The following is a 70315-nucleotide window of genomic DNA, read 5'->3' on the forward strand; positions in this document are numbered from 1 at the left end:
CCCGCCCCCCCCAAACACATGGATCCATTTGCGCCCAGCAAATTTATGTGCCTAAGTTGTGATGTTGTTATCACAATACGAGTGACTATTCAGAAGAGGCTGGAATTAAGAACTATTAATTACTGTAACTCCTTTCCCACTTTGATGCTTTCAATATCTATAAGGCAAATATCTACAAGCATATCACACACACACACACACACACACACACACACACACACACACACAGAGAGAGAGAGAGAGAGAGAGAGAGAGAGAGAGAGAGAGAGAGAGAGAGAGAGAGAGAGAGAGAGAAACATTGATATCCTCTGTGGATTAGGACAGAATGATACCAACACCACTTTCTTGTTTTAAAAAGAGAGGGAGAAAAAAAACAGACAGAGACAAAGAAAAAGAGAGAGCAGCAGAGAGCACAGAGGTCAGAGAAGGATGGACAAGGGCTGGAAACATACAAGTTTTCTCAGAGAATTGACACTGGCAATGTTCCCCATGGCATGTGCATTTATCCTGCATGGTCACTCTTCACCCATTTGAGATAGGTGTGAGATGAAGGGATCAGTATGTGGAGCAACTCCCTTTTAAAGCTATTGTATTTCTCCAGTCATTACAGCGAGTGGAGGATTAAAACCGGTGTTTCTGCTGGGCATTAGAAACGAGACCCGATCTGGGAAAGCCTGGCTTTATATCATGGTGACTGGACACTTACCTGATGAGAGCAGTAAAGCGACAAGGAGATGGAAGCTCATTGGTGGCAAGGAGTGTCTCTGCAGACTGAGCCAACTGGAGACACAGCAACATCTTTGGCACCCATCAGCGACCGAATGCAGCAAAACACAGGTGGGAGAACAGGAAGTCATGTGGCAAAGGAAGAGGAAACCACTTGATGACTGTGAATGCCTGAATGCCTGAACCAGCAGAGTATCATAGTAACTTTTTGAACATATCATGTTGTTGTTGTTTAGTCGTTTAGTCGTGTCCGACTCTTCGTGACCCCATGGACCATAGCATGCCAGGCACTCCTGTCTTGCACTGCCTCCCGCAGTTTGGTCAAACTCATGTTCGTAGCTTCGAGAACACTGTCCAACCATCTCGTCCTCTGTCATCCCCTTCTCCTAGTGCCCTCAATTTTTCCCAACGTCAGGGTCTTTTCCAAGGATTCTTCTCTTCTCATGAGGTGGCCAAAGTATTGGAGCCTCAGCTTCACAATCTGTCCTTCCAGTGAGCACTCAAGGCTGATTTCCTTCAGAATGGATAGGTTTGATCTTCTTGCAGTCCATGGGACTCTCAAGAGTCTCCTCCAGCACCATAATTCAAAAGCATCAATTCTTCGGCGATCAGCCTTCTTTATGGTCCAGCTCTCACTTCCATACATCACTACTGGGAAAACCATAGCTTTAACTATACGGACCTTTGTAGGCAAGGTGATGTCTCTGCTTTTTAAGATGCTGTCTAGGTTTGTCATTGCTTTTCTCCCAAGAAGCAGGCGTCTTTTAATTTCATGACTGCTGTGAACAGATTTAATTTCATGAACAGATCATAGGGTTTGAAAAGCTCATTTCCCCCCAGTGCTCTCCAACCTCCATACCTTTTCCTCTGAGCGACAGGAGCTCACGGTTGGCAGGACAGCTTTTATTTTACCGATACCATAATGTCTCTGTTCAAATGTAGGTGCAGCCACACTTTGAATACTGTACTGTGAAATGTTCTGGTTGGCACACCTCAACAAGGCAGATGGTTGCACAGCTGGAAAAGGCTCAGATAAATGCCCAACAAAATGATGGATGGGCTGGAGCAACTCCCCGTGGAGGAAAGGTTACATTGGGGGCAGTTTAGTTTAGACCTGTGGTTCCCAGCCTTTTTGATATGCCAACCCACCAGTTCAAATTTACGTGTTATGGTGACCCATTGTTTTATTGTCACGTGAATTTTGGATGTTTTGCTCTTCAGCCATCAATTATGTGCATTTCAGCTGCAAGTTTGCCTATTTTACAACTGTAGCGTGAGACATCCAAGGAAAAGTAATAAGTTGCCGCAAGGTGCTCATATAGGGAATAGTTTTGAGTGACTATTGTAATTTCCCTCTGGTGTGCACTTGACACGCATCAGAGGAGAGCTGTCATAGCCTCCCTGCATGAGCACCTTGTGGCTGATCCCAGGTGTATAGCTCAGTCGGTTAGAGCGTGGTGCTGATCATGCCAAGGTTGCAGGTTCAATCCCCGTATGGGGTAGCTGCATAGTCCTGCATTGCAGGGGGTGGACTAGATGATCCTCAGGGTTCCTTCCAACTCTACAATTCTTATGATCATTGGTGGATCTTTAACAAGAGAGCAGTTTCCAAGTGTTAAAAAGTAGGACTCGAGCCTTTCTTGTGTTCTGTTGCAAATGTCAACGCAGCATTATTATCATATGCCAACAAATAGTCGTAAGAGGTAGTCATCGTATCAGTGAAATATTAAAAGCAATAATAGTTTTGGGTTTGTTCATGAAGCCCTGTGAAGAACCAAAGGTGAACTGTCCCGGAAGCTCTGCAAACATCATCTTGGTCGTCAATTAATTGGCAGATGTAGCAATGAGCTCATATATTCACTTGCTTTCATAGAGGCTAATGGGCTTGCTCTGATGCTAACCTTATCTGTGGGTTTGAGGGGCTGGGCTCTGAGCCCAGAAAGAGGAATCTTATCTGCAAGATTAGGGTATTTGCCACCCATGCTCTCATTTGGTCAGGTGGAGAGATGGGAAGTTCTGGCCACAGTGCCAAATGCTGTTTTTTTATATAAAGAATGTATGAATGTTTGCATGAGCGAGGACAAGCCATATACTTGCCGCAATGTCTGTCCCATGTCTGTAAAGGCTGGGAGACCTGGCAGACTGATCTGCTGTAAGTCTCTACACCTTTCTTTTAATAAAGCACCAGAATTGATCACTGTGGTTTTTTTACATCCTTCTTTGGTATCCCTGCACCCAACCACTCCCACGAGCCCTTCTTGGGGCCTGCAGTCCAGAACAAGCCCACAACCCATTCACACAGGCTTTGCAACACACAGGTTGGGAAAAGCTAGTTTTAGACCCACCATCTGAGCAGCTCATTCATACTGAAGAGTGCAGCACCTTCTAGTGGACACACACACCTACAACCACCAACTGGCACCTTTCCTGGAGCAAAAGTTTATCAAGTCTGCAAAATGCCTCCTTATTTTAATTGCAGGTTAAAAGGGGTGGGGGCCTGAAAAGCAGCTTTAGTTATCGGAATTTGCACTTACCTGAATTTTACAATGCCACTCCCCAACTAAATATTTGCAAAAATGCATATCATAGGGGAGAGTGTGCATAAAAATGCATATATTAGGAGAAATAACTAACAAAAATGCATTGTATTAGGGAAAGTTGCTTGCAAAAATGCAGACACTCATCAAAACTTCATGTAAGAATGTATTTATTTGAAGACATTTGTGCTAAAATGCTGATGAATAAGGCTGGAAAAAAGAAAAACTGAGAGAACTGAAAGGAGCAGACCCTTCCATCCCTACTAGCAACAATGTTTTCTCTCTACCCCCCACCCCTCATTTATTTGCTTGCTCACTGCCTTATGTAAACTGCTTGAGTTTCTGTGTATTAAGCAGCGTATACTGTACATAGTATTAATGAATAACTGCTACCTTGAGACTTTTCATTTATTCTTCATAATGGTCTTATGTTACTTATATCCCACTTTTCCTTCGAGTTGCTCAGGGTGGTCGACAAGATCGATTCCCCCCCCCCCCCTGACAATTAATGTGATCTAAATTAATGTGATCCGAAAGTACTTAATGCTGGCAGGATCATGCCTTTGGGTTGTTAAAGTTATGTAAATGCCTGTACAGGACATCTGGATGAAATAGCCAATTCATTTTAGTGTCTGTTCTTTGAGATCCACCAGGGCAACAGGTATTTCAGGAATGCCCAGGTTGTCTGACACCCCGCCCTCTGGGTTCTGTTCCATCCTTTCCTCTGCCTGCCCACCTCCCTCACTATCAGTTCCTGTCACTTTATTCCCTTACACAATGAACTGACTAAAGCAGCTGTCACTCACAACCACTGGCTCCTCCCCATCTGCGTCAGGGCACGTGTCGCTCTCCCCTTAACGACACGGATTCTCAATGCATCCATTGTCACGCAAGCAGACTTATATTTCGTTGTTTTTCTTCACTCTCTGTTCTGTGCCAGGTCTTAAGTCTTCTACAAGTGCCCTTTTTATTATTTATCTCCTTTAATACATCTTAATCTCTCCCTGTTGCCACATAGACATCTTCCTCTTCCTGAAGGCATCTCAAATGCCATTAAAACACCAGAATGGAGACAATGAGCCTTGCTCAAGGTTTCCCTTTCCAAGAACCATGTTATCCTTATCTCTTGGTTAATCCATTACTGCCTGTTATTCTTCAATATTCTCCCTTTCCAACATACGAGAAGCAGCCCGCAAATCAAATACAGTATATTCCTGTGTATAAGACTACTTTTTAACCCAGGAAAATCTTCTCAAAAGTCAGGGGCCGTCTTATACGCCGGGTCATATTTCTTATACGGCGAGTATATCCCAAATTCTATATTTTAACTGGAAAAGTTGGGAGTCGTCTTATATGCCCAGTCGTCTTATACGCCGGAATATACGGTACATGCTTTCCTCTGCAGAATAGCTTTTCTGCACCTGAATTGAGACAAAAGAATAATATGACCAAGAAGGAGAGAATTTGCTTAAGGTTCATGTGTGATCAAGGAGTATTCCACCTGGTTGCTCAGTACATAGCATAACACCGGTCCTGAGAGATCCAAACTGGCTCCCAGTACGTTTCCGAGCACAATTCAAAGTGTTGGTGTTGACCTTTAAAGCCCTAAACGGCCTCGGTCCGGTATACCTGAAGGAGCGTCTCTACCCCCACTGTTCAGCCCGGACACTGAGATCCAGCGCCGAGGACCTTCTGGCGGTTCCCTCGCTACGAGAAGCCAAGTTACAGGGAACCAGGCAGAGGGCCTTCTCGGTAGTGGCACCCACCCTGTGGAATGCCCTCCCACCAGAGGTCAAAGAGAACAACAATTACCAGACCTTTAGAAGGCATCTCAAGGCAGCCCTGTTTAGGGAAGCTTTTAATGTTTGATGGATTTCTGTATTTTAGTATTTTGTTGGAAGCCGCCCAGAGTGGCTGGGGGAACCCGGCCAGATGGGCGGGGTATAAATAATAAATTATTATTATTATTATTATTATTATTATTATTATTATTATTATTATTCTGCCTTCCATTCTTCTGGCCAATGCATACAAAGGAACTGGGATGAATTGACACCCATTTTTTCAAATCGAGGTAAGCTTGTATCAATATTGTATCACTATTACTTAATGAATTTCATATCTTCAAACATATTAGACTACCTTGTATTTAGGAGTTTGTTTTTGGCTCTTTCTCATTGATTTATATTGGCTCCGCCACACTCATGCACACGCAACACACAGGTACACAGTGTGTACCCTTAAGTCCGAACATGTCCACACGCCATAATATCCTTTGGCTTTCCTTAGCCCCTCTGAAATTATGAGCAAAGGAAGCTAACACCAAATGTGTTGGCGAAACTTTCAACTTCACAAAAACAGGACCGAATGCCAAATCCATGGACTAGCGAAGTCCTTGCGGGTCTCTCATCTAAGTAAATAAAATCCGAGATGAATGATGTGAGCCAGTTGAAATCCTTTCCTAAGACACAGATTAAGTGTCCTCTTCTCAGTTTTCTCCTTTTCCAGCAGATTAGTATGATCAGCCTGTGGTGGCTCAGTTAAGAATTAGGCAGCGAACAAGCACACATTCTGCATGCTAGAGATTGGTGGGCAGGGCTAAGGAGGGAGCTTTGATTGAATTATGTAATGAAATCCAAGGAACAAAGAGTAGTACAGGCCATTCACTGCACCAAAGCAATTGGTTATCAAGGGCCAATTTTCCTATCAACTAGTATTCAAACCCTGGAAGCTTTGCATCCTTTGGCCCTTCCTGCCCTGCTCCCTTCAGCCAAAGGCAAGAGAACTTTTCTCTAATTTATATTATAATTAACATGCATAATATTAATTCAAAATGTTCAAAATATTAGTTCAAAATTAAGCAGGGCAAAGGCTAATAGAGTTCTGTCAAGAGAACAAGCTGGTCATCACAAACACTCTCTTCCAACAACACAAGAGACGACTCTACACGTGGATATCACCAAATGGGCAGCATCGAAATCAGATTGATTATATTCTCTGCAGCCAAAGATGGAGAAGCTCATGATACAGTCAGCAAAAACAAGACCTGGAGCTGACTGTAACTCAGATCATCAGCTTATTATAGCAAAATTCCAGCTTAAACTGAAGAAAGTAGGAAAAACCACTGGGCCAGTAAGATACAATCTAAATCAAATCCCTTATGAATACACAGTGGAAGTGAGGAACAGGTTTAAGGATTTAGATTTGGTGGACAGAGTGCCTGAAGAACTATGGATGGAGGCTCGTAACATTATACAGGAGGCAGCAACGGAAACCATCCCAAGGAAAAGGAAATGCAAGAAAGCAAAATGTCTGTCCAACGAGGCCTTACAAATAGCGGAGGAGAGGAGGCAAGCAAAATGTAAGGGAGATAGGGAAAGATACAGGAAACTGAATGCAGATTTCCAAAAAAATAGCAAGGAGAGACAAGAGGGCCTTCTTAAATGAGCAATGCAAAGAAATAGAGGAAAACAATAGAATGGGGAAAACCAGAGATCTGTTCAAGAAAATTGGAGATATGAAAGGAACATTTCGTACAAAGATTACCATAATCAAGGACAAAAGTGATAAGGACCTAACAGAAGCAGAAGAAATCAAGAAGAGGTGGCAGGAATACACAGAGGAATTATACCAGAAAGATATGGAGGTCTCGTACACCCCAGGTAGTGTGGTTGCTGACCTTGAACCAGACATCTTGGAGAGTGAAGTCAAATGGGCCTTAGAAAGCACTGCTAATAACAAGGCCAGTGGAAGTGATGATATTCCAGCCGAACTATTTAAAATTTTAAAAGATGATGCTGTTAAGGTGCTACACCCAATATGCCAGCAAGTTTGGAAAACTCAGCAATGGCCAGAGGATTGGAGAAGATCAGTCTACATCCCAATTCCAAAGAAGGGCAGTGTCAAAGAATGCTCCAACTACCGCACAATTGCGCTCATTTCACACGCTAGCAAGGTTATGCTTAAAATTCTACAAGGCAGGCTTAGGCAGTATGCGGACCGAGAACTCCCAGAAGTGCAAGCTGGATTTCGAAAGGGCAGAGGAACCAGAGACCAAATAGCAAACATGCGCTGGATTATGGAGAAAGCTAGAGAGTTCCAAAAAAACGTCTACTTCTGCTTCATTGACTATGCAAAAGCCTTTGACTGTGTCGATCACAGCAAACTATGGCAAGTTCTTAAAGAAATGGGAGTGCCTGATCACCTCATCTGTCTCCTGAGAAATCTCTATGTGGGACAAGAAGCTACAGTTAGAACTGGATATGGAACAACTGATTGGTTCAAAATTGGGAAAGGAGTACGACAAGGTTGTATATTGTCTCCCTGCTTATTTAACTTATATGCAGAATTCATCATGCGAAAGGCTGGACTAGATGAATCCCAAGCCGGAATTAAGATTGCTGGAAGAAATATCAACAACCTCAGATATGCAGATGACACAACCTTAATGGCAGAAAGTGAGGAGGAATTAAAGAACCTTTTAATGAGGGTGAAAGAGGAGAGTGCAAAATATGGTCTGAAGCTCAACATCAAAAAAACCAAGATCATGGCCACTGGTCCCATCACCTCCTGGCAAATAGAAGGGGAAGAAATGGAGGCAGTGAGAGATTTTACTTTCTTGGGCTCCTTGATCACTGCAGATGGTGACAGCAGTCACGAAATTAAAAGACGCCTGCTTCTTGGGAGAAAAGCAATGACAAACCTAGACAGCATCTTAAAAAGCAGAGACATCACCTTGCCTACAAAGGTACGTATAGTTAAAGCTATGGTTTTCCCAGTAGTGATGTATGGAAGTGAGAGCTGGACCATAAAGAAGGCTGACCGCCGAAGAATTGATGCTTTTGAATTATGGTGCTGGAGGAGACTCTTGAGAGTCCCGTGGACTGCAAGAAGATCAAACCTATCCATTCTGAAGGAAATCAGCCCTGAGTGCTCCCTGGAAGGACAGATCCTGAAGCTGAGGCTCCAATATTTTGGCCACCTCATGAGAAGAGAAGAATCCTTGGAAAAGACACTGATGTTGGGAAAGATTGAGGGCACTAGGAGAAGGGGACGACAGAGGACAAGATGGTTGGACAGTGTTCTCGAAGCTACGAACATGAGTTTGACCAAACTGCGGGAGGCAGTGCAAGACAGGAGTGCCTGGCGTGCTATGGTCCATGGGGTCACGAAGAGTCAGACACGACTAAACGACTAAACAACAAATGCATAATACACATATTAATATGTTATTGTCTTGAATAACTGTACTGACATATACTTCACAGAGTGAAGGTATGGCCATGAATAGAACAGTTTCTAGCTTTCCAATAGAAAACCTACAAAACAAAGAACACAGGTATATGGTCATGATCCAGGGATTGCTCAGTTACCTTTGCAGTCGCTAGAGCTTTACACAATCCAATACTTTCAGAAGGTGTTTTATAGGTTTTGCACAATGCCTGTGCAAGGAGAAACACGCCGCCGCCCCCTTGCAAAAAGTGGAAAGCAACAAATATCCATTGGGAAGGGTGCCACTTCATTATGTAAAATGATGCACTTATCCTACCTTCTGAATCTGATACGGAGAATAAAAATCACTGCCCCTCCTCTCTGGCACTGGTCCCAGCAAGTCCCAGCTTTTCATATAAACCGGGTCTCCACAGTGTAAGGTGCTAGCTAGCTTGAGGGAGATCTCAGAAAGAGAGAGAGAGAGAGAGAGAGAGAGAGAGAGAGAGAGAGAGAGAGAGAGAGAGAGAGAGAGCAAAGAAAGGGTGCCCTCTGCTCCCGAGAGGATGAGCCACCCATGTATGAAAAGTCTGCTGTTCCTTTTGTCCACCTTGTGCCTCTGCTCCAGCCATTCCCCAGTTCCTCCGCTGCGTTTCTCGACGTTCCTCGACCCCACACACCAGATCTACCTGCGGTGGGACCATGAAGACAATAACAGCTTGATTACTTTTGAGGTGGAAGCCAAGACAACGGGATGGGTGGCTTTTGGCTTCACTGATCACGGAGAGATGACCGGGGCAGACTTTGTGATTGGCGGAGTCCTTCCCGACGGCAGCGTCTATTTCTCAGTAAGATGAAAATGATATGAGCTGTCGCTTCCTCTTCGCGAGGAGCTTGTATCTGCAAATAACGGGGGCAGGGAGAGGGAGGCTGCTTTCATTGTGACACAGAAGTTACAAATGGATCTAGAGGTGATGATTTCATGGGACCAAGAGAACCTGGGCTTCCAGAGGTATTGTAGTCTCCGTTGGGTAGGCTTCCTAACATAACAGACCCATTGAACATCAGTTCAGCTTGCAGATGGGGCCACGCTTTGCTGCCCCGCTGAAGGTAAAGGGATGGTGTGGCACTAGAAAATGGAGTGTGCAAACTGTGCCGTCTGAGCATGCTATGATGAGGATGGGGGTGGGAATAATTAAGCCCTGCCCATCTGACTGGGTTGCCCCAGCCACTCTGGGCAGCTTCCAACAAAAATACAGGGGGGAAAACAGCAGCAGCAGCAACAGGAACAACAAACTTTATAAGCTTCCAAAACCAGGGCTGCCTTCAGATGTCTACGAAAAATCATATAGGTGTTTTAACTCTTTGACATCAACTGAAAGGACATTCCACAGGGTGGGTATGACTGCTGAGAAGGCCCCCTGCCTCATCCCCCGTAGTTTCACTTCTTGCAGTGAGGGAACTCCTAGAAGCCCCTCAGAGCTGGCCCTCAGTGTCTGAGCTGAACGATTGGGGTGGAGACGCTCCTTCAGGTACCGTATACAGGGCTGAGGCCGTTTAGGGCTTTAAAGGTTAGCACATGCGCTTGAAAACTAGCACTGAATGTCTGAGCTACCTCCATTCAACAGCCTTGTGTTTGGGTAATACATATGTCCTATCTGTAGTGGCTTGCTAGTATTGCAGTAAAATGGTATGCATACATAGATGTTCCAGAGCATTCCACTATGCAATGTCATCGAGCGTTGATCTCAAAATGGCTATTTTTTCACTATTGCTCCTGCCCTTTAGCATGCCCCTTACTCTGCCATACATGAAGCATCGTTAATTGCACAAAGCATCACTAATTACTGGCTTCAGACAGACTTCCCTGGATTCCTGTTTTTAGCTCTGTTTTTATTACTGCATCTTTTGTACACTGCTCAGAATATCTTAACACATTCCGTAGTTTAAAAATACTTTTAAAGAAGATACAGTATGCCTCTCATCTAGGGATGACAATAAATTGTGCCCCAGAAGAAAAATTGAGATGGATTTGGAATTAGCATGGACATGCAAGTTAGTGGTCAAAGGCTACCCCCCGAAAAATGTGTTGCTGATGAGGAATTTGAGTCCAGGTGTCCCCAATTGAAATCCACCAGACCACACTGGCTCTTTTGACTTCCTATGTTTCCAAAAGTTTGTACTCCCTGTTTCACTCAGGACTGGCATGGTGTAGATGAAGAAACTATCTTGGAGGATGAAAGCCAAGACTACGAGCTGCTGTCCTTGACCCAGGATGAGACAACCACCACCATGGCATTCAGGCGATATTTTCGTACCTGCGATGAGCATGACCTGGACATCACGGTAACCAAAGCAGCAACTACAGTTCACATCGAAGCCCAGTGGGCTTTAGAGCAGACCGTGTCCTAGCACTTTTAAAAGTCTCGTTTGCTAAAATGCAAGAGGCTGAAGTGTGTGCTTTGCTCTCCCAATAAAACCAGTGGCACTTAAAAAAAAACCCACACAACTAAAATATTCATGCAATGGTACTTAGAAGGATAAGTTTGTAACATGAGGTTCCTAGGTTGGGTGGGTCTCTGGAAAAAAATATGGAATGACCCCACATCTTTTTGCAGAGCTTCCACTGGTGGTGCTGCTTAGGCAAATCCCGCCAAAAATATAGCAAATGAGAGGATTTTACCTTCTTTCTCTTCTTCTTTTAACATCTTTATTGAATATTCAAAAAAGTACATGATTATATGTGCACTAAACATGGTGAGACGTAAATAAAAGAGTGAAAAAGAGAAACAGAACTCGTGTAGAAGGGAAACTAAAGAGGGGGGGAACCCCAAAGTGTATATTTTACAAATTTGCTATTGTACTTCACCGGATCTTAACCTATTACAGTATTTGTAAGAATGGATTCCAAATGCCATTGAATGGCAAGACTGCGTTTATATGCAAGTTGTTCATATGTTGCGAGTTTGTCTAAGTCTTCAATCCAATCGTGGAAGGGAGCCGCATTTTTATTTTTTCCAATTCACCAGGACAGTATCAGTCTTTTTGCCGTGGTCAGGGAGAGGAGAGTCGTATTGTCCTTTTGTAAGGTTCCACCTCTATTCTTTTAGTTGCCAGCTTACCTGCACCAAGGTGATAATGGAGGGAAGATTTTTCTTTTTAACTTTTCCCTGCCACAGGGTGACACACTACGACTGATTACTGGCTATGGTACGGATGACACAATTGACTTCTTCAAAGGGAGAATAGTCCACAAATCTCTCTTCTTGATGCTGCTGTCAACTGAAGATGAATTGCACTCACCCAGCGTCTACAAGGTGTATGACCTGAAGCTCAACGATGTGAGTAGTACCTTCCTAGCTGCCTTACAGCAAAGTGGGTGGATCTTGTTGGATGTTTCCATTCAGCATCAAAAAGTCTCAGTCTTTCCCATTAAGGCAGATTTCATTCATTTATTCAAACTAGTGACCGTGTTATTGGCACAGGCGTATATTTTTCACTGTTTGCTTTTCAGCGTACGTATTATTGCAGCTTGAAGTAAAAATACAAATTTGCAAATCACTTAAACAAATAATAACATTGTATTGCAAATAAATGTATTGGCATTGGTTTCTTCCACGCTATTAAACTCATTTTAACCGTTTCAGAAGAGTGGCTGATTGTACCCAACAAAGCTCCTTCGTTCGCTGTTCAAATCGCCCCCTGCAACATTTTTTTCTTTCTCGCGCTGTTCCATTTTGCTTAAATCAAGGGAAATTCAGCTGCTCAACTTTAAGAGAGTTAGGCACTCATCTCCCCCTAGAGACTTCTTAGCACTAAATGTCGTCCAACACCATTAAACATCTTTGCAAAACTTTTTTTAAAAAATCAAACTGATGAGTAAGTTTTTCCTGTAGCAGCAATTTCCCCAAAGCATTTCTGGCAAGGTAACAATGTGTGAGTTAGAAAACCTCCTGATTTTATAGTGGAACAGTTTCTGAGGATGTGCTGCTAAACCTTAACACTAAGCATACAGAAAACAGAACACCAGAACAAACAGATAGAGATAGAGATAGAGATAGAGATAGAGATAGAGATAGAGATAGAGATAGAGATAGAGATAGAGATAGAGATAGAGATAGAGATAGAGATAGAGATAGAGATAGAGATAGAGATAGAGATAGAGGGAGAGAGAGAGAGAGAGAGAGAGAGAGAGAGAGAGAGAGAGAGAGAGAGAGAGAGAGAGAGAGAGAGAGAGAGAACAATATTCATCCAGCAGATTTTCCTGGACATTTCCCAGACGTATGGCAGCCCTATCTCATCTGAATATTACAACCATTGAATACAACCCAATGTATTCAACCATTCTGGTGGATGGGGAGACTCACTGATCCAGAAGATGAGCATTGTTGCATCTTGCTAGTGCAATGGATTCAAGTATAGTCATTTGCTCAAAGGAAACCAAGTATTCCTATGATCAAACTCTTAATAGCAGGATACCATAGTAGGATGTCAGCAACATACAAGCACTCTTCAAACTTGACCTTCCTTTTTAATTTAAAAACTGGTGTACTTGTGGATATGTAAGAACTTGTCTCTCTGTGTTGGACAATATTGCTACCCTCCTGTTCAGTATGGTGGTCCTCGCTTTTCTCTAAAAAGCATGACACCAAGCTGTCCACAGCCTGCCATCCCTTCAGTCGCAACCTCCAATCTGCTGCCCAAGGCAAATTGAGTTATCTTACCTCATGTTGGGATGCGGGTGGCGCTGTGGGTTAAACCACAGAGCCTAGGGCTTGCCGATCAGAAGGTCAGTGGTTCGAATCCCCGTGATGGGGTGAGCTCCCGTTGCTCGGTCCCAGCTCCTGCCAACCTAGCAGTTTGAAAGCACATCAAAGTGCAAGTAGATAAATAGGTACCGCTACAGCGAGAAGGTAAACAGCGTTTCCATGCGCTGCTCTAGTTCGCCAGAAGCAGCTTAGTCATGCTGGCCACATGACCTGGAAGCTGTACGCTGGCTCCCTCAGCCAATAACGCCAGATGAGCGCCGCAACCCCAGAATCGGTCACGACTGGCCCTAATGGTCAGGGGTCCCTTTACCTTTACCTCATGTTAGGGCCAGCCTCTGCTTTTTTATTATCATAGAAAATTCCAGGAGCCGGCAACCCTACAGTGCTCAACGTTGCTTTGACTTTGTTTTGCAGTTCCCTATCCCAGAGGATGACACCACCTATGCCTGCACTTTCATACCGTTGCCAATAGTCAAGGAAAAGCATCACATCTACAAGGTAACTGTGGAAAGGAAGCATAGAAAGGGTTCAGCCAAAGACCTCACTGTAAGCCGTTTTATAGGAGGAGAAAATGATGGTCTTGGGTGATGGCAAACAATGTACTCCATCCAATGGAGGGGATGGCATTAAGCCAGAGTGCAGTGAGAAAGAGTGGAGGCCTCAAACAAACACTCCATCCAATAAAGGGGGAAGAATTTAAATTCGCTTGAAAATTCCCCCAGGGACCACTTAATAAACTTCTGCTGTTGTTTGATAACTCCAATGCACATACGTAATTAATATTTTATTAACATCTCTTCTTCTTCAGCACTGGCATCACAGACCCCCCACCCCCTGCCCACAAGTGCCCCTGTTTCCCAGGGACAGTCCTGGATTAAAAAGGTAAAAGGTGGCACTGTGGTCTAAACCACTGAGCCTCTTGCCGATCAGAAGGTCGGCGGTTCGAACCCCCGCAACGGAGTGAGCTCCTGTTGCTCTGCTCCCACCCCAGCAGTTTGAAAGCACACCAGTGCAAGTAGATAAACAGGTACCGCTACGGCAGGAAGGTAAACGGCGTTTCTGTGAGCTCTGATTTCTGTCATGGTGTTCTGTTGTGCCAGAAGCAGTTTAGTCCTGCTGGCCACATGACCCGGAAAAGCTGTCTGAGGACAAACGCCGGCTCCTTCGGCCTGAAAGCAAGATGAGCGCCGCAACCCCACAGTCACCTTTACCTTTACCTTATACCCTGCATTTACAGAAGCCACCCTGGTTAATGAATTAGTCACTGTTTTTCCTTCTTTCTTTCCTCTGTCTACAGTTTGAGGCCATGATCACGCCTCGGAACGAAACCATGGTGCACCACATCCTTGTTTATGCATGTGGCAATGCCAGCGTGCTGCCGACCGGGGTCAGCGACTGCTACGGAGCTGATCCTGATTTTGCCCTGTGCTCCCAGATAGTCGTGGGCTGGGCTGTAGGAGGAGGGGTGAGTATGTGGGAACTTCCCAGGCCAGGAGAACTGCTTTTTCACCTGTGGTCAAACTAGTGCAGTGAAGTTCAAAACTGATCTCTGAGAGAGTTTTAGTGCTGTGGTTTTTTAAATAGGGTTCCAAGGTTTCATTGTTTCTGGGTTCAATTCCCCGGGGCTAAATTCTCCTGAGCATGTGCCACTGAAGTGAAGGGAAAGCTCAGCAAAGGTGTCTGGCCCCAATCTAGATACTGGGCTGGGGTTTGTAGCTTTCTGAATAAAGGGCCTTCCTAAAAACTTTCAGCTCCCTTAACAAGCTACCATTCACTGGTGCCATATGAGTGTTTAAAATACTTGGTATAGATTAGAAGATGTGATCGCTATTGATCCCTGCCAGAGGTTTTACGGCCTTATGTGTCTACCCAACAGTAAGTCCCATTGAATTAAATGAGACTTACAGACCCTCCAAGTGTATCTATTTTCCAGGGACCGTCCTGGATTTATAGAAGCCTTCCCGGTTTCTGATTTGAGTCCAGAATGTCCAACTTTTCCTTAGGGACCTATCTTCATCAGAGAAATGTTGGAAGGTATGGAGTTATGTGACCCCAAGCCAAGGAGATAAGCAACCTTTAGAAGACATACGAAGACATTTCTGTATAGGGAAGGTTTTCCCCCCTAAGGTTTAATTGATGTTTAATGTTTTATTATGTATTTATATATATTGGAAGTCATCCAGAGTGGCTGGGGCAACCCAGTCAGATGGATGAGGTATTATTATTATTATTATTAGTAGTAGTAGTAGCAGCAGCAGTAGTAAATATGATGCCCCTATTTTCTTTGGAGAAATGTTGAAGGGTATGGACTTACTCACCGGTAAATGGGTTTAGGACTGCTGCCTCACTGAATTTGTAATATTACTGACTTCTGTGCAACATCCAGCTCAGAAGCCAAGAGAACAGGGGACGCAACAGTCAACTGATCATTTTTAATAGCTGTCTTTCTTCTCTCCCACCACCCAACTAGAGCTACATGTTCCCAGATGCAACTGGAATCTCCATAGGTACGCCAATGGATCCCCAGTGGATCCGGTTAGAAGTCCACTACAGCAATTTTAATGCAATTCCAGGTGAGTAAAACACACCTTGATTGGGTAAGAGAAGGTGATGCGTTAATGAGGGGCAGGGAACAGGGCCAGAGCATGGGGAAATAAATCCGGTATGCTTTACGGGGGGGGGGGGGGGGATAAGGGACTACAGCATAGGCTTCTGGCCTATTTCCAGGAGGGGGGGGGGAATTGAGGCTAAATTGTAGGTGATGCTTGAGGATGGATCATGTTTATGAAACTTATCTGAGGATCTCAGGGGTGGGAGAATGTGTACCGAAAGCTCCAGAAGTTGTAGTTTGACAGCTATGTGCCTCTCTCAAGAAATGCATGTCTCAGGGTTCCTTAATTCCTGCTGGTGTTTCCTTTGCAGAGGGAAAGAACAGCCAGTGGGAGGAGTACGGCAGTCCTAGACATATAGTGATGGACACAAGAGGGCCAGCTTCTGCATTTGGAGGCCTTTTTTTCTTTTTTTGGTCTCACTGGATTAGAAGTGTTTGTGGAGAAGCTGTTATTGAGCACCAGGAGACCCAGACAACGGGAGATGTTGGTGTTGGGGACTGTGGCCTGCGGAAGCACTGATACAGTCGTACCTTGGATCCCAAACGCCCTGGAACTCGGACGTTTTGGCTCCCGAATGCCTCAAACCCGGAAGTGATTGTTCCGGTTTGAGAACATTCTACGGGAACCTGAACGTCTGACAGGGCTTCCGTGGCTTCTGATTGGCTGTAGGAGCTTCCTGCAGCCAATCAGAAGCTGCAATTTGGTTTTTGAACGTTTTGGAAGTCGAATGGATTCCGTTCGACTTCCAAGATACGACTGTACTTAGAAAATGCTTCTGGAGTTATCCGAATGGCGCTTCTATAAATATTCATATTTCTTCACGTCCATTAGTAAATATTCATCACTATGAGGAACTTAGCAGGATAGTGGTGAGGTAGGACCCATGTGTAACATTGGTAAGAACTGAGGGTCCATTTATGCCAGCAATGTTTACCAGCCAGATGCCTCTGGAAGTTTGCAAGGAGGACATTAAGTTGACGTCCTGTTTGTCTGTTTGTTGTCCTTGTTGAATGTACAAGTAGATGTATATTATCCTGATTATTGGAAGTCCCCAAAAATTTCACTCATGTGGTAAAGTGGCCTCTCGCCATGGGCTTATCCGCTCTTCTGTTTGCCCCACCGCTTTCCCCTGGGAAAACCAGTGATTTAGCGCTAAATCAGAGCAAACAGCAATTGAGTTCTCCACAGAGCAGGATTTCTGGGGGAAAGCAGCAGGGCAAAGGCAAAACCGCTCAGACCCCATGCCTAGAAAGCAGAAAACAGTTTGGACTCATGCTTTCCTAGGCATGGAACAAGGTGAAGTGTTAACAAACCCTATTTTCAGTTGCACGGAAATTTGTACAGAACCAGTTGCTTAGCTGAGGGTTTTCTTTCCTAAGGCTTGATTGACAACTCGGGGATACGACTCTATTATACTACGGAGCTGCGTCCTTATGACATGGGGGTTTTACAGACAGGATTCTTCACATTTCCAATCCATTTCCTCCCCCCTGGAGCCGAGTCCTTCATGTCCTACGGTGTCTGCAATACCAGCCAGTTTGATGACGTAAGTTCCGGAGTATTCCACAGCCCTTCCCCCGCCCCACTTCAGTAAGGAATGCTAGCACTGAGTGTTGATACTTCATATTCAGGCTACTGTTTCAAAGACATGCTCTTATTGCATTCTATATAAAAGCTCTACAAAGAGCAGACTACTGACCTAGCGGTAGGAATGGAGGCTCAGCCTCCAGCTGTAAAAATGTCTTGCACTGGCAACTGCAGGCAAGAAGTGCTTGTTCCTCACTGTGGAGAGAAATTGAAGCTAGGCCAAATTATTGAGCTTTTCGTGTGGGGCTGCCAATGTTGTTCTCCAGGCCTTGCTCCTGCATCTTTTACACAGCCTACCTAACTTATGAGAATTAAAGGGTGGCACTTTCCTTGGAACGGAGATAAATGGAAATTTTATCTGCTAAATTCCTGCATGGCTGACTGTTAAAAGCAGGGCCTGCTTTTATTTTGAGAGAGAGAGAGAAAAAGAGAGAGAGAGAGAGAGAGAGAGATGAAATATCAATGTTTATGTGGCAAGGTGAAACCTTGGTGGCCTCTTGTATCCCCTGACAAACTCTTGAGTCAGTTTGGACGTGGCAAATAGCAGGCCGTGCTATTCCTTTTAGTTGTTGGCCCAAGAGCAGCTGATCACAGCTGGCTTCCATTAGGCACAGCGAAGTGACCACCTCAGAGTGGGGGTGTTGAGGGTGGGGGACAGTGGCAACCATGCAGCTCTTCCCCCTGAACCCCCTGGCTGTACCCATGAGTTTCTTGGCATGTGTCACATGGCCTGACCTCCATTCATAGCTGCCAAGTACCCTGTTTTTCCCAGGAAACCTCCGTATTTTCTTACCGTTTCCTGCAGGTGTCCCGAATGGCAAAATACCTCATATTCCCCCGGATTACGGAGCTCCTGCCGGCCATGTTCTTCTGGTGCCATGCCAGCACCAGACGACGCTTCTACGCACTTCCAGACATGCGTAGAAGCGACTTCTGGCACCGCTCTGCCCATTTCCAAAATGTCCACAGCGCCAGAAGTCGCTTCTACACACTTCCGGACATGCGTAGAAGCGACATCTGGCGCTGCAGACATTTTGGAAATGGGCAGAGCGGTGCCAGAAGTCGCTTCTACACACTTCCGGACATGCGTAGAAGCGACTTCCAATGCCGCTGTGCCCATTTCCAAAATGTCCGCAGCGCCAGAAGTCACTTCTACGCATGTCCGGAAGTGCGTAGAAGTGACTTCCGGTGCCGCGGTGCTGCTGATCCCAGATTTTTCAATCCAGAACTTGGCACCTATGCCTCCACTCCCTTAGCTACCCTTCGGTTCTCTGGTGCAGTACAGAACCTTATCCATTGTCAGTATTGAAATACGATTCAACTGCCAGTCCAGTCAGTATCTGGCAGGGTGACGGGGATGGATGCCATTTTGTTCTTCACCTCAGGCAACCAGATGTCTTGGGTTGACCCTGTAGCTCAGAGGTTTTCAACCTTTTTGAGTCCACGGCTCCCTTAACCAACCAGTTTCTTTCTGCAGCACCCCTGTGGGGCTCAGGAGCCCAGTTATGCCACCCCTTGCCTGCAGAGCTGGCAGCCTCTCACTCTCTCCCTTGTGGCGTGTTCCCTCAGCCTCCTCTCCCCTCTCCTCCCCTCTCCTTGGGTTTCCTCCAGGAAACCGCTGCTGCCGCCCCTCATCTGTGAACTGCCCCACCTCAAAGAGAGATGCCTCCCAGAGGCACCATTCGCCTGCGGAGCTTATAGTCAAGTCAACAAACAGCTGTGCAAGCTTTTGGGAGGCAGAGACAGCAGAGGGCATCAGAGGAGGGAGGGAAGGGAAGTAGGCATTCATGGCATCCCATGGTGCCACGGCACACTGGTTGAAAACCACTGCTGTAGCTAATAAGCAGCAAATTGCCACCGTGGCTGTTCTGGTGCTGAAATTGGGCTGCCAGAACATTCCATAGATGCCTGATGATTTCCTGAGATGTTTGCCAGGGCAGGTGTTCAAAGCATAGTGGCCAGATCAGCGGTGGAGGAAGCCATTCCGGTGGCTGGGGCGGCACACATTGCAGGGCCTCCAGAGTCTGCCTGCCTCCTCCCACTCAGCCGCCCTACAGCTGGGGGGGAGGCAGCGGGGGGACCGTTCGTTTGAGCAGCAGGGAGCCTGTGCACACCCAAGCCACCCCGTCTCCCCAGGAGAGATGCGCGGCTCGGGTGTGCTGCAGGCCCTGCGGTGTGTGCCGCCCGGCATTTTGTCACCCTTCTCAGTGGTGATACCCGGGGTGACCTACACACACCGCACCCCTCTTCTTCCACCCCTGGGCCAGATGCCATTCATGCCTTTTCCTCCCATTTTTGGATTGTAGATGAATGGAGTTCCAGTGCCTGATATGCATGTCTTTGGTTACTTGCTGCATACCCACTTGGCTGGGTTGGGAGTGAGAGGAGTCCAGTACCGGTAAGAAAAGCCAGTGACTAAGGGGGCCACACTAGTTTTTTGGTTTTACTTTTATTAATTAGTTTTTATTTAAAACATTTCTTTGTGATACTGTTATGTACTGAGCTGAATCCTAGAACAATAGGATTCAGAATCAGTAGTCTGATTGATCCGCAGGAGCTACCCAATCCAACTCCAGGTGGAAGTGAATCCGCAACCTGATTGGCCTGCAGGAGCAGCCAATCAGGCGGCTGGCAGAAGTGAATCTGCAACCTGATTGGCCTGTAGGAGCAGCCAATCAGGCTGCAGGCAGAAGTCAATCCACAACCTGATTGGCCCACAAGTGTAGCCCTGAAGTAGCCAATCACGCAAGGCCCATTGTGTAAATAATGTATATAAGCAGATGGGTTTGGGAAAAGAGCCATTTCTTCTCCTCTTCTCCTTGATGACTATGAGCTGAATAAAGAGCATGAAATTCACTCTCAACTCTGAGTATATTTCAGATACAAAACAAACAAATAAGCAAGGAAAGGCACATATAGCGTCTCCACTTCCCGTTCATAATATAATAATAATATAATAATAATTAATTATTTGTACCCCGCCCATCCGGGTGGGTTTCCCCAGCCACTTTGGGTGGCTTCCAACAAAGATTAAAATACATTAAAATGTCACACATTAAAAACTTCCTTAAACAGTGCTGCCTTCAGATGTTTTCTAAATGTCAGGTAGTTGTTTATCTCTTTGACATCTGATGGGAGGGCATTGCCCAGGGTGGGCACCACTACCGAGAAGGCCCTCTGCCTGGTTCCCTGTAGCTTTGCTTCTCGCAGAAGGCCCTTGGCGCTGGACCTCAGTGTCATAGCCTTTTTCACAGTTCGTTTACATTCGGTGTGAGACACTATTGCCCTAGACATTGCAGGGGAAAGAGAGGGGGAATAGAGAGGGAAGGGGAGAATTTGGGAGATAACAATATTTTTTTTAAAAAAAATTCTATTATTTATTTGATTTTTCTACTTTAAATTTTACAGAGATATAGCAATCATAAATCATAAAAATGTGATTCCAAGGAATCTCCTGGACTGCCATCCTCCCCTATGTGGGTCCTATTATTAATCAGTCCCTCCTACATCTTTTATGATAATCCAAACCCTTTACTTCTTCCATTATCTCCAGAATCAATCTTAAACTACAAGTGCTATTCCAATCCTACTAACGATTTTAACTGTTTACAGTGGTCTTTAAAATAAGTTAACCCTAACCCACTCCTTATTAAAGTTTTGGTCTTCCTAATTTCTGACAATTCTTGTCATTTTAGCCATTACAGCATAGTCCATTAACTTCATCTTTCATTCTTCTCTGGTCGGGACTTTATTTTCTTTCCATCTCTGGGTCAATAACATCTGTGCAGCCGAGGTCGCATACATAAATACTGTATATTCCTGCGTATAAGACTACTTTTTAACCCAGGAAAATCTTCTCAAAAGTCGGGGGTCGTCTTATACGCCGGGTCGTATTTCTTATATGGCGAGTATATCCCAAACTCTATATTTTAACTGGAAAAGTTGGGGGTCGTCTTATACACCCAGTCGTCTTATACACCGGAATATACGGGTAGTCCTTTCTGCTCTTTGGAGATTTCGGCCCCTAGAATTCCTAAAAGGAAGGCTTCAGGCTTTTAACAAAGGTGATTTAAAACATTTTTTCAACCCATTATATATCATTTCCCAAAATCCTTTTACCACCTTACAATCCCACCACATATGATAAAAGGTGCCTTCTTTTTCCTTACATTTCCAGCATTCATTTGAGCATCTTTTATACATTTTTGCTAATTTGCTAGGAGCTAAATACCATCAGTACATCATTTTCATATAATTTTCTTTCACCATATAGTGATCTTCTCATTCTGTTGCATAGTGGTGGATGGTTTTTGTGTCAGCGTCCCACGGGTAGCTCCTTTATTTATATAGTTATTTGTTTTTGTTAGCATTGTGTGAGATTGGAGGGTCCGGTGCTTATTGACAAGCTGTGAAGCTGCCCCAAGGACAGAGAGGTTACCTGGTTTTAAAAGCTCCACTGCAACTATTTGGTCTGCTTAGGTCAGTTGCAGTACTGGAGCTTAGCTGAGGGGAAAAGCGTCTGAGGTGATTAGCTGGGGAGAGATCAGAACAGTTCAGCACCCTGACTGAGGTGTAACATGGACCACTCCCAGTTTTCAAAAGAAAACATCCCCATTATTCTGCAACAAGTGAAGGCCTGTGTACTCATGGTGTGTGTAGGTAAAGGTAAAAGACCCCTGGACAGTTAAGTCCAGTCAAAGGCGACTATGGGGTGCGGCACTCATCTCGCTTTCAGGCCGAGGGAGCCGGCGTTTGTCCACATACAGCTTTCTGGGTCATGTGGCCAGCATGACTAAACCGCTTCTGACACAACGGAACACTGTGACGGAAGCCAGGGTGCACGGAAACGCCATTTACCTTCCCGCCACAGTGGTACCTATCTATCTTCTTGCACTGGCATGCTTTCAAACTGCTAGGTTGGCAGGAGCTGGGACAGAGCAACGGGAGCTCACCCCATTGTGGGGATTCGAACCGCTGACCTTCTGATTGGCAAGCCCAAGAGGTTCAGTGTGTAACAAGTGGGGGACAGGAACACAGCCAGAAAACTCAATTCACTGTTCATACTGAAGACTGAAACGCAACCAACAGATGTCATTTCACTTAGTAATATTAGGTCTTAGAAAATGTTTGTCAGGAAGGCATTAGATCAGATCCTGGTTGCATCCCAGTTACAGTTTTCTCTCAGCGGCATCTCAAGTTCGTCTGTCTCTCCTGTTTCTTTGCCTCCACACCCCCCCCCCCCACTCCCAGGAATGGAGAGCAGCTGACAGTCATTTGTGAAGACAATAAGTACGATTTCAATCTCCAGGAGACCAGAGGCTTGAAGAAGGAGGTCATTTTCAAATCAGTACGTCATCCCAGTTTTTCCCTTTGGACCACGGTTTGGTGATAAGAAGCCATTTTCGGCAGCGACCCTCTGCTGCTATAGGTTTGACCTCGCGTCCTCTTGTGTTTTACAGGGGGATGAGTTCCTGGTGGAATGTCACTATCAAACCAAAGACCGGACAGGGCTGACCTTCGTAAGTCCTTGACTGAAAACAACCTAAGCATTAGGGGAAGGTAGTTTCAGGAGAGGGCAGCTTTTGCTAAAGCCAATCTTGCTGTCCCCAGAATATCCAAATATTTTAGTAACAGCTTGCAGGGCCACCAAAGTTTTTCGGGTGCGGTGGAAGGAGGGGAAAGCACAGGTCAGGATCAGTGGGAGTTGGGGGGTGAGATATGGGGCAGAGTGCACAGAACAAGGGGTGAGATGTGGATTTGTGAACATGATATGGGGGGTGGGGAGTCCCACAAGTCTCTTACTGATTCCCACCTGCCAGGGAGTTGACCCAGAGCTCCCTGCCATGCAGGAGCCTCTGACGTTTTGTTCCTACTCTGCAAAGGGACAGGACTGCTACTCTGACCCAACTCTGGATGTGCTAATACCTGGAGCCAGCGAGAGCTGCTGTTGTGCTGCTGCCAAAAAAAAAAACCCTCTCTCTTTACAATTTTTTAATTGGTTTTTGCAGTTTACATTTGCATTCAAATCATAATCATATACATAAAGAATTCCCTGAATCCCTCTGCCCCTCCACGGGTTCCACTGACATTCCTTTTTCAACTGCATCTTATAAGATTCTCCCTTTTCTTAAAATTCCCTGTTTTCCCATAGTTCTTGTTACATTACAAGTGTTGTTACAGTCCTGCCAGAGTTTTTAGTTGTTTACAATGTTCTCCAAGTTAACTTATAAATTTCCCCCATTCCTTAGTAAAATTTCCATCTTCTTGGTTTTTGATCTTCCTGGTCATTTTTGCCATTTCGGCATAAATCCATCATCTTTATCAGCCATTCTTCTCTGGCCGGGACTTTTCTTCTTTCTATCTCTGGGCCAAAAGTATCCACGGTGCTGTTGTCACATGCGTAAATAGTCTTTTCTGCTCCTTTGTTATACCTGCACCTAAAATTCTGGTTTGTTTTTTTCAAAACTCTTGCATCTTAAATGAATTTCGCCTTTGTTTTCCCTCAGGGCGGACCAAGTACTCTGAACGAAATGTGCCTGGCTTTCCTCTTTTACTATCCTCGAAACAACATCTCCAGCTGCATGGGGTACCCAAACATTCAACAGGTGGCCCAGGAGCTGGGCCAAGAGGCAGCAGAGTGAGTGTTTCTGACACTAGCTGGCCCGGCCACGTGTTGCTGTGGCTTATCCCTGTGATTCCCCCCCACCCTGTGCCGATCCATGACATTTCCCGCCCCTCCTCCCCCCAAGGCGCCTGAATGCCATCATGTCGTAGGATGGAGGCAGGCAGACCGTTCTAAGGCAGCGGTTGCCAATCCAGTTTTTTGTGGGGGCTAAACAGGCCTCCTTAAGTGGATTTTTATGCCCCCCCCCAAATCCAATCCAATCCAATTTGGCAGCAGTGTCCAAAAAGGTTTTTTTTAAAAAATAGGGCACAGCCCTCACCACCCTGATGGGGATTTTTATTTGTTTTATTTATTGAATTTATATACCGCCCTATATCCGGAGGTTCTCAGGGCGGTTCACAGAAAAGATCACGGTATATAAAATAAAAATAAGAACAATAACCCAATAACACCCCCCACCAAAAAAGAGCCACGTTTTGAAAGCGTATAGGATGTAAATCAGGTCAATCAAAGGCCTGGTTAAAAAGGAACATTTTTGCCTGGTGCCTAACGGTGTATAATGAAGGTGCCAGGCGAACTTCCCTGGGGAGAGCATTCCACAGGTGGGGAGCCACCGCAGAGAAGGCCTGTTCTTGTGTTGCCACCCTCCGGACCTCTCAAGGAGGGGCACATGGAGGAGAGCCTCAGAAGATCTCAGGGTTTGGGTAGGTTCATACGGAAAGAGGCGGTCCGTGAGGTATTGTGGTCCTCAGCCGTTTAAGGCTTTATAGGTCAAAACCAGCACTTTGAATTGGGCCCGCTCTCATTCATCAGATCTGTCATGTGATGGTGTGGGGTACGGGTGGTAATCTTCCTAATCAGCTGATCCACAGAGATCAGGGTGGCTGTGTGACCCTGGGTGTGACTGCCTTGGTAGGCAGCTGCGTAGATTATTCACACTCAATACAAGCATGCGTCCCCGGAGGGTTGCCTGGGGTAATTTGGGTCATTGTCAGGCCAATAAAAAGGTTAGTCACTCAACCCTGTTCTGAAGTGTGATGGAAGAAGTTTGAGCCACACATTGGTTGCCTTCCCAGGTAGAGAATGTGTGTTTAAAGCTCAAACCACATTCATCCTCCTTTGGAAGACCCATACGTCTTCATCTTTCCATGGTCAGCCTCTCTTTCCATGCTGCCAACTTCCTATGGCACAGCCCCTGTGAAGCATTAATCTTCTTTTCCTGTGTTCCTCCTCAATTTCTCCCCTCCAGTGCAATGGAAGGAATGATGGCTATAAACATGGTGGAATGGGACCAAGAGACCATCAAGAAAGCAGAGAAGATTTGCAAGGAAGTCGATCAGATTGTGGTCCTCAAAACAATTGATGTAAGCAAAGTTTTGGGGGGCATTTTTTGTATTTGGTGTTAACATCAGCTGGAAAAAATCAGAAAGGGGACCCAAAGTCTCTCTGGTTTCCTTGCAGTTCCCTCCTTTGGCCAGGGCTTGATGGTGGCAGCATAGGCTGACTCCCTGTCTTACACCCTTCTGCTCCTAGGATCAGGTCCTGCTATTGGTTCATTCAAGTCCTAAGTCTGACACCGACCCATAAGGAACAAATGACACATTGTGTTGGTGAAGGAGCTGTGTCTTTAAGTGTGGGGTGAGGTGGGATTAAACGAATGGCTAATGCAAGAGGGCTTGATCCAGATCAGGACCCTACACTGGGGGAAATAGAGGTGATTTAACCAGTGGTCCCCTCACAACTGCAATTTCCACAGGGGGGGAAGCTCCTGTTGAAGCAAATGGGAAGTTTTTCCAAGGCAAACTCCAGGCACAGGCCCCGTGTAATATTTGGACCACAGTAAAGGCTTAAAGCTCCCGTACCCTCACACAAGAGTGCAAATCAAAATCTTTGGGGGGGGGATCCAAGAACCTCAGTGTTGTTCAGTTGTTGCTACAACTGCACAACCTTGCCTGAAAGTACAGTCATACCTCAGTTTAAGTACTCTTTGGTTTGAGTACTTTCAGTTTAAGTACTCCGCAGACCCATTTGGAACAGATTAATCCACTTTCCATCACTTTCAATGGGAAAGTTTGCTTCAGGTTAAGTACGCTTCAGATTAAGTACTCCGCGGACCATCTGGAACGGATTAATCCACTTTCCATTACTTTCAATGGGAAAGTTCACTTCAGGTTAAGTACAGACTTCCGGAACCAATTGTGTACTTAAACCGAGGTACCACTGTAGATTTGTGGTGGGTGGAAGAACAGAACTGTGAAATGGTCCCTGGAGCTTGTTCCTTTAGCAGCTTGTTCTTCAACCTACCATAGAATCATAGAATTACAGAGCTGGAAGGGACCCCAAGGGTCCTCTAGTCCAATCCCCTGCAATGCAGGAAATTCAGCTAAAGCATCCATGTCCAACCTCTGCTTAAAAACCTCCAAGCAAGGAGAGTCCACCACCTCCCAAGGGAGACCGTTCCTCATAACTTTCCATTTCAAACTATGTCTTATCTCTACAAGGGAGAAGTAGTACCAACCTCACAAGTACACCAAAAAAATAGCTGTAGATCCTTAAAGTTTTTTCTTTCTTGACCTCCAGGAGGTGGTGAGAAATGAGACTGGCTTTGTCCGAGATATTGTCGAGCTGGAACCAGAGCCCTGCAAGGACATTTCCAGATCCCCGCCTGGGCCTCCATTAGAAAGGAAAGCCAGATCGCCCACTGTGGCCTCCAAGGCTCTCAGCCCAACGAGCAACTTTCCTTTTGCTGGCCTGCTCTTCATACCTCTGGCTTTCACTTGGCTTCTTGCCCCTTCTCAGAGCAGACTCTGAATGTCAGTTGCCAATGAGTAGTTACAGCATAGCTGCCAAGTCTCCCGTTTTTCACGGGAAACCCCCGTATTTTAAACCGTTTCCCGCTGGCAGCACGGATTGGAAAAAATCCCGTAAATCCCCTGGATTTCTTACCTGCCAGGGAGGCTTCATTTTGGGTGCTGGCGCCACCCGATTTCCAGTGCCCGGTGCCGCACTACCCATGTCTGGGCACCAGAAATCGAGCGGCGCCGGCACCGGATGTTGCTTCTACGCATGTCCAGACATGTGTAGAAGCAACTTCCGGTGCCGCGTCGCTACTGATCCTGCATTTTTCAGTGGGAGACTTGGCAGCTATGAGTTACAGGCCGTCGTTCACGTGCTAAAGCTTCTCGGGCTGCTCTTACTCTATTTCTTTTCTTAAATCTCAGTGGCGTGCTGCACGGGCACCTATCCCCGGACAAACCTTTGGTACTGTGTGAATGAAGTGCAAAGCTGGAACAAGTCCAGGGCTGGAGAGAAATCCAAACAGGTCGCCTTGAATTTCAAGATGACCAATTGGGGGTGCCGGTGGTGGTTGTTTTTAAATCACTTTGAATGCACACTACCCTGCTAACAGGAACATTGCATGCTTCCCCCTCTGTAGAGAAAGACCCTCCATGTGTCCCTATTTTCCCGGGACAGTCCCGGATTTACAGAAGCCGTCCCATTTCTGATTTGATCCGCTTTTCCTTAGGATGTCCTTATTTGCATTGGAGAAACGTTGAAGGGTATGTTGAGATACAGCAGCTCCAATTCCCCAGAGAAATCATGGGGCAAGGAAGGGAGAAGGAGGGTCCTGAATTTCCTGTAAACCCCCCCCCCCCGAATTTTAGAGCATCTCCTCCCCCTGTGCTCAGGCAAAGGAGAACACACCAATGGTATGGCTGGAGAGGTTTGCCTCTGTATTCCCATAGCCTTTGCCAAAAAAGGGACTTCTTTTTAATAAACCTTCATCATCATCATCATCATCATCATGGGTTATTCCAACCCTCAGCAAAGCAAAAAACAAAACCCTTACCTTTGAGAAGGGAATGATGGTACAGTAACTACCAGGGCTTTTTTCCAGCCAGAGCTCACCAGATTTTTGGCACCTCTCAGATGGGCGCCATTGCCATTCTAAGAGAACAAGGGAGGTGTTCATGGTGAGTTCCGGCACCTTCTTTTCTAAAAAAATAGCTCTGGTAGATATAAGAGAGGCTTTCCTGGCTTCTCAGTCACTGGAAATGATTATCATTGGCTGCAAGGAAGCATGGGATTTGAAGATTTCTCTACCTGTTGAATTGGGTCAGAAGGAGGCAAGGGAAAAAACCCTAAATATCTCATGCTGGCAGGCAGGGAATGATAGGTGCAGCACTGGAATTTCTTTCTTCTGGATCAGATCAGGAAACAAAATATCTCACGCTCCATATCTCACACTCCCTGGTGGCAGACCCCCAATTATAGAGCCACTGCAGATGCAACAGACCCAAAGCTTGAGCACCTTCAGAAACACTGTAGGCAGTCCAGGCTGGTCCTTGGGATCTAGCAGTAATTTACGAGAGGCTGAAGAAGCGTCATTGAGACAGGGGCAAACGAAGGTGTTGTGACACCCGAGTCGGGGCATTGCTACGTAGGGCGCATGTGCGGCGTTGCTACGTCCAATGCATGCACCGTACGCAGCGACGTCCCACATGTGCTGTACATAGCGGTTTGCTGCTGGCACTGGGATCATCTGCTTGTGGCTGCAGCCGCAAACGGAGGATCCTCCACATGCAGCTGCGGTGGCGCGAAGGCTGCTCGTGCCGCCCTGAGCCCCCGCGGGGTGCCTTCTTGTCACCCCCGCAGACATGGCACCTGGGGCACACCCCGTTGCGACGCCACTGCATTGAGATATGTACATGAAATCCTGATTTGTGCAAGTTATGCATCTAAATCAGGGTTTCCCACACTTTGAGTCTCCAGCTGTTTTGGACTACAATTCCCATCATCCCTAGCTAGCGGGACCAGTGATCAGGGATGATGGGGATTGTAGTCCAAAAAGACAGCTGGAGACCCAAGTGTGGGAAACCCAGATCTAAATACACACCTTCGATTCTCGTTGAAATGAAAGTTATTTGAAAACTGAACACAGAATGTTTGGATGATTTGGAATAGAAAGCATATGGGTTGTTGATTTTAAAAATTATAATTATTATTTTGCAGTTTGATTGGAAGTAATCTATTTATTTTTAAACTGCCATTGGAATCATTTTCATTTCTGATTTATTTGCTTAATTTTTAAAAAAACCAATCACATTCTAAGGTTAAATGAGACAATACTTGCTAAAATACCTGACTGAAAGCATTTGCCCTGATATTTTGTGTTTGAAAAAAAATTGTTCCTCACTCCATGGACTTACATCTTCCTAGTAAGAGTGAAGTTCACCAATATCACCTTTGCTACTTAAGCATTTCTTAAAATTTATGTCAGTTACTATTCTCACCAGTGCTTACATATACAATCAATATGTTTTAATCACTGTCTACTTTGTAGAGATTCCTAGTTATCCAACAAACAAAAACTGACTTTTGTATTCTACCAAGTAAACAATTTATGATTAATAAACTCTCATTGGTTATTTTTAAATGGTAGAGGAAATGCAATTATGGCATAGTATCAAACATTAGTCCGATTAAATCTCTTTTGTAATGATGGAAATGATGCAAATAAACAAATTTTTCATCTTGACATTTCTATCACGCCAATATTTCTATCTCCTTTAAACTGTTTTCAACTGTTAGTTTCATCATCATCATCATCACTTTTAATTTGTATACCGCCTTTCTATCATACAATACTCAAAGCGGTTTACAAGCTGAAGAAACAGAATCTAATGAAATACAAAACAACCTTATAACAATCATACAAAAATATGATAATAAAACATAGCTTTAAAATAAGCAATCAAATAATGTAACGTTCAGCAATCATTACAATAGTATAGAATAATATCAGCATATGAAAATTAAACAGAAACCCAATCTTAACATTTACAATAAATAATTTCAAAACAATAATCAATAAAACAACAGCAAGCCACAATGCATAAAACAATACAATACAAATTGAAAAATATAGACTGGAGGGTGAGGCAAGGCAGGTGGAAAGAGGCCTTGCCTGATGGAGTCTCCCCCTCACTGTTCTTCCTCCAGGCACAGCTTCCTTATGAGGAGTCCCAGGGCCGGAGGGGGCGAGGCAAGGCAGGTGGAAAGAGGCCTTGCCTGATGGAGTCTCCCCCTCACTGTTCTTCCTCCAGGCACAGCTTCCTTATGAGGAGTCCCAGGGCCGGAGGGGGCGAGGCAAGGCAGGTGGAAAGAGGCCTTGCCTGATGGAGTCTCTCCCCCCACAGTTCTTCCTCCAGGCACAGCTTCCTTATGAGGAGTCCCAGGGCCGGAGGGGGCGAGGCAAGGCAGGTGGAAAGAGGCCTTCCCTGATGGAGTCTCTCCCCCCACAGTTCTTCCTCCAGGCACAGCTTCCTTATGAGGAGTCCCAGGGCCGGAGGGGGCGAGGCAAGGCAGGTGGAAAGAGGCCTTGCCTGATGGAGTCTCTCCCCCCACAGTTCTTCCTCCAGGCACAGCTTCCTTATGAGGAGTCCCAGGGCCGGAGGGGGCGAGGCAAGGCAGGTGGAAAGAGGCCTTGCCTGATGGAATCTCCCCCTCACTGTTCTTCCTCCAGGCACAGCTTCCTTATGAGGAGTCCCAGGGCCGGAGGGGGCGAGGCAAGGCAGGTGGAAAGAGGCCTTGCCTGATGGAGTCTCCCCCTCACTGTTCTTCCTCCAGGCACAGCTTCCTTATGAGGAGTCCCAGGGCCGGAGGGGGCGAGGCAAGGCAGGTGGAAAGAGGCCTTCCCTGATGGAGTCTCTCCCCCCACAGTTCTTCCTCCAGGCACAGCTTCCTTATGAGGAGTCCCAGGGCCGGAGGGGGCGAGGCAAGGCAGGTGGAAAGAGGCCTTGCCTGATGGAGTCTCTCCCCCCACAGTTCTTCCTCCAGGCACAGCTTCCTTATGAGGAGTCCCAGGGCCGGAGGGGGCGAGGCAAGGCAGGTGGAAAGAGGCCTTCCCTGATGGAGTCTCTCCCCCCACAGTTCTTCCTCCAGGCACAGCTTCCTTATGAGGAGTCCCAGGGCCGGAGGGGGCGAGGCAAGGCAGGTGGAAAGAGGCCTTGCCTGATGGAGTCTCTCCCCCCACAGTTCTTCCTCCAGGCACAGCTTCCTTATGAGGAGTCCCAGGGCCGGAGGGGGCGAGGCAAGGCAGGTGGAAAGAGGCCTTGCCTGATGGAATCTCCCCCTCACTGTTCTTCCTCCAGGCACAGCTTCCTTATGAGGAGTCCCAGGGCCGGAGGGGGCGAGGCAAGGCAGGTGGAAAGAGGCCTTGCCTGATGGAGTCTCCCCCTCACTGTTCTTCCTCCAGGCACAGCTTCCTTATGAGGAGTCCCAGGGCCGGAGGGGGCGAGGCAAGGCAGGTGGAAAGAGGCCTTGCCTGATGGAGTCTCCCCCTCACTGTTCTTCACAGAGCATTGAAATCACTTACTGGTTTATGGCCAGGCTTCCCCAACCTGGTGCCCTCCAAACATTTCAACGCCTACCAGCATTCTATTGGGACAGATTGAAAGTCTTCCTGGTAATATATAAAAATCCCTAGAATAACTTTGGGTCAGCTGAGGGACCACCTTGTTCCGGAACTAGAGTTGGGCTGTTCGTTGCTTGGGATTCATTTTCCAAACCTATAACCATTTTCACACTCAGAATAGCATTTTTGAAACTGGGGAAAACGATGGTGGAGAAAACCTGCAATCATTCATCTAATGCCAAAACCTGTGCCACATTACAATTCAGCCATTTTCACATGTGCAATGCAGCCAACAGTGATTCGTTCAAAGTCATGAGCAGACAACACATTTTATATTTGCAAAACATTTTTTTTTCTACATGGGTACTATTTCTTTTCTTTTTCTTCTTGTTTGAGTCTTATCTTACACCATGCACTTGTATTATGTACTTTTTATCTTTCAATGGTGTGTGTGTGTGTGTGTGTGTGTGTGTGTGTGTGTGTAACACATTTTTATTTGCAAAACAAGTCAGATAAGGGTTTGCTTTACCATACCGCTCTCAAAATGAGACCCTTGAGATTTGAATCTTGGAAGAGTTCTAGTTGGCCATGTGAATTTTTGGCAAGAGCATTACATCCCAATATATCCCTTCCATTCAAATTTTTAATTAATGAAATGGATGTCTCTTTATGAATAAAGACAAGGATAGTTATGGCTTGTTTTCCTGTGGTGCGAATCTGTTTTCCTCCCAGCTTTACAGTTTCCAGGACAGATAGACATATGTTCATCCATTATTCCTTATCCCTTATTCCTCCTACTTAAAGAATAAAGTTTTTTTAAAAAAATACAGTAGTTGCAAACTTACACAAGTAATAAGTGTGTTGATGATGCTACACCTAATGCCCAAGCAATGTCATCCATGGCCAGATTTTTCTGCAAACCTAAACAAGCCTCTATATCAGCACTGGGTTGCCATATAAACCATAAAATTCCACTAATGTATGCAGGGTGGGGCTAATAGTAAATACTAGCTGGCCCTGCCATGCGTTGCTGTGGCTCAGTCTGTTAAATGGAGACTCCCCTTCAGAGTCCCCCTGTTTTATGTGTGTTCTGTTTATGCAGGCGCATCCCTGTGACTCCCCCCCCCCCCACTCCCAGCTCATCCCTGTGAGTGGTCCATGTCCTGACCTATCCCGTCCCCTCCTCCCCCCAACCCCCACCCAGGCGAGTCAGTACCTCCATTCGGCCTAGTCTGTAAAGTCTTCAGCCTAGTATGTAAACTGGAGCTGAGGTGCTGTTGAGAGGAAAGGTTTTATAGGTGCAGTACCAGTGTAGCCGCCACTAGAGTGCACTGGTTTGCAACCTGGTTCTTTTCCCAGCATGTATTTTCGTCTGAGTGGTGTGTTTTGAAACATGGGGTTTGGGGTTTTTACATGGCACAGGTGTGACATCTGTCTTTGAAAATGGTACGGGGTTACTCTCATATTCGCATGCGGCATTGTGTCAAAATTTGAACGCAATCGGTCAAGCGGTTTTGGTAGACGTGGATACTAACAGACATGGCCAGTTTACATTTTTATATATAGATAATAGTAAATGTCCGGGATCTCATCTGTTCCCCGCTGCGCAGCGGTCACTTCCTTGTTGCCTCCTAGGCGGCGATTTCGAAAACCTGCTCTTCCGCCACTGCTGATCAACCGAAAAAGGCTCAAGAGCTTTTGGGACGATTGCCCCCCAAAAGCTGAGCAACTGTGTTTGGATTTTCTTAGGTTACTGCTGTACACAGGAAATAATTTGTACAGCGGATTGCTTCAGTTTGGGATTACTTGCAACCAGAATGGAACCTTGTGCCACCAAGGTAGCAAGTTGAAAGACCAGACACAGAAAATACTGATAAGTCCAGTTGGGAAAGACTTCTGTTCTGATTATTATCTCGCAAACAAACAAGGAAGTATAGCTTATAAGAAGAGACAGCACTGACTTGGCTGCATTTAGATGAACCTCCAGGCGAGGGTTGTGGGAAATGGTTGTGTTTTGTTCCAGGTTTTTGGCATGCCTGAAAAGAGAATTGAGAACTGGCGCTGAAGAGGCAATCACCATCACTAGGGGAACAGAGCAGCCCAGGAGGATGATGAGGAGTTTGTAAGGCATAGTTATATGCACCAGCATTATTTTTTCCTTTTTGTAGTCGTCTGTAAAGTTAAAGTCAGAGGGAAGGCTGAGGGAAGTCTGATTGCCCAGATTGTCGGGTGCTTGGTACACTGTTGTAAAAGTCAAGGTGACAAGGAATGTTGCTCCGGAGGAAGCCAGCACGGAACCAAGGAGGAACCAACGCACAAGGCTAGAAAATTGTAGTTTCACCCTCAGCAAAAACGACTGCTTGAAGTTGACAATCTTCATGCAGTAGAAAATGCTGAGCCAGGCAGTGAACCAAAAGCTCAAAAAGCTTGTGGCAATATCGAGGATAAACATGATTTTTTGCACCATGTAAAACTTTCTGTAGAACTCCTCCCAGATGAGTGAAATGAAATAGTCCAGAATTAGTGTGGTGGAGAAGCAAAGGTTGGACAGCCCCAGGCTGACCAGAATTTCATCACTGGGCATCAGACTTCTGCCTTTCATCCAGTCCGTAACATTCACACCAACAATAAGCCCATTGGTGATAAAAGCCAAAATACAAAGAGTACCTGAAACAATGGATTAAAAGGTTATAAATAGGGTGATGTGATCCATCTGGTTTTCAGACCTAGTGGATCCCATAGAGGTGGTATCTGCATCAGCAGGAGATAAATGAGATCTTGTTTGCTCTGGAAATTGCTAGCGCAAAGGCTTTAATTGAATTCAATCAATTAAGTGGGATTGGGTGAAAGAGACATAGCTCAGACCAGTCAAACAAAGCCATATGTCATGGGTACTGCCAAACAAAGTCATCCTTCATTGGGATAAGTAGCTTCATATGTTGTTTGTTCCTATTAGTTACAAAAGTCCTCCAAGCGGCAGCCATGTCCATTGGTTCAGCAGTCTCCTTCAAAACCTCAAGATGATGGCTTAATTTTACTGAGACAGCTAAGAACAAAGTTTTCTTATGCAGTGGAACCTTGGTTGTTGAACGTCTCCATTGATGCTCGTTTTGGCTTTCAAACGCTGAAAACCCGGAAGTAACTGCTTTGGTTTTCGAATGATTTTCCGAAGCTGAATGTGCCTCGCAGCTTCCTTTTTGAGTTTCCCTATTGTATTGAGGCTTCCGCTTTCAGTTTTTGGATGTTTCAGAAGTCAACCTGTCTTCCGGAACGGATTACGTTTGAAAACCAAGGTTCCACTGTACCATCAATTTACATTAATGACATAAACATCCTTCCATCCCTGTGTTACAACCCGTTACAGGTAGGTAGCCGTGTTGGTCTGACGCAGTCAAAATAAAAATAAAAAATCCTTCCAGTAGCACCTTAGAGACCAACTAAGTTTGTCATAGGTATGAGCTTTCGTGTGATATACTGAAACAGAAGTCACCAGACCCTTATGTATAGTCAGAGGGTGGGGGGGTGATGGGAATGGGTGATGGGCTGATAGGAGTGGTAAACCTGTTGATGACTGTTGACGACCGTTAATGACTGCAATTGGTCTTGCAGGAAAAAGCAAGGGCTGAGGTGCTAAAGAAAGCTTGATCATGTAAGAATCCTATGTCTCTGTTCAGTGTATCTGAAGAAGTGTGCATGCACACGAAAGCTCATACCTATGACAAACTTAGTTGGTCTCTAAGGTGCTACTGGAAGGATTTTTTATTTTTATTTTGATTGTGTTACAACCCGTGTAGTTGCAACTAAAAGGAAAATCACCAAAGGTTTTATAGAGAGGTCAGCACTAATTCCTAAGAAAATAGAAAGAAGACACCATTTGGGGTTTAGGACTGGTGAAGGGTCAATAATGATTCCACTTTCCTTAAGAATTTGTGGCCAAAAGTAGCCACATGGGGCAACCCTAGCATATGTGTCAATAAAACCCACATCCCTTTCAACATGTCCAAATACTTCTATCCTGAATCTGTGCTAGTTGCACAAGTTTATAGTACCCTTTATGGACTGTTTTCAGGAAATTATCTCAAATACGGGTTGATAAAAAAGAAAAGAGCTTAGCATACCAGATTTCATCCCAAACAATTTCGTCAAGGGTCTCATTCCCAACTCTGCTCCCCACACCAATTGTATACTACAGAAAGAGGGGAACTGCAAGGCTAGTAACACTTAATGTAAATGAGAAATGAGCCCTTCCATATAATATTAGAATGAAGATAATTTGTGGTGATGCCCAAGAGATAAAGAGTACCTGAAACAATGAGGTAAAAGATTGCGGATAGAGGTAGATGATTCATCTGGTCTTCAGACATGGTGGATCCCACAGAAATGATAGCTGTACTTGTGGGCGATACGGGGAATCTTGTTCACTCTGAAAATGGTTAGAGAAGAGGCTTTAATTTGTTGAAAATGAGCAAATGACCAATGCAAATGAGAAGAGTTCTCCAATTATTGTTTCTCTAAATGGCACCTTTGGCAGCCATGCAAAAAGCCCATGCCTCGTACAAATGTAACACAATACCTTAGTCACTTTTCTGATATTTCAGGGCAGTCAACAAGCTGTCATGATTTTATTTTTAGCAGAATAGTTCCTTCATTCCAAATATTCCACAAAGGGTGTAAAATTTCATCTGAGGCCATTTCATCTGGAAGGCAGAGAACAAACGTTTTTTAATGACTTATTTGGGGGGAATGGTCTTCCCAATCCCATCCAACGTGGGAGTGAGAAGGGGAGAAGACTATATGTCATGATGCTCCTGTTTCGAATTCAGAATTTTGATATCAATTTTATTTATCATTTAACATTCATTATTTAGGAGATATATGCCCCACCTTTCAATCAACTGATTCTCAAAGTAGTTTACAACAAGTTGTAAGCTCCTCCCGCACCTTTGGGCTGGGAGAACCCCTCACACATACATTCACAAGTTACTGAGACTTATTGATGAGGCGAGGGCACAGTTCCCTTCGGCTCCACAGTCGGAGCCGAGTGCTCTTCCTGTGAGGGATTGAGAAAGCAAACACCTTGCAGCTGTTGGGGCCAAGCTGGTCTTCCCTTTGCCTTGATGTTCTTCCATAGGACATCAGGGGATTCAAAGTTCAAACTGCCAGGGGCAAGCAGAGGCTCTTTGGTAGTAAACACCAGCAGCAGTGTCTTACCTCTGATCTTAGCGCTGTAGTGTCACAGCGCTAAGATCAGAAATAATCCTCTGCCTACTGGCTTTTAAAGAGCAGGCCAGAGGCTTATCTCCAATCTTAGCGCTGTGGTGGTTAACACTAAGATTGGAGGTGAGAAATCCTTTCCATTAGCAATAAAGGCTTAGCACTGAACAACGGATCACAGAATCTGTCAGTATATGGTGTCAGGTGACTGGCAGGTGGACGTGGTTTGCCTCAAAAGGAGATACCCAGAAAAATAATTATTTCAGAACCCAGCAAGATGAATATCAAGTTTGGTGTGTTTCCCTGCAAGGTTCTTTTTATCATCTTACATTATCAACACTGAACTTCATGAGTTGTTTTGGCTCCTTGCAATCTGCTTTAAAAGTTCCTCAGTACTTTGCGTAAACTTTGCTTTCCTAATTGCATAGGTCAAGCCGGGACGTGAACATGCAAAGAGCAGAAGGATTCTGTTTCCAGTTTTCCATAACCGTTTCCATAAGGCACTTAAGCAAATGACTGTTGTCAAAACAGAACATGGCTTATAATAAAATGAAGAGGTACACAGGGAAATCTCTGGAGATCGGTTAGGGTTTTTATTGTGATGGGAAATCGTCTTAGGATCATAGCTGCCACGTTTTCCCTTTTCTCACGAGGAAGCCTATTCAGCATAAGGGAATTTCCCTTTTGAAAAAGGGATAACTTGGCAGCTATGCTTAGGATAATCACACTGCATTTTAACTTGTACTATTTATCAACATTTAATTGTCTATGTAATAGAAAGTTTGTGCTGGAGCTTTGTTTTAAAAGTTATCAAGACCAGTGGCTTATCAAAGAAATTTGTTGATGATGGTGACAGGACAGGAGATTAATGTTTCCCATTACTTTGGGGCATTTGTGGGAAACTTCTGTGGGTTTCTCCCTGTGGGTTAGATCTGGTTGTCTCCCACTCCCATCCTATATCCCTATATCCCTAAGTCCTATATCCACCGCATGAGCATGGATGCCATATACTGCTTCATGGTAGTGTTGCTTCTGCCCTTATAGGGAAAACCTTTTACCACCCCTTTGACAAGCAAGTCCAACTGATCCAAAACACAGCAGGCAGATTACTGGCTGAAGTACCATTTGTAATTTATATTATACTAGCTGGCCCGGCCACGTGTTGCTGTGGCTTATCCCTGTGATTCCCCCCACCCTGTGCCGATCCATGACGTTTCCCGCCCCCTCCTCCCCCCAACCTCCACCCAGGCGAGTCAGTACCTCCATTCGGCCTAGTCTGTAAAGGCTTCGGCCTAGTATGTAAACGGGAGCCGAGGTGCTGTTGAGAGGAAAGGTTTTATAGGTGCAGTACCAGTGTAGCCGCCACTAGAAGGCGCTAGTTTGCAACCTGGTTCTTTTCCCAGCATGCATTTTCATCTGAGTGGTTTTTGGGTTCTTACCTGGCACAGGTGTGACATCTGTCTTTGAAAATGGTGCGGGGTTACTCTCATATTTGCATGCGGCATTGTGTCAAAATTTGAACGCAATCGGTCAAGCGGTTTTGGTGAAACGTGGATACTAACAGACATGGCCAGTTTACATTTTTATATATATAGATGAGTTTTAAAACAGCTGCATTGGTTGCCAGCTCTTTTCCAGTCCCAACTTGAAGGTGATTGTGCTACTGCTGAAAGCCCTAAAGGACAAAGGCCCAAGTGTGCGAAATATCACCTCCTTCCCTTCCTATAGGCAGTGCTATTTTTCTAGAAAAAGAGGTGCTGGAACTCACCATTAATGCCTCATGTGTTCTCTTAGAATGGCAAAGGTGCCCAACTGGCCAAAACGAAAAAGTTCAACAACATTTGTGTCCAGATTTTCACTTTTTGAAATATGGCAACCCTACTTACTGCTGAGTTTTTATGTTTTTGTGTTTTGTTTTGATTTAAATTTCTTCTATTTTTGGTCTGGCTCTGGTCCTTTTCTCTCCCCTACCCCACCCCCAATTTTTTATTAAGGTTTCCACAATACGGTAAAATAATACCTTGAAGGAATAGAATCAAAAAGACAAAAAGGAAAGAGAAAAGAACACAAAAAGATCAAGCGTTAAAGGAAGAAAAGAGGAAGCAGAGAGAAAAAGAATATTAAGAATAACAACAGTAATCATAATAAAACACAAAATTATATCTAGCCCTCTATCATAATTGTATTTTAATCGTCAATCCACATACAAAGCCGTGAGCCTTCCCAGCTCTCACCTGAACTCTTTCCCCTCCCTCAGCCTCACATCCTTAGGAAAATTCTCTCTGACCTGTCTCCCATCCACCCACCCATCACCTCTCTGTATGTCCTTTTCTGATTAATACCACTAGCTCATTGGGGCAAAGCCTTGAACCTGTTTTAGCACTATCCCACTGTAAACACTGTACTTTCCCCGCCGCCAGCACACACATTGAGTTGCTCAACAGAAACACTGGTCTGTAAGAGGGGAAGTTCAGCATGTGCATTTCTAAGAAGGCTGCTTGGTGTACGCATTCTTCCGAGTCATCAGAAGCTCCAGGAAACATTTAAGTCAGAATTCTCCAAGCAGACGCAAGACACCCGTGAAAGCTAAGTAAGTGAGAAGCGGCGTAACTGAGCCCCATTAGGGGCACCCACCTCTTCAGGAATAACAAAGGAAGAAGACTGAAACAAAGCCCTGTTTTCATTCTGGTAAGCTTATTTTCTTTGTGCCCTGATATGGCGGTGCTGTCCAAGGCCTTGCAAGACCTCAGAAGTTGCATCGGGGCCCTGAGGTGTGGGTGTATAGTTTTGGGCCTTTTAACCATGGGCATTTTTACATTTCAGATGTAGCCAGTGCTGGAGACATACCTGAAGATTTCAATGTGTGTGCCGTACACAGAGGTTTCCTCCTAGGTTTCTTGTAGCCAGTGTGCTGGGGAAAATGAAGTGGAATTGCCTAGTTCCACTCATGATTATCTTAGTTATTAAGCTAATAGGCACTTCACTGTTCCTTCTCTATGGTGAGTATCATGCTGAATGTGAACTTTCAGGAGAGTCTGTTTTGGCTGACTGCCATTTGCAAAGAGTTAGTTTGCTCTTTTTATTATTGCGAACCTTCGTTTAGGATTTTTAAAATAAAATCAAGCAGTTATTCAAGACAAAGAGCATAAACAGCTTGCAATTTGAAAGCAACATTGCAAATCAAAATTGGACTCGCAGGATAGTGCCGTTTACCTATAACATATAGTGTTGTGCTCTCCAGATGTTGTTGGACTACAACTCCCACGATCTCTGTCCATTGGTCATGGTGGCTAAGGCTGATGGGAATTGTAGTCCAGCAACATTTGGAGAGCACCACATCAGCTACCCCCTAGCCATGGGTGGGGAATCATTATTGGCCAGCAGGTCCAGATAATTGTCTTCCCATCCCCTGTCAGGGGATGACATCAGGTGATGCTGCACTTTGAAGTACTGATTATTGGGACTTCAAAGCACAGCACAGCAGTTTGAAAGCTCCTTTAGGGCCTAAGCTATAACATTATCCAGAATTAAGGAGGGCTTGACCTTTTAGTCCCACCAACATATAATTTTTTTCTGGTGAAATCCTTCCTCCTCAAACTGACATGGGGAAAATATTCAAGTATGCCTGGACTTTGAGATTTGTTCTCTTATCTGTAATCTGTATTAGATGCCCAGGAAACCAATGTGAGACATAGCCAGTGCTATTTTTCTAGAAAAGGGGGTGCTGGAACTCACCATTAATGCCTCCTGCGTGTTCTCTTAGAATGACAATGGCACCCACCTGAGAGGTGCCAGAATTGAGTTCCAGTGAGTTCTGGCTGAAAAAAGCCCTGGGCACAGCAATGAGATTTTTTAATTGCTGAAATTAAAAAGTAAAATGGGGGGACGACGACATTCTGGCCTATTGTAATATGCTGCTGCTTGGGGAATTATCTCCACTGGCCAGTAAAGAAACCTTGCCCTAGCCCTGATGGGTTGTACCAAATTGTTTTGTCCTGTTGTTGCCTCTGATCAAACAGCTTTTTGAAAAAGATAAAGAAATGTACCAAAAGAGTTTGAAAAATGGTAAAAGGGGTGAGTGTGACTGTACCAGGAATGAAAATAAGCTCTTCTTAACTGTCTTTTGAGATTAAAACAAACTGTCATCAGATTGCATTAAGAAATGATGACAGGATTTTCTAGGTGAAAAGAACCCACCATCTCTGAACTTCTCCTCTGCTTGAACTTCTTTTGACTCTCCACAGAGCGTCACTCATTGTCAGGCAGAGCCGGTCCTATCATTAGACAGAGTGAGGCAACTTCTTTTGGAAGCGGGCACTGGGGGTGAGGAGCAGTGCCCAAGTGTTAAGAGGATGGTTCTGTGGGTTCCACATGGTCTGCCCTGGGTACCCTAACTTAGGCTTCAGTTGTGTGATGGAGGCCATTGTCCCATTGCTAGCCCTGAACTAAGACTGCATAGAACACCATACACTTAAAGCACACTATTACCCTGAAAGAACCACTGGAAGTGTAGTTTGTTACGGTAGCTCTGTGAGAGGTAAACTACATTTCCCATGATTCTTGGGAGTGCAGAAGCCATGTGTTTTAAATATATGTTGAGTACACTGCCTAAGATTCAACTACCAGTTCAGTCGGCTTCTGTATGTGAAACTGGGGGTGGAGGCAGGCCCAGCTCTAGGGGTAGTCTCGGTGGCGTGGGGCGCCAGGGCCCTGGGCCAGCAGGAGGGCGCTGCGCGGCAAAGCCGCACGGAAGCCGTGCTACGCGCTGCACCCGCCCACTAGGGCGGGGGCGCCGGAGCGATCTCCGCGCCACGGCCCCAGGTCGCCCGACCGGCTTGAGACGGCCCTGGGTGGGGGTGGCCAGTGCTTTTTTTCTGTGGAGATGCTTTTTTTCTGTGGGGTACGCATACCCCTAAACATTATGTGAATCTTTGTACAGTGGTACCTCGGTTTAAGTACACAATTGGTTCCGGAAGTCTGTACTTAACCTGAAGTGAACTTTCCTATTGAAAGTAATGGAATGTGAATTAATCCGTTCCAGACGGTCCGCGGAGTACTTAAACTGAAGCGAACTTAGCCTGAAGTGAACTTTCCCATTGAAAGTAATGGAAAGTGGATTAATCCGTTCCAGGCGGTACTTAACTGAAGCGTACTTAACCCGAGGTATGACTGTAATTGGTTCTGGAAGTCCGTACTTAACCTGAAGCATACTTAACCTGAAACAAACTTTCCCATTGAAAGTAATGGAAAGTGGATTAATCCGTTCCAGACAGGTCCGTGGAGTACTTAAACTGAAAGTACTCAAACCGAAGCGTACTTAAACCGAGGTATGACTGTACTTTTCTCCATTTACTGTATTTATTTTTCCCGATTTAAACTATAAAATGGTGGTTTTCTTGAGTCAAAATGAGATTACCCCGAAACATTTTTTTAGGGGGGAAAAGCACTGGGGGTGGCCATCTTGACCAGGGCAGTCTCGAGCAGGTCGCGCGCCCTGGCGCTGAGGGGCGGAGATCGCTCCGGCGCCCCCGCCCTTGCAGGGCGCAGTATGGTTTCCGCACGGGTTTGCCGCGCGGCGCCCTGCCTACCGGGGGTCTACCTAGAGCCAGCCCTGATCTTGACCTTTGCCTCAGGCAGCAAGATTTCTTGAGCCTTCCCTGTTCTCATTTGCGTGGAAACACAGTCTCTGAGGAGTGGGAGGGCAGCACGGCGATTTTATCAACAGCACAGAGCTATTACTTAACTTTGGCCCACATTGCACAACAAACCCATGGCTGCGAAAGTCCTACTTCCTGAAAAACGGAAGTCTTCATGACTTCATTCAGGGCCATCTTAAGCATATCCGGCGCCGTGGTGCAAATCTCTCCCCCCCCCCCCCCGTTTCCCAGAGTTGTCGACCTTTGGGCTGGTGGGGTGGCATGACGTGGGGCAATAAGCAGAGGCGTAGTAAGACAGTAAAGGACACCCCACCCTAGTGGACTCCAGGGAAGCCTCAGCTTACCAGGCCCCACATAGCTGCTCAGAAAAGGAGGGATGTTTTCTTTCTTCCTGCCTCTCAGCATCCTGTCCAGGTCTTCCACACTTGTATTGTCCCTTGTATCGTCCCTTTAAACCAGGGGTCAGCACACTTTTCAGCAGGGTTTTTTTGGCCAAGGTGGAAAGAATTCACTGAAAGCAGAAAATCTGAAATGTACCGCTCTGAAACATCCTTGGGTGGATCTACACACCGGGGGGGGGGGGGCTGCTATAAATAAGTCATAAATTAAATCATTATAAAAGGGGGAGAAACACTATGTAAAATCCCATAGAAAAGTTTTGTACTCTACAGTGCCATCTGGTGTTGCATGTTTATAATGCATTTAAAACGTTTTGTTTTGTTTTTTTCCTAACGTAGTTGAGTCCCTCGTCTTGCTCTGTTAGGGTAATAAATGTGCTGAGCTCACAGGTTCTTATGGGTCTTTTGCATTCAGCTTCACAGATTTTCTTCCAAGAAGTCCCCGTTCTCACCCCATCAGGAGTAAAAGATGGTATGTAATGAAAACAGCTCATGGGGGAAGTGGGAATTTCTGCTCCTTTGTATATATTAAATCCAGTCGCCTCCTGTTTCTCCCAACTTCTACAGGCTGCCCCATAAGATGGGTACTTTATGCGGGCAAATGCTACTTCTTTTCTGCCCAGGAAAAAACATGGGATGAGAGCCAGGAGAACTGCGCTCAATCAAATTCTCATCTTGCCGTTGTCAACAACAAAGCAGAATTGGTGAGAAGACAGGACTGCTTTGCAAAGCAACAAAAAAATAAGCATGGTGTTCTGTGAAATACTGATCCCATTATTGGCCTGCTTTCATAAAGTAGTGCACAGTTGCTAACTTTTCAGGGCTAGACAAGACATGATACCATTTGCACAACTACGGTAGCATGAATGGCATGAATAGTTTAGGCTTGTTTGTTTTAAAAGGCGTTCCCTGTGAAGAAAAGGGTTTGGCTGTTAAACCAGGCTGAGAAGGGGGAATAGGGGTCTCCTAACAACACTCAGCACCTTTAAGAAACTGCAGCTCCCATAATTCTTTGAGTAAAGCCATGACTGTTTAAAGTGGTATCATGGTGCTTTAAACGTGTGGTGTGCATACAGTCCAATATTTTTCCAGTGGGAATAGGGACTTCCTATTCCATAATAATAATTTTACTATTTGAAACCCCGCCCATCTGACTGGGATGCTCCAGCCACTCTGGGCTGCTTCTAAGATATATAAAAACATAATAAAACATTAAACTTTAAAAAACTTAAAAAAAACAACCTTCCTTATACAAGGCTGCCTTCATATGGCTCAGGAGTCAGATAAATCCATACCCACCAACATTTCTCCAATAAAAAGCGGGACATTCTGGGTTCAAATCAGAAACTGTAAATCTGGGACTGTCCCTGGAAAATAGGGACACTTGGAGGGTCTAGGTGTGGATGTGGCTTGTGGAAAACCACACTACGCTGCTTGCCCAAGGACCCCCAAAACCAGAAGTCATCCTTGCTAAAGACAAGAACCATCACCGCCATCGCCCCCCATTACTGCATTGCGTGCCCATATCAGAGCTTTTGCATTTCACTGTGTTTTCTCTTACTTATTCTGCAAATGCCTCCTATCCAGATGTTCCTATTGAACAGAACAAACCATTTGGAGTATTTCATTGGCTTAACGCAGCAAGGTTCCAAGGGACCGTGGAGATGGATCGACAACACAGCGTATGACCCTGACGTGTATGTTTATTATCATTCTGGTAATTTATTGTTTGTCACAAAGTGATGGGGAGGAAAGTCACAAAGTGATGGGGAGGAAAGCCTCTGTTACTCAGCTTTCTTTCCCCATTACAGTGATACCTCGGTTCTCGAACGTAATCCGTTCCAGAAGACCGTTCAAGTACTGAAACGTGTGAAAACTGAAGCGCAAAGGGCTGCCTGCAAATGGAATTGAGAAAGGGGGGGGGGGATGCAGTGGAAGCCGTTCGACTTCTGAGGCACATTCGAAAACAGAAGCATTCACTTCTGGGTTTTTGGTGTTCAGGTTCCGAAACGTTCATCAACGGAGACGTTCGATAACCGAGGTACCACTGTTGCAACATGTGGGCCATAACACTCACCCACCTTACATGGCTGTTACAAGGATTACGATGAAGCACAAGAGACCTTCAGCTTTTTTAAAAAAATGGCAGCGTGGAGGATAGGTCTCATAACGGTGGCTCTGGGGATCCTGTCAATATGTGTATATGCAACAGGGAAACGATCATGCCCATTCTTAGGAGTGCTAATAGTATACAGTGGTACCTCGGGTTACAAATGCTTCAGGTTACAAATGCTTCAGGTTACAAACTCTGCTAAGCCGGAAGTAGTTGCTCCGGGTAATAATAATAATAATAATAATAATAATGATGATGATGATGATAATAATAATAATAATAATAATGTATTTGTACCCCGCCCATCCGGCTGGGTTTCCCCAGCCACTCTGGGCGGCTTCCAACAAAGATTAAAATAGCTACATTAAAATGTCACAAAAACTTCCCAAAACAGGGCTGCCTTCAGATGTTTTCTAAATGTCAGGTAGTTGTTGATCTGATGGGAGGGCATTCCACAGGGCGGGCGCCACTACCAAGAAGAAGGCCCTCTGCCTGGTTCCCTGTAGTTTTACTTCTCGCAGTGAGGGAACCGGCAAAAGGCCCTCAGCGCTGGACCTGTGTCTGGGCTGAATGATGGGGGTGGAGACGCTCCTTCAGGTATACTGGGCCGAGGCCGTTTAGGGCTTTAAAGGTCAGCACTAACACTTTGAATTGTGCTCAGAAACGTACTGCTTCCGAACCTTGCCCCAGGATGAGAACGGAAATCGCGTACCGGCAGTGGGAGGCCCCAATAGTGAAAGTGCCCCTCAGGTTAAGAATGGTTTCAGGTTAAGAACGGACCTCCGGAACAAATTAAATTCATAACCCGAGGTACCACTGTAATGACCACTGCTGGGTGCATCTACTCCTGAACACATCCTGTCCCTGCAGACGATATCACAGCCAGTGTTCCTCGAGGCTGGCCCAAGACATTTTGGCACGGTTGGCACCTGAGGCAAACCATAAAATGGTGTCTCCCCTCTCAACCAGGGAAGAAGGGGTGCATAGCTGCCAAGTTATCCCTTTTTTAAGGGATTTTCCCTTATGCTGAATAGGCTTCCTCGCGAGAAAAGGGAAAACTTGGCAGCTATGAAGGGGTGAGTGAAGCTCTGCATCAGGAACAAGCAAGAAATAAAAGATCTCTATTGAGATCCGCTGCCCCGTGGGTCCTGCCACCTGAGGCAGTCGCCACCAACTTGCCTCATGAGTGTGCCGGCCCTGCAGGTGGTAACCATTTTTGTTCAGACACAATAGGATACAGGTGCTGGAGGCCACAGTATTAAAGTTACCAGTTTGGGACTTCCAAAATCCTGGCACCTAGGTGGGACCAGGGATAGCAAAAGGCCCCACATTTTTTAAAAACAAACAAACAAACATACTGTATATTTATACCCCAGCCATGTTGATCTGCCATCACCTGCCCTGCCTTCCTTGGCTCAGCAAGTTCTGTGCAGGGTGAGAGTGAAAAGGACCATGCAGACAGGAGCGCTGCAGTCTCACAAGCAGTGGCTGAGGCTAACAACTTGAAGAAGTATAGAATCGTAGAATTGCAGAGATGGAAGGAGCCACGAGGGTCATCTAGTCCAAAACCCTGCAATGAAGGAATCTTTTGCCCAGCTTGGGGCTCGAACCCACGGCCCCGAGATTCAGAGCCTCATGCTCTACCAACTGAACCTGCTAATTTTCACTTCTCTTCCCTTCACAGATTGAATGTCAAAAGTAGAATTTATGACTGCGCTGTGCTTGGATTGCACATGGTCACTTCAGCCCCTTGCTCTGTAGTAAACCGCTGGATTTGTGAGGAGAAGGCCTAGGAGTTCTCCTCTGTATGGGAGATTCTCAGCAATGTGGAATTAAGATTCTTCACTCTGCTAAGGAACTTTGGACCTGATTCGGCTCTTGTTACGCATAACCAGGAACCCTGGAAAGGGAGGCGTGTTCTCTCACACAGGAAGACTTTTATCCAGCCAAATATATGAATGGCCCAATAAACACTGCAAATACCATATTTTTCTGTGTATAACACACTCCCATGTATAAGACGCCCCTTATTTTGAGGGACTCCCAAATTAAGAAAGGGGGGGGAGATCGTCTGACCCCTCGCCAGCAGAAGCTGCCAATTGCCCACCCAATTGCCGCAGCGACAGCCAATCAACACCAGCCCTTGCCACAGCCACCAATAACACGCCCAATAGCCGCTGACAATCTCCGGCTCGCAGCAGCAGCAGCCAATCCCATGTCCCCCCTATGCACTATCCATGTATAAGATGACCCCCAATTTTTAACATAATTTTTAATGGGGAAAAGCTTGTCTTATACACGGACAGTATACTTCCAGTTGCACTTCTGCATTGACATAAAGGAGCCACAAGTGTGTAAATCTGCTTGTGTCTTTCGATCTTCCTTCCCAGACTGGAAGACCAGTGGTTCCAGAACTATGCGCTGTATGGGTCATGCAAAAGTTACTATTGTGCTGGGGGGGGGAATCAATTCATTGTCCTGGGATTCATCGGAGGGATACTGGACTAGTGGACGTACACTGGCAGAGCTTCATGCTTTGGCACCAGGGGCGGGGCTGGCACGCGTTCTGGGGGCGGGGTGTCCGCACGGGCTGGGTGCAGCCGCAATGGCGCCCTCGGGATCGCGCTGCCCGGGACGGAGCACCCCCATCGCCCCTCCCTTCCTACGCCCCTGTGGACATAGATCCTACATGCCTTGTTGGTGGCCACATAACTGATCTTGCCGCACTGGGGGGGGGGGCTCAAACAATTCCCCCTGTTGCTTGTTGGTCAGGTGATCTCTCTTGTCTTGCCACATGTGAAAGATACTTTCTTCTACTCAGAAAAGAGGGTTCAGGGAGTTTAGAGAACAAGACTACGGTATATCCCTTTCCTGAGACCAGCCATGCAATAAAACCTCAATATCCACTTCTGCTAACCGCTCAACACAGAACTTCCTTTATTTTGGGACAGAACATTCTCTTCCGCTGTTGGAGGGGGGAGTCCTTTATTTGTCCAAAAACCGCTACTGTTTTGGAAGATTACCAAATAATAGCTTACTGTGTTAGCAAAACACACTAATTATTGTAATGCATCTTATATCCGAAGAGATAAACAATTAGTATATGACTGTTGACACCTGAAGTTTTTAATGTTTGATGTTTTGAAGGCAGCCCTGTATTGGGAAGTTTTTAATGTTTGATGTTTTGCTGTGTTCTTTTATATTCAGTTGGAAGCTTCCCACAGTGGCTGGGGCAACCCAGTAAGATGGGCAGGGTACAAATAAATTATCATCATCATCATCATCATTATAATTTTCTACATGCACATATTTTCCATGCTGGTTGGCCTTGCTAGAAGAAACTGTTGATTTAATTCAGCCTCTTATTTATATTGGAATGAGGGAGATCAGAGGCAAAAGAGGAAACATGACTTTGGCCTTAGGAAGCTGTGTTATATGGAGTCAAGCCACTGGTCCAGCTAGCTCAGTGTTGTCTTCACTGATTGGCAGTGGCTTTCAAGGGTTTCAGAGAGAGGACCTTTCCAGCCAAACTTGGAGATGTTGGGGATTGACCCTGGGACCCTCTGCCTGCAAAGCATGTTCTGCAGCCCCGCCCCAAACTGACTCAACCTTTAATGGGCTCAGCTTTTCATTACAAGCTAGACTTGACAAATTTCCATTTTCTACACAAGACATGGGAGTCCATCTCCTTCTGCCTAAGTTCCCCCAGTACTTAATAAATTAATATCAAATAAGCCCTGACCACACAAGAAACACCCTACCCATGTGGCTGAAATTTCTTTTAACTCTTTTTAATGTTGAGTTTTGAATTGTGGCCCCCCTCCCTGGAAACCACTGGTGCAAAATGGTGGGGGTGTTGATCTCGAGACCAGGTGTCCTTAAGGGGGCAGTGTACCACTAATTCACCTGAAATCAACACATCTGAGGACCATGGAAACATACTCTGACATGCATATCAAAACACATGGAGGGGTGAGCGGAAATGTACCCCTCTGGTCCTGGCCCTTGCGTTGGAACACCCATCAGCCCCCATCCCTGCACAGACAAACGCCTGAAGGAGTACTTTCATCACACACAAGAACAAGACAAAGTACTGTAGAACAAACAACATCCCCACAACACAACACCTCTCAACTTACTGGTGAACAACCACCACCCTCCAAACACATTAATGAACAGAACATTGACCACCAACTACCACCAAAAAGTTGTTACACAAAAAGGGACTCCACGTGGACCCCTCCTGATGGACGCAATACCACACTAGATCTGTACATCGACTGCTTCCGCCACAGAATCCAAACGGATGTGACCAGAAAACACCATCACTTACAACAAAATCTAAACCATGCTGAAAGGAGAGCCATAGATAATCTCAGGAACAACCCAGACATTATAATTAAAGAGGCGGACAAGGGTGGAGCTGTCGTCATCATGAACAAAACTGATTACATCCAGGAGGCTCACAGACAACTTTCCAATACCGCCTTTTACATGAAATTGGACTCAGACCCCACACAAGCATACAAAAAAGAACTGAACAAGATTGTTAAGGAGCTACCCCCACACATCCAAGAACAGATCCTCACAAACACACCAGCGGAACCTCGACCAGGAACTTTCTATCTTCTACCTAAAATACACAAACCAGGAAATCCAGGACGCCCCATCATCTCAGGTAATGGCACCATTACAGTGGGTGTTTCCGGCTATATGGACTCTGTTCTGAAACCATGTGCTATCAGTGCTCCCAGCTACGTATGTGACACCACAGATTTTCTGAGGAAAATACAATCTTTGAATAATCTTCCTAACAATACTATACTAGCCACTATGGATGTGGAATCTCTGTATACCAACATCCCACACAATGATGGTTTACAAGCCACAAGGAACACCATTTCAGATAAAACCACAGCGGACTTTGCTACCAAACTCTGCCACTCTGTCCTTACCCACAACCACTTCAAATTTAGTGATGACCTGTTCCTCCAGATCAGCGGCACAGCCATGGGCACCCACATGGCCCCACAGTATGCCAACATCTTCATGGCAGATTTAGAACAACATTTCCTAAACTCCTACCCACTCAAACCTTTCTTGTACCTGCGATACATTGACGATATTTTTATTATCTGGACATATGGTCAACAGACCCTGGAAACCTTCCACCAGACATTCAATGACTTTCACCCCACCAACAATGAACCAATCTATGCAATAAATACATATTTTGGACACTACTATAAAAATACAGGATGGACGTATAGACACCACCTTACACAGAAAACCAACTGACCGACAAACATATCTACATGCTTCTAGCTACCATCCCAAACAATCCATCGTATACAGCCAGGCCCTACGTTACAACCGCATCTGTTCCAACTCTACAGACAGAGAATCTCACCTAAGAGATCTACAGCAAACCTTTTTAGAACTAAAATATCCACCTGATGAAGTTAAACAACAGATCAACAGAGCCAGACTGATACCTAGAGAGAACCTGCTGCAAGACAGACCCAAAAAAGAAAATAACAGAACACCACTAGATATCACATACAGCTCCCAAGTTAAAACAGTACAACACATCATCAGAGATCTACAACCTCTCCTGGACAATGACAGCTCTCTTTCTCAAGCTCTGGGAGGAAGACCTTTCATTGCCTACAGACAGCCACCCAATCTTAAACAACTCCTCACCCACAATAATACAACCACCAGACTTAACATGGACACTGGTACCAGAGCCTGCAATAAACCCAGATGCCAACTTTGCTGCCACATACACCCGGACAACACCATTACTGGCCCCAACAACATCCAACATACCATCTCAGGATTATTTAATTGCTCATCCTCTAACATTGTGTATGCCATCAAATGCCAACAGTGCCCTTTAGCTCTCTATATTGGACAAACAGGCCAAACCCTACGCCAAAGGATAAATGGACATAAATCTGACATCAGGAATTACAAGACAGAGAAACCAGTAGGAGAACACTTCAATCTCTCAGGACATTCTATACAAGATCTCAAAGTAGCTGTCTTACTACAAAAGAATTTCAGAAATAGACTGGAAAGAGAAGTTGCTGAATTGCAACTTATCACCAAGCTCAAAACCATGGAGGGACCTGGTTTGAACAGAGACATAGGATTCTTATCTCATTATACATGATAAAGCGATCTTCAGCCATCCCAACCCTTGCTTTTTCATACAAGACCATTTGCAGTCATTCACAGTCGTCAACAGCTATCAGTCAGTCAATCACCCATTTTCACTACCCTTCTGGGTGATACCCCCCACCCTTTCCCTACATAAGCGCCTTGGGACTTCTGCTTCAGTGTATCTGAAGAAGTGTGCATGCACACGAAAGCTCATACCAAAATAAAAACTTAGTTGGTCTTTAAGGTGCTACTGAAGGAATTTTTTTATTTTGTTCCTCCACCCAACACACAGAGATGGAGTGGCAGGGGCTGTTCTGCTTTCTCTTCTGTGTGTTTGGCATGTGTTTGCGTGTCAATGACTGCCGGTTGTGCTAATTAAAGTATATCCAACAATGCATACTGCTTGGATAAGCAGTCTGAGGATATGTGTGGTTGCAGAAGGGAAAGAAGCACGCTAGTGTTTTGTGCTGGCGGCAAAGCGTCAGCTTAGGGAACTTCCAGATTGGCTGTTGCTTGAGGATTCCTGCTTATATTTTTGCACAAATGTCGCAGGGAGGTGATATGACATCACCTGTTCGTCGAGCAATCACCAGCTCGATGTTCTGCAAACAATGTCGTTGGCAGCAGGTCATTAAGCTGCACATTCTGGTGCAACTTTCTGTCATTTTTCTTATCGGACTAATTGCATTTAGATAAGCAATGGGCTAATTGCACCAGAAAGTGGAGGGCAACCACCAAATTTTGTGCGAATGAACAGCTCCACCTGGAAGCACCCTTAAGTCATTGTCTGATAGAGATGTCAGAGAATTCCAATGGAAAGGAAACAGGAGTGGGAAATGCCAGTACTGACTCATCTCGTGTTCGGAATGAAAATCTCTTCAGCAAATATGATCAGTATTTGCTGGTGTTGTTTTTGGTCCACAAATGATACATAACAATACATAACCAGACACTTCTCTCTCTCTCCCTCCCACCTCAGATTTTCTTTGCCTCTCCTTTGCGTTGAAATGAATGGCGTGGAATAATGTAATGACAATATAATGAATGGTGCCAGATTTCGCCCTAGCTGACAGCAAGACAAATAGCCTCATTTTTGTTGGAAGCTGAATTGCAGTGCAATGGAAACAGCACTGCATGCGACAAATATGAAGTGGAACAAAATCAGTGCCATTTTACATACCTACAGTCTGGGCACAGGATTCAAAAGCAAACAGGAAATTGGGCCTTCTGGATAAATGAAAGATTCAGTGGAAAACAACAAGATAAATAAGAATTTAAAGTGAACCTGACCAGCTGCAGCATGTGACCTGACCTGGACAATTGGCAGGTTGTGCATACCTGTATGTCTACTTAGAACAGGGGTCCCCAGACTACGGCCCGTGGCTGGATACGGCCCGAAGGCCTCTTTTATCCGGCCCGCAATGACCCCCACCGCCCACTGCCGCCGCCCGCTCTTACCTGTGCGGCACGGTGCGGTTGCCCACTTCCGGGTCGGAGGAGCACCGGAAATAGCTTGCACCGGAAGTGTGCGGGAAACAGCATGTGCGCACGTGTATGGCCGTGTGCTCCCGCGCCCTTCGGCCCGTCACATTAGCGGTGCTGCGGGCACCAGCCCAAAGCCGGGTAAGTTTGGGGACCCCTGACTTAGAAATAAGAACTGAGAGGATCTGACTTTAAGATAAGTATGTACAGAATTGCAGCTTAAGTGACAAGACTAATATATTTACATTCATGCACACTAAAGACAAGGTGCTAGTGCACATAATACGGATACACTCTTCTCTTCCCCTCCCCCAAATTGTGAAGGCTGCAGTCCTAATTGGGAATAATCCCCATTCAATTCAATCGAAATGTCTAGAAATGCATTGTAAATTCCAAAGCACCTGAGGCAGAAAATCCTACAAGCACATCTCCCCTTGCCTGGCAGTAAGAAATGCAATCATAGTGAAGTAAATAACTAACCGTTTGCCACCCTCTCATAACACCCAAACTCTACCTAGTGGTAGAACCAGTACAGCTTGGTAGGAACAATTAGTGAGAACCGGTGTGTGTGTGTGTGTGTGTGTGTGTGTGTGTGTCAATTTAGTTTATCTCTGTAGATCACAGCATTATAACGGTTGATGTCATAACCTCTTAAAATAAGACATGAGATTCTCCGTCACGAATAGAGTTGCCACCTTTGTTCTGGCAAAATACAGGACAGGATGGCGGCATGAAAGCTGGAGCAAGATGGATGTTGGGGTGATTTTCACTTCCACCTGATGCTGAAATGACTTTATAGCAATCCATTACAATCTATTATTGCAACCTAACCGGATGGCCCCTTTGGAATTTGTCACACACACACACACACACACACACACACACACTACTGTACAGCAATGTATGCAGACCAGAGCAAAATAAACAAATAACGTATATATGGTTATATTTAAAAAGTGTTGCCGGTTTTATCTGTGTTTTATTGATAATTATTTTATCATGTACAGCGCTTGGAGATTTTTCTGATTAAGCAACCTATATACCGGTATATATATTCTAAATAATAATAATAATTTATTATTTATACCCCGCCCATCTGGCTGGGTTTCCCCAGCCACTCAGGGCGGCTTCCAACAGAAAAATAAAACACAGTGATCTATTAAACATTAAAAGCCTCCCTAAACAGGGCTTCCTTCAGATGTCTTCTAAAAGTCTGGTAGTTGTTTTTCTCTTTGACATCATTTCTCATTTGACATCTAATAAACAAATTACCCCCTTTTAATACAATAATAATCTTTAAATATTGTGTGTTGCTTTCCTGTGGCCCCAGTGTTTTTCCTGCATTATCTAACTGCAATTAGGGGTATGGGTGGTATGCCATTACATTTTCATTTAAGGAACTGAAACCCAGGCATCTTTGGAAATCTTTTCCTGCGAGTGCTTGTTATTCTTCCCTCTTCCCACCACTAGAAAACTGATGAAGCAGCAAGGTTTAAGACAGTACTGACATGCCCTCCAATGTTCCTCAGAAACTGTGAACCTGCTATCTATGCCCAACCTGTATCTATGTTTTTTTTAAAAATATATTTTTATTAAAGGTTTCTTGAATTACAAAGGTGTGTTCAGTGCCTCTCATATTTTAACATGTATCATTTTTTGCAAATCCGTTTCATTTATTAAGACACTAAGAAGAAAGAGGGAAAACAAGATAGATAGGGGGTGGGAGGGTGGATGGGGGTGGGAGTATCATAGAATCATAGAGTTGGAAGAGACCACAAGGGCCATCCAGTCCAACCCCCTGCCAAGCAGGAAACACCATCAAAGCATTCTTGACATATGCCTGTCAAGCCTCTGCTTAAAGACCTCCAAAGAAGGAGACTCCACCACACTCCTTGGCAGCAAATTCCACTGTCGAACAGCTCTTACTGTCAGGAAGTTCTTCCTAATGTTTAGGTGGAATCTTCTTTCTTGTAGTTTGAATCCATTGCTCCGTGTCCGCTTCTCTGGAGCAGCAGAAAATGTTGTTTCGATGTTTCTGTTTTGCTTAATATATGTAGGGCATGATGTCAGCTTTGTTTGTGTTAGTACTCCTTTATTCGCTTGTGTTCTTTTGATGGTGAGAGAAATTGGGGTTGGCCAAGGGTGTGGTTGTTCATTTGTGATTGGCTATGATGGTCTTTGTTTTCATGTGTGAGTGGAGTGGATGGGTATTTTTGGGTTAGGTTAGCCATACTGATTTGTATGCTGGCAGTAAATTTTTGTCATTATCTTGTTGGGCTGTGTGTGTGATAAAGGACCTGTATCTACGTTTAAATAAACCATCTATCACACAAAAGCCTTAGTAAACCTCCAGTTGCCTCATTCCAAACGAAAGAAAAGCTAGGGCTATGCTGGACTCTTGGAGTTTTCATGGTTCAAAAGAATTGCAGAGCACGCAAGCCTCTAAGATTCAAAATAACCATTCTTATTCTGCTTACACATTTCTGATATTATCAGTTCAAAATTGTAAAACAGAAAAACACACATCAATGTGTGAACTTGGAGTCAGGTTTAAAGAAGTTTTAATTATTAGGAAATCATAATGCTTTTCCATTCATTGCTTTGAAGCCCATCCTGAGGGAAGGGTTATAGCATCTTCTCTGCATGGAGAAGGCTCCCCCAGATAGAGCTGAGAATGTCCCAGAATAAAAGTCTATGGTTCTGCCTTATTCCTGCATGGTGCTGTTTCAGATGAACTACTCAGGATTCTTCTCACAGATACAGTGGTGTTCTTCGTGGCATGACACTGGTTTCAGTTCACCTGCTGCAAGAGTTGCACATTCATCGGCCGCCTCTTTTGGTCTCATAGCGAAGCTGTAAAAACAGAGTGCAGCAGAACCGTGAAGTCGACTGTGTTTGCTACAACTATGTATAATGGCTGGTCGTTGGCTAAGGCCCTGATCAGCAACTCCTTTCCTGAGAAGGCTAACCTTGATGGAGAAGCAGAAGAAGTGGTTGTGTGGATCAAAGCCCCAGACCTTGCCCACCCAAAATGGCCAATTCCCAGTGTTGCTCCTCCATGCTCATTTTGCTTCTCAGGCTAGTACTTAGGGGAACCAGATGGCACTAGTAAATGGACAAGAGGTGCCTTGTTGGCCAGCTTGTTAATTCCCTCAGCTTAAAAACTTCCTACGGTAGGAACGTCTAAAAACTCCCTGAGGATGTTGTCCTCAGCTTTTTCAGACTCAGGTCCCACCTTCACCCCCAACCAGCAACATGATGTGAGGTTGTAAGTTGCTTTCAGTTTCACTTTTCTGAGAAAACTGACTAACCAATCGCCTCCTCATAGTTAAACCAATTTGAATAAGCCACCAACGAAACCATGGCTTCAGATGATGCTTTGATGGCAGCAAATTAGTGAAGCCACCAAACAAACCATAATTTAATAAACTGTGCAGACAAGGCCAACATATTAGAAAACACTTGTGTTCTTCTAGAAGACCACTAAGCAAAGGAAGTAACACACAGTTTTAAAATCTGTGCAGTACAGGATGTGTCATAGGGAATGATAGGTAAAATAGGTAAAGGACCCCTGGATGGTTAAGTCCAGTCAAAGGCGACTATGGGATGCAGCACTCATCTTGCTTTCAGGCCGAGGGAGTTGGCGTTTGTTCACAGACTGCTTTCTGGGCCATGTGGGTCATAACTAAACTGCTTCTGGTGCAACAGGACACCGTGATGGAAGCCAGAGTGCACTGAAACACCGTTTACTTTCCCGCCACAGGGGTACCTATTTATCTACTCGCACTGGCGTGCTTTCGAACTGCTAGGTTGGCAAAAGCTGGAATAGAGCAACAGGAGCTCACCCCGTCGCACGGATTTGAACTGCTGATTGGAAGAGGGAATGAATGCAACATATGGCAAGCGGAATTCAGCCATGATTAATAACGGGAGGGATTCTGGCAGAGATTCTTGGTGTGACACTAGGACCCGATTTATATGTAACGTTAAACAAAAGCATGACTTAGCACAATTGCACAAGCATGTGGGCCTCCAGAGCAGAGTTCATGGTTACTCTGCTGCACCTCTGTGGGCTAACCCATCATTTGGATTAGTATGTGATCCAGACTCTGTCACAGGGGTTTGTCTTTTTCAAGGCGGGACCCTGTGGGATAAGCAGCTTCATATAACCAACATGCTTAAGTCTAAATGCATGAAGGGGTTAATTCCAAAGAGTTAGCTGTCCTGCCAGACTTCGCCTGGGTAACTTCCCCTCACCTTGGGAGGAAGCCCTGTTGGGACTTAGGATTACATGTGAACTGAGCCTAGAGATATTACAGCAGTGTCCTTGTTTTCATCCGTGAGATGTTGAAGAATATATCTTCAAGAGTAATACAGAAGAGGGCACTCTGGCAGATGCAGCTTGCCATGCAGGCATGAGAAAAGTTGCATTTGCTGGAATCCTGCAACTCAATATGCAGGATACCCTTTCTGGCATCAAGTTATCCTCAGCATCATCTTATCTGAAGGTATTCCAGTACTATATACAACGGAGAGCTTTCCAGAAACAGGGCCAGTGAGTGAAGATGATGCCCCATGGAGGATGTAACCCACCCACCATAAGAAGGGTGAAAGAGAATATCACACATACAGGTTATTCCTGAGTTCTGTGCCGTCGGTCCATAGCCATTTGTTTTGAACCACTTCATACGTCAGTCCAATGAAATAAGTACCCATTGTAGTTTTATTCTGAATAAACTCCTGGCAAGAGAAGAATGAATGAATGAATGAATGAATGAATGAATGAATGAATGAATAGGGAAAATCAGGGCAGAGGAAATCACAACTGGCAAGGATGGCCAGATGAAAAGGATGCTATTTGCCAGCTCCCACTAAAGCAGAAGAATCTATTTGTGCCTTCAAGGACAATGTTGCATTCAGACCACATGAAAACGATACCACACTTTTCGTCAATCTAGTAGCTTCCAGATGCTTTTGGCTACAACTCCAGCCAGCAGAAAACATCTGGAGGCCACCACGCTGATGAAGAGTGTCTTAAAGGTTGTTCCCAGGACACTTAACAAACTACAATTCCCATGATTCTTCGGGGAAATTCATGTACTTTAAATGTGACTTGGATGTGCTTTACAGGTATGGTGTGAATTCTGTGCAAGATGTCCTCAACTCTCCTTATCCCTGGTTAAAGAAATTTAACTCCAGTGGCACTTTTTTTTTTCCTCATCAAAGTGGGCTCAATCTTACCAGTTCTTTTCTATCATTGATGATTGCTAGGTCTGAGCTCCATTGCATGCAATCATATCGGCAGTGGAACCAAACCTCCTTGGCTTCAGTAAACCAATATTCACTCCCTCTGTGTCTTTCCCATGTAGGAGGCTTCTGAGGAATCTGGACTGCAGCATGATAAAAGGAGATGAACACGTAAATAACTCAATATTAATAATGAAAATTCCAACACTAGAAGAGAATGATGACTCACAAACTGTCACCACCAGAGCGGACTTTGCCCCCATTCAAATGCCATCTTAGGTGCCTGCTTGCTGCTTTCCTAGATCCCAGCTTGGCATTCATGATCTTGCTGAAACTGCATGCATGTCTCCAGTGAGGGGCAAGAGGGGCAATTTTGTGTCTCTCTTTCTTCAATGAGTGGACGGAGACAAGATCTACAGCAAGGTTCTTAGGCCTACAGCTGGATATATTGAAGGTTAAATTGAAAAAAAGGCAGTGTAGTTTAGGAGTATTGGTTTAGTTATGGTTTAGCTACATTTTTATCTAACTGCCAAAGAACTGTGTTCCTTTGCTTTCTGCCCCCCAGTATGTTCAGTGAACATGTATTGGCGAGGAGTCCCATCCGAAGGCAGCCCTGTTTAAGGAAGTTTTTAATGACTGGTATTTTAATGTACTTTTGATCTTTCGTTGGAAGCCACCCAGAGTGGCTGGGGAAACCCAGCCAGATGGGCGGGGTATAAATAAAAACATTGTTGTTGTTGTTGTTGTTGTTGTTGTTGTTGTTGTTGTTGTTGTTGTTGTCCCTATTACAACTGTGTCCCCTGGACCCACTTGCAACCTCTGCATGTTCATAATTAAACAACATCCACATCATACAATTAAAGCAGTATCGTCCCACTTTAAACCATCGTGGCTTCCAGCATATACAAAAACATACAGTGGTGCCTCGACTTACTAATTCAATCCGTTCCGAAGGCACCTTCGTAGGTCGAAAAATTCGTAAGTCGAAAAGCGCCATTGGAAACGCGATGTCCCATAGGAATGCATTGGAAACGGACAAATTCGTAAATCGGAAAAACCCTATCTAAAACCGCCGCGGTTTCCGTTCGGATGTCGAGAAATTCGACATTTGCCCCACTCGTAAGTCGAAAAATTCGGTTGTCAAGTCGTTCGTAAGTCGAGGTACCACTGTACTAATAAAACATTTTTAAAAACTCCCCTATGCAGGGCTGCCTTCAAATGTCTTCTAAAGATTGTATAGTTACTACTATTCCCAGAGATGTGGATTTTCATATGTTACTGGTGCCACAAAAGAACTACCTTGCCAGAACATTCTGGGTGCCAGAATGATGCAGAGTCAAGATTATTATTGTGACTGTGTGTGTGTGTGTGTTTATGTGCCTGCCTGCCTGCCTGCTTTCCATCTCCTCAATCTGTACATTTAAAAATAAACAATTTATTATGAAAAGCATTAAAAGTCTCCCATGCTCTCTCCCGACTAGAAAATAGATCCATAACAGCTCTCTCTCTCTTTTTTTTTTTACAGCACAATATAATTAATACCTGGTTTCTGTTTCCAAATAATCAAATGGCATGATACCTGTGGTTGCACTTGTAGCTCTTGCTTCAGGCAAGCTCAGAGTAGTCAGCAGTTCTGAAAACGAATACATTTTTGGCCTCTTAATCAACTTTGAAAAGACAGACTATAGCACAACTGTAGTATTCTTCCATTTAGATTTGGGGGCAATTTTGGTAGGTATTTCCGAAAACACTTTGGGTTCAAATCTGGACTAAGTTAATTATTCATTTTTCATTTCATTTCTATACTGCTTTATATTTTTTAAGGGGGGGGGGAATCTCAAAGCAGTTTACAACCTACATTAAAACAGCAAATAAAAAAATCCCTAATAAAACCTGACTGAAGAAAATCAAATATAAAGTATACATTTAAATACAATTAACATTCATTCAAACATAAGTAACAGGAAACTAAAATATTATCCTAAACGTTGTTTTTTTTTAAAAAAAACACTACAGAGGAGGTCAACTGCAGAATGCACATTTAACAGAGCAAAGTTAACAAAAAAAAAATTCTTAAACATTTCAAAAGAAAGCATTACGAAGTGAAGTCAAATATAAATGGCACATAATTGTAATTAGTTCCCCCTGAAATCAATCCGACTTATGTCATGATTAACTTTTCAAACTATTTTTAAAAAACTGATTTCAATACTGTAGAGCCTAAACGCATCATGGATTCAAGCTATAGCTCCAAAGATACCTGCAAAAAGAGACAGAGAGCTTTCAGTCAACACCTAAAGCCCTGCTTGCACCAGGAATCAGCACTGCTTTTAAGCTCCTGAGTGGAACCAGTTCCAGAGTGACTTGCATTCGGTGCCAAATGTAAAAAGTGTTATGTATTGAAGTCACTGTATATAGTTTTCCCTCAGGTCCGAGGCAGTTGTTTTAGGAGGGAAATTTAGGAGGGAATTTTGAATGATGTTTCATTACATTGTTTGAGCCAGCCTCTATAAAAGCAGGCTGGCTCAGCACTTCACTTCAGTTCTGTCCTGACTCAAATAAAGAGCTGTTTGGAGAATCACTGTGAGTGTGTCACCTGCTGCTTACCCACAACTTCACAAAAAGTTTCAAAATGCACACATCCATGGCTTTACCTGACCCACACTTGATGTCATAATATGGGATGGGTGGGCATGAAATGGCCTCAGGAGCCAAATTCGAACTCCTGACTAACCTAGATTGGCCTGTGTACTGGAGAGTCTCCTTCCCTGTTGTATAAGTATTCTCCTTTTCAGGGCCGGATTTAAGTTTGATGAGGCCCTAAGCTACTGAAGGTAATGGGGCCCTTTATATGTCCAGCTGTCCTTTGTCAACAACAAATTGTCACTGTTTTGTGGGGTTTTTTCGCGTTGAATATATGCTATATGGTAATTTATGGACCTAATAGATATCTAAAGCCATTTGCACATAACAAATAGGAGCCTACACAACACAAAAACTGTTGCTGTATGTAGGTTTTATTTTATTTGTTTTTTATCTTATATTGTATTTTAGAAATGTACATCCAGTTGGTTTTTTTCTTTAATTTTTTTGGGGGGCCCCTAAGCCATAGCTTGTTTAGCTTGTGTGTAAATCTGGCACTGCTCCTATTATTCTATCCTGTTTGGTGAGGAACCATTTTTCTATTGGCTGCAACTGTTTCAGCATCACTCCCCCCCCCCCCGCCAAACTGACTGGTGCTTCTCTCTACTTCCTGTCACATGGATTATTTCAGCCAGTCAGGAACTGCATCATGAACAGAATGATGTCTCAGATTTGGTAGCAAATCAAATTTGGTTGCATTATGATGTCACCAAATTCAAAAGAGGACAACGCTTCCTGGTGTAGTACCGTGGCTGAGCCTTGCCAATTAGGGTGCGCAAAGCGTGTGACATCACTACTCTATGTAGTCAATCAGGGTTGGAAATGTGACTGCATTACTGATTCACTGCAAAATAAAGTCAAATTTCCTCTCCCGGTATGCCCTGCAGAGGACATTAAGGCCCACAAATAATAACATACTGGAGATCCCGAGTCACAAGGTGGTTAGACTGGCCTCGACCAGGACCAGGGCCTTCTCAGTACTAGCCCCGACCTGGTGGAACACTCTCTCTCAGGAGACTAGGGCCCAGCAGGAATTGTCATCTTTTCGTAGGGCTTGCAAGATGGAGCTGTTCCGCTTGGCCTTTGGACTGACTCAGTCTGCCCCCTGTGTTACCCTCCCCTAAGGTTTTATCCTAAAGATATTTAAATGAGGTTCCACTTGTAGATTCCCAATTTTAAAATTGAATTTTAACATTGTATTTAATCTGTATTTTAATGGAATTGTTTCTTTTATGCTTGTTTTGATATTTTTGCTGTTAGCTGCCCTGAGCCCGGTCTTGACTGGGAAGGGCATGGTATAAATATTATTATTATTATTAATTTATTAAATAAGAGAGACAGCAAATCAGGAGGACTATATCATCATTGATCGATGAGTGTTGGGGAAACGGTGAATTTTTTTTTATTTATTTATTGCATTTTCCAGCAAAAACAGTGTTACCTGTATAATTCTCCTCAGGAATGAAGCTGAAGTTTCCCCTAGGGAAGATCTGTGGAACTGAAAACAAGAACATTTGGAATGGTGTCTGTCTGATGAGCATTCCTTAACATGGCTGCTAAAATTCAGTATGCACAGTCATATTTCCTTGTCAGCTAGGAGAGCTAGTCCATCACACTAAGAGCGGATGATAAGTCCCCTAGTGGCCTTAAGCAAGCCTCCATTTCTGTCAGCCCCTTATCTGCACTATTGGGATAATAATGATCTACTTCAGGCATGTCCAACGGGTAGATTGCGATCTACTGGTAGATCGTGGGGTGTTCCTGGCAGATCCTGGTCAACCTCTGGCCCCTCAGCGATCTCCTTACAAAAAAGCCACAACCTAAAAAAAGCTCATCAACTTAAGCTCCACAACTTTGTCTTTCCAAAAATAAGCTGAAGAACTTTACTTGATAGCTCTGAGGGATGTGTACAAAAGCACTTTAGGACAAAGGCCTATCTAGTCCAGCATCCTGTTCTCACAGTGACCAGATGAGTTTTGGAGGCCCCAAGCATGATGTGAGTGCAATAGCACACTCCTTGCTTGTGTCTCCTAGCAACCGTCATATAGCTTTTAGTCATTGTTAGCCTTACCTTACACGAAGCTGACTAAACCTCTTTTAAGGCCGTCCAGGTTTGCGGCCATAAAAGCATCTTGTAAAAAACGATTTCCATTGTTTTATCTATGCATCGCATGAAGAAAGACTTCCTTTTGACTGTCCATCACGCTTTAACATTTCCTCATGGAAAGGGCTTGTTCCAGCCTATTGATTGTGTTCCTTGACCCTTTCCACACCTTTTTGAGGTGTTGAGTCAGAACTGTACACAGTATTCCGGGTGTGGGAGCACCACAGATTTGCTAAAAGGCAGTATAACATTGGCAGCTTTAATTTTTATTTCTTTCCGAGTAATCTCCTATTCAACTTTTTCACAGCACTAAGAGGATATTGTCATTGACATAAACCAGGGATTCCCAAACTACGGCCCGAAGGACTCATTTATGCGGCCCACGGCGCCCCCCACCGCTGCCTGCTCTTACCGGTGTGGCGCGGCACAGCTGCCCACTTCCGGGTCACAGGAGCACCGGAAATAGCTCACGCGCATGCACAAGCATAATTTCTGGCGCACTTCCGGGTCGGAGGAGGCCCGTGCGCATGCGCACTAGCTATTTCTGGTGCTCCTGCAACCTGGAAGTGCGCCAGAAATAGCGTGTGTGCATGCATATGGGTGCGCACTCCCTTGCCCTCCGGCCCGCCACGCAATCGGTGCTGTAGGCCCAAAGCGTGGTAAGTTTGGTGGCCCCTGACATAAACACATACAGAATACAATAAAAATGATGGCTATGACAAGTGAAAATAAATATGAAAGTAGAAATGCAGCCTTGAAACTAAACACTGACCAATACTTACTGAAAACAAGGAACAGGGAGGTCCCTGTAAGCTTGACCAACAAGAAGATTATTCCGGGAGCAATATGCGGCCAACCCATGTTGGCTAATCTGAAAGAGTTCGGTAGTGTTTCATTAGCACCCAAATATCATGGTTTATGTCACATGTAATAGCCCTATGTTGCATCCAATCCAATGAAAAATATATTGTGCTTAAAACAAGCCCCACTGAAGCAATAGGTTATAGTAGTCACACAATTACCTTAAGCATTAACAACTTTAGCTGGATAGGATCAAAGGATCCTCAACAGACCAGCACTTTCAGATGTATTACAAAAGTAATATTGATTAAAATATAAATATAAATTAACCCCCTCTCCCAATGGACAGTATTTCAGGATTACATTTCTTTAAAGCTCAATATATCCCACAAGTAGAGTTAAGAATCCTCTGTTTAATATAATATTCAATCTATTGCGATAGGTAAGGCTATTTTCCCCCTCTTACAATGTTCATTGTTTTCTATAACCTATATCAAAACAAATAACTGTATTTGTTGGATAGTATACCCTCCAAGTGTCCTGATTTTCCTGGGACAGTCCCGGAATTACAGAAGCTGTCCCGATCCTGATTTGATCTCGGAATGTGCCCATGTTCCATTTTCGTCCCCTCCATGTCCGAGAGAACAATTAAAATTGGGATGTGTGTGGGTGAAAAAAACAGAGTCCTGTTTATACTGAAAATAAAATACCTGCACCAAATGAAGGAAATGGTTAAATAGGCATACAAAGCCCTTCCTATAATTTTTTTAAGGAAAATGTCACAAATCCATTTTAACTTCTTTAATTGCAATGCACCAGAAGCCAGCCATTTCTTAGGAAACATGTGAAGTGTTTATTCCTTTCTTGTAAATGGAGCCTTAACACTGACTACTCAGAAGTAAGTCCAACTGTATTCAATTGAGTTTATCCCAGGTAACTGAGTAAAGACTGTTCAGCAATCCTAAGTATTTTTACTCAGAACTAAGTCCCACTGAGCTCAAAAGGATTTACTCTCTTGTATGTTTCTGATCATTCTCAGTTTCTGTTGTTGTTGTTACCCACCTTTTTCCCTGACAGAGACTAAAGGCAGCTTGCATATTTTATTTCATTCCATTTATCTGTAGGTGTTGTACATAATCCCCTGCCTCACACATCTTTTTGTTTACAACAAACCTGTGAGGTAGGTTCAGCTGAGACGTTGTAATGCCCTTATTTTCATCTGAAAAATGTTGGAAGGTATGAGATAGATAGATCTCCTTTTCATTTTTTCTTAATTCATCTAACCCTTTTCAGTTGATCCTATTTTCCCTTAAAATGACCAAACCATGTTATATGTGCATTTGTGGTGTGTGTGTGTGTGTGTGTGTGTGTGTGTGTGTGTTGTATTTGATAGAAAATATACTCACACTCTTCTTTTTAAAAAAAAGCAGACAAGAAGCAAATGTTGCCTATTAGAAGGACTCTGTAGAGATGAGAAAGCTTTCCATTTCAGTTCGTTAGAAGACAGCAGACCGTTTGATTTCTGTTCCTTCTTTTGTCGATATTCTGTGTGATTCTGCCTTTAGCTCTCCGCTATGAGAGAGGGGAAATATTTCTTCTCCCTCCCTCTCTTGGTAAGCCAAAGTCCTGACCAACCATTTTACCTCTTTTTCTTCCTCCTCTGTGCCAACATCCCAGTTATGACATACATCATTTTCTTCCTCTCTCATGGCTTCCTGCTGACTGAAACCTTTGGAAATCAGACTGAAGTTTGGCTAGCTCACAATATTGCGTAACGCTGCGGGTCGGATGTTTGAGGAACTAACACTTTTTGGTAGTTCTTCCCACCCTTCAGTGTATATTTCAGAAATATTTTGAATGAAGAAAAGTGAGTGTCTTATTTGATTGTACACTCTGAAACAGGCTTCCCCAATCCAGAGGTTGGGTGTTCACTGTAAAATAGCCTAATCTTGCTTAAATCAAATCCTAATCAAATCTAGCTGGATTTTTGGCTGCGTACATTTAGTCCCCCCCACCCTGCACTCAGCTCTCAGCTGTGGCTCCTAGAAGCTGTCGGCATGGGACAGCAGCCACACCCTGGGAACGGCTTTGACTGGCCGGCTAATCTGATGAGGGTCATAGCTGCCAAGTCTCCCGTATTCCCCGGGAAACCCCCGTTTTTCCAGCTGTTCCCAGCCGAAAAAACGGATTTTTTTGTTTTTCCCCAGTTTATTCTGGCACGGCGGCCATTTTGGAACTAGGCGGAGCATGCTCAGAAGCAACTTTTGATGCTGCTCTGCCCAGTTCCAAAATGGCTGCAGCGCGACTTCCGGTCTGCTACTTCCGGTCCAGTCTCTTATTTCTCAGGCAGGGACTTGGCAGGTATGATTAGGGTAGCCGATGGGTCTCAAACCCTGAGTGAGTTAAGGATTTCCCCTGCAGGCTCCAGTGGATTCAGTGAACGAGACCAATAGTGGGTCCAATGGTCAAGAAGGCAATGCTTGAATGTGCTGTAAAGGGTGAGGGGCAGGTGGGGTTCGTCAGTTTGGAAAGGTTGCATATCTAGGAGAAATAAACTATGAGGAATAAACCAACACAAAACCAGAGGGGAGTCCCTAAGATGGTTGGACAGCGCTTTGTATGCCTCCTTCCGGAAATTCCTGCAGCCATGCAGATGCCAACCGTATTGCTCTGCTTTCCTTTAGACCACATCAGTGAGGCTGAGTCAGGGGTCTCGTCTGACCGCCCAGGACTGTCATACACGCTGCCCAAATCTGCACTTCGGTGCTGCTATTGTAGCAGTTTGAGGTCACCCCCAAAAGTGCACTCCATTGTCTCTGGAGACCGGCGAATGCCAGCAACGACACCACATTCCCATTCACTCTGGCTCCAGTGCGCTCCCACCACTGGTGTTTGAAGCCATGGGCACATGGCATTAGCTACAATCCATAGGTATCTTTCTCAGCTTCTTGAGAAAGATTTCTGTTTGATGTGTTCCCCCTCAAACCAGCTTCCATCCGGTTTGAAAACAGAAGCTACAGCTAAGCGGTGATGTGTACATTTCAGAGAGTCATTGCACATACTCTGACGACAGCTCTGGTGACTAGGAGCTGGGGGTGGTGGCGGGGGTGTTTGCATGCGCAAGAAAATAAATTGGGTAATGAACATCAGGTGAAGACATCCACACCCACTTTTCTGGTGTATACAGCAACCTAAGAATGTGACTCGAATCGCAGCAAGCGGAACCAACCTCTCCGTGTTTCAAGCTGCTAGTGTCTACATAGCCTTTGAGGAGGACACAACAGGCATGTGCCCTGCCAGCCCCGAGCTGCTTATGTGTGTGCCCTTCAAAGGAGTTGGCCAGCCAGGCTCCCCAATGCTATATGGTAGCGTCCCATCCACCCTCCCATGCTGCTTTTGTTATGATTCATGTTTTCCATAGCATCATCGAGGTGCCCTGAGGGCCTGAGCTTTCATGCAAATATCAAATGAATTCAATCGGCGCAAAAGATGAGCATACATGGCTTGAAATGAGTTGCTAGTGCTTTTTTTTTTTTAATCTGGTTGGTTTTTTGTTGTTGTTCTTGCTTTTTGAGGAAGCCAATTAAACCTGAAAGGCCGCAGAATTTATTCAGCCGGTCCCACCTTGTGGTTGTTAGTCCTGCTGTGACGTCTGTTTGAGTTCTGGGGGGGGAGAAAAGAAACAGGCTCTTTAAGTGGGGTTGGGGGGCTCCACCTGGTGTTCAACGAGTTAGCAAGCAAGTTCTTGGAGAATGGAGCAGGAGACGCAAGTGGTGCAAAAGCTGGTCTCCCACCTTTTCGTCAACAAAACTAGAATTATCATTAACTTCTATCCTGTTTATATGCCCAAATGGTCAAAAGAAACTTCCACTGTTTCAGGAAGGGTAGGTGGGGAATGCAGAATACAGTGGTACCTTGGTACTCAAATGCCTTGGTTCCCAAATGCTGAAAACCCGGAAGTAAGTGTTCCGCTTTTTCGGAAGCCGAACATCCGATGCAGCTGTCGGCTATTGTATTTGGGAGCACCTGCCATAGCTGCCAAGTACCCCGTATTTCCCGGGAAACCCCCGTTTTTCCTTACCGTTTCCCGGAGGTCTCCCGTTCCAGCTCCTCTCCCGTTAATTTCCCTTATTTTGGTTCCTGTCGGCGGCCATTTTTCTGGTGCCGCTTTGCCCATCTATGGGCACCAGAAAATGGCCGGTGCCAGAAGTCGCGTCTACGCATGTCCGGAAGTGTGTAGACACCGGAAGTTGCATCTACGCACTTCCGGACATGTGTAGACGCGACTGCCGGCGCCGGCCATTTGCGGTGCCCATAGATGGGCAAAGCGACACTGGAAGTTGCGTCTCCGCGAGAGACTTGGCAGGCATGGCACCTGCACCAATCAGAAGCTGTGCCTTGGTTTTTGAACATTTTGGAAGTCAAACAGACTTCCGGACCAGATTAAGTTTGGCGCTTTTGTTTGGCGCTTTTGTTTTTGCTATTTATTTTGCATTTTTGTTTTTGCAGCTTTTTCGGTTAATTTCTTTTTGTGACTCTGTGGAACCCAGTTCATCTACTGATTGATTGTGTGACTGTGAAAATGGATAAAAGCCCCTCATCCAAACAATGACTATCATCAGTGCAGGTAAGAAAAAGAATTAATTTTGATTTTTATCATCTACGAAACTGTCTTATTTATTTTATGGTACAGTACATTGATTATTGCTTTCATTTTATGGCTCGATGGTCTCGTTAGATAGTAAAACTCGTGTTAAATTGCTGCTTTGGTGGTTGTTTTTAAAAGTCTGGAACAGATTAATCCGTTTTGCATTACTTACTATGGGAAAGCACGCCTTGGTTTTGGAATGCTTTGGTTTTGGAATGGACTTCAGGAAAGGATTTAGTTTGGGAACCAAGGAGCCACTGTACCAGAATATCAGAATATTAATAGATAATATTTTCAGCAGGTTAGGCACAACACGGCTGCCAGTTTTGACATGGTGGACATGGAACTGGTGCAGAAAGAGCAATGCAGGATGCTACTTACCAAAGATGGGGCTTTGGAAGAAGCATCAGAGTTTAAGACACTTATTCGTCAAGGTTGTCTTCTCGTAGCATGGGTAAGGGTCTCACGCACCTCCTCCCACAGCGGGAAATAAGGCAACACTTCAGATCATCTGGGCAATCTCCATCTTCCCCACATGGTGGAGTCCTGCAGAGATTCCGAAGTCCCTTCTTTCCATGGTGATGGGGACCACCGTTTCTCTGCCTTCGATCTGAGGGGCCAGACTCCTCGGAAGAGGAATGGAACTTGGGTTTCCATTCTGAGGGGCCAGACTCCTCAGAAGAGGAATCATGCTTTGGCTTCTTGAATTTCTTGCCTTTCGGAGGTTTCTTATGGTGAAGAGGCCGGAAATTTGGGTTTGGACACGATCCCGGCTTCCCTGCCTGGGTAATACACCCTGTTCAACAAATATATGTATGTTACAACTTGAAGGTCATTCCTTTTGTTAAGAAGATGAATAGCTAATGGCTTAAGAAAGATGGAAGGTGTTTTCTCCTGGTGAGCTAATGGCTGAGCAATATCTCAAGATCTTTCTTGTGTGTTCTAGGCAACAAAGCTTGGAAAGAGACAAGCCATTCAGAGGAAGGTGCTAGATAAAGGTGTGTATAGGAATGAAGAAATAAAAGAAGGGAGTTTCATTTATTAAAACAACAATAACAAGCAGAGAGCTGAAAGATGGAAAACTCTAGTGATGCAGGGTGTCCTTATCTGGAAATCTGAGTCGAGGTCTTTTTCTACAGAGAAATGTTACAGAATATGGCACTCTGCTTAATATTTTACCTCGCCTCTGCAGATGGTTATAAACTGGCATTATAAATCATTGTGAAAGTGTCTGCCTTTGTTGGCTTTGGTTATTTCAGATAATTGCATTCTCTCTGTTTTCATGTAGTTACGAGCCCCTTTGGGTGAACTTCATCCAAAAGAGTAATAATAATAATAATAATAATAATAATAATAATAATAATAATAATAATTTATTATTTATACCCCGCCCATCTGGCTGGGTTTCCCCAGCCACTCTGGACAGCTTCCAACAGAAAAATAAAACACAGTAATCTATTAAACATTAAAAGCCTCCCTGAACAGGGCTGCCTTCAGATGTCTTCTAAAAGTCTGGTAGTTGTTTTCCTCTTTGACATCTGTTGGGAGGGCATTCCACAGGGCGGGCGCCACCACTGAGGAGGCCCTCTGCCTAGTTCCCTGCAACTTGGCTTCTCGCAACGAGGGAACCGCCAGAAGGCCCTCGGTGCTGGACCTCAGTGTCTGGGCAGAATGATGGAGGTGGAGACGCTCCTTCAGGTATACTGGACCTGAGTGGTGTATAAGTAATGCTATAGAGCAGTGTTTCCCAACCAGTGTGCCTCCAGATGTTTTGGGACTACAACTCCCATCATCCCTAGCTAGCAAGACCAGTGGTCAGGAATGATGGGAGTTGTAGTCCCAAAACATCTGGAGGCACACTGGTTGGGAAAAACTGCTATAGAGAAATAAAACACTGGTAAAATACACCTGTGTAGTGTAATGGTTAGAGTGTTGGACTAGGAAATAAGAGGCCAGGGTTCACATCACCCCTCAGCCATGAGACACACTGGATGACTGTGGGCCAGTCACTGTCTCTTGGCCTAATCTACCTCCCAGAGTGGCCATGAGAATAAAACGAGGAGAGGAGAACCCTGGACATTCCCTTGTAGGATATAAATGATGGATGGGAGTTTTCAAGTAGCAGTGTATGTGCAGCTTTTATGCATTGTAAAAAGGTAAAGGGACTCCTGACCGTTAGGTCCAGTTGCGGACGACTCTGGGGTTGCGGCGCTCATCTCGCTTTACTGGCAGAGGGAGCCAGTGTACAGCTTCCGGGTCATGAGGCCAGCATGACTAAGCCGCTTCTGGTGAACCAGAGTAGCGCACAGAAACGGTGTTTACCTTCCCACCGGAGCGGTACCTATTTATCTACTTGCAC

At 44.9% G+C, this 70315-nt stretch overlaps 4 protein-coding genes and 1 gene segment (V, D, J or C); 2 read left to right on the forward strand and 3 right to left on the reverse strand.

Moving 5' to 3' along the window:
• LOC118097936 (T cell receptor alpha variable 5-like) overlaps window positions 1-804 on the reverse strand; it is a 1280-nt gene extending 476 nt beyond the window's left edge. Inside the window, 1 exon segment of the V gene segment in view lies at window positions 707-804. Within this exon segment, the coding sequence occupies window positions 707-746 (40 nt within the window).
• Window positions 805-9037: 8233 nt separating this feature from the next.
• On the forward strand, window positions 9038-26875 carry LOC118075269 (putative DBH-like monooxygenase protein 2). Its single transcript, XM_060269094.1, has 13 exons — window positions 9038-9319; window positions 10671-10817; window positions 11651-11812; window positions 13655-13738; window positions 14538-14705; window positions 15711-15813; window positions 17232-17398; window positions 19746-19837; window positions 22690-22786; window positions 22899-22958; window positions 23946-24076; window positions 25314-25428; window positions 26645-26875. The coding sequence occupies exons 1-13, from the start codon at window positions 9038-9040 to the stop codon at window positions 26873-26875; spliced, it is 1839 nt and encodes a 612-aa protein (XP_060125077.1).
• Window positions 26876-33069: 6194 nt separating this feature from the next.
• Window positions 33070-35845, reverse strand: LOC132591268 (taste receptor type 2 member 41-like). The gene is made up of 3 exons (XM_060269095.1): window positions 35785-35845; window positions 33439-34148; window positions 33070-33147 (listed from the first exon to the last, which is right to left on the reverse strand). The coding sequence occupies exons 1-3, from the start codon at window positions 35843-35845 to the stop codon at window positions 33070-33072; spliced, it is 849 nt and encodes a 282-aa protein (XP_060125078.1).
• A 3263-nt stretch (window positions 35846-39108) lies between these two features.
• On the forward strand, window positions 39109-48371 carry LOC118097783 (C-type lectin domain family 5 member A). Of its 2 annotated transcripts, none has more exons than XM_060268848.1 (6): window positions 39109-39383; window positions 39519-39694; window positions 43166-43222; window positions 43318-43454; window positions 44338-44432; window positions 46548-48371. In XM_060268848.1, exons 2-6 carry the CDS (start codon window positions 39616-39618, stop codon window positions 46654-46656), a joined length of 477 nt encoding a protein of 158 aa, XP_060124831.1. In that variant the 5' UTR covers window positions 39109-39383; window positions 39519-39615; the 3' UTR covers window positions 46657-48371. The 2 variants fall into 2 exon arrangements, with proteins under 2 accessions (XP_060124831.1, XP_034996905.1); XM_035141014.2 differs by having other exon boundaries at window positions 39123-39383; window positions 44338-44447.
• Window positions 48372-55032: 6661 nt separating this feature from the next.
• The window catches only part of LOC118075477 (C-type lectin domain family 5 member A), a 37287-nt gene continuing 22004 nt past the window's right edge, over window positions 55033-70315 (reverse strand). For 3 of the 4 annotated variants that reach the window (XM_060268779.1, XM_060268777.1, XM_060268778.1), the window contains 8 exons: window positions 68338-68752; window positions 64952-66971; window positions 63290-63378; window positions 61845-61901; window positions 59340-59393; window positions 57755-57903; window positions 57144-57253; window positions 55033-55366 (listed from right to left, as the gene is read on the reverse strand). In XM_060268779.1, coding sequence (XP_060124762.1) covers window positions 55249-55366; window positions 57144-57253; window positions 57755-57903; window positions 59340-59393; window positions 61845-61901; window positions 63290-63378; window positions 64952-65001 — 627 coding nt within the window. In that variant the 5' untranslated portion in view covers window positions 65002-66971; window positions 68338-68752 and the 3' untranslated portion in view covers window positions 55033-55248. Of the gene's footprint in view, window positions 55367-57143; window positions 57254-57754; window positions 57904-59339; window positions 59394-61844; window positions 61902-63289; window positions 63379-64714; window positions 66972-68337; window positions 68753-70315 lie in introns of all 4 variants that reach the window. The other variant, XM_060268780.1, reaches the window with a different exon arrangement.

Source organism: Zootoca vivipara, chromosome 16 (assembly GCF_963506605.1).
Source record: "Zootoca vivipara chromosome 16, rZooViv1.1, whole genome shotgun sequence".
NCBI classification, from domain to species: domain Eukaryota; kingdom Metazoa; phylum Chordata; class Lepidosauria; order Squamata; family Lacertidae; genus Zootoca; species Zootoca vivipara.

Excerpts from the sequence above, each read along its gene's own strand:
- LOC118075269 (XM_060269094.1), top strand. The coding sequence starts at position 9,038 with ATGAGCCACCCATGTATGAAAAGTCTGCTGTTCCTTTTGTCCACCTTG. Across the intron at positions 14,706-15,710 it reads GCTGGGCTGTAGGAGGAGGG|AGCTACATGTTCCCAGATGC; the intron begins GTGAGTATGTGG and ends CCACCCAACTAG. Across the intron at positions 24,077-25,313 it reads CTGGGCCAAGAGGCAGCAGA|TGCAATGGAAGGAATGATGG; the intron begins GTGAGTGTTTCT and ends TCTCCCCTCCAG.
- LOC118097783 (XM_035141014.2), top strand. The coding sequence starts at position 39,616 with ATGAAGTGGAATTGCCTAGTTCCACTCATGATTATCTTAGTTATTAAG. Across the intron at positions 43,455-44,337 it reads TCAACAACAAAGCAGAATTG|ATGTTCCTATTGAACAGAAC; the intron begins GTGAGAAGACAG and ends CCTCCTATCCAG. Across the intron at positions 44,448-46,547 it reads ACAGCGTATGACCCTGACGT|ATTGAATGTCAAAAGTAGAA; the intron begins GTATGTTTATTA and ends TTCCCTTCACAG.
- LOC132591268 (XM_060269095.1), bottom strand. The coding sequence starts at position 35,845 with ATGTCTGAAGACCAGATGAATCATCTACCTCTATCCGCAATCTTTTAC. Across the intron at positions 34,149-35,784 it reads CTTTTACCTCATTGTTTCAG|GTACTCTTTGTATTTTGGCT; the intron begins GTACTCTTTATC and ends CCATTGTTTCAG. Across the intron at positions 33,148-33,438 it reads ATCTAAATGCAGCCAAGTCA|TGGCGGAAGAGCAGGTTTTC; the intron begins GTGCTGTCTCTT and ends GTTGATCAGCAG.